General features: G+C 38.8%; 1 protein-coding gene across 1 annotated transcript; it reads left to right on the top strand.

The window, feature by feature from the left end:
• Positions 1-27,160: 27,160 nt before the first annotated feature.
• Positions 27,161-55,075, top strand: TSPAN8 (tetraspanin 8; the record flags this gene model as incomplete). Its single annotated transcript, XM_082666173.1, has 8 exons — positions 27,161-27,220; positions 34,849-34,911; positions 40,736-40,873; positions 42,551-42,625; positions 42,725-42,826; positions 46,746-46,880; positions 50,232-50,315; positions 54,947-55,075. 8 exons carry the CDS (start codon positions 27,161-27,163, stop codon positions 54,998-55,000), a joined length of 711 nt encoding a protein of 236 aa, XP_082522299.1. The 3' UTR covers positions 55,001-55,075.
• Between the last annotated feature and the right edge of the window lie 17,014 nt (positions 55,076-72,089).

Genomic DNA, 72,089 nt, shown 5'->3' with positions numbered 1-72,089 from the left:
TACATATAAGTGAAAACATACAGTATTTGTCTTTCTCTGTTATTTTACTAAACATAATACCCTCCAGGTCCATCCATGTTGTTGTAAATGGCAAAATTTTGTTGTTTTTTATGGCTGAGTAATATTTCATTATATACATTTTATATACATATGTATTTTATATATATATATATATATATGTATATCTCACATCTTCTTTATCTGTTCATCTGTTGATGGACGCTTAGGTTGCTACCATATCTTGGATGTTGCAAATAATGCTGCTATGAACATTGGGGGTGCATATATCTTTCCAAATTAGTGTTTCTGTTTTCTTCAGGTATACTAAGGAGTGGAGTTGCTGGATCATGGTTCTATTTCTAGTTTTTTGAGTGCGACAGGAGCTACACCAATTTACATTCCCACCAAGGGTACTACGGTTCCCTTTTCTCCACCTTCTTGCCACCATTTGTTATTTGTGGTCTTTTTGACAATGGCCATTCTGACAGGTGGGAGGTGATATCTCATTGTGGTTTTGGTTTCCATTTCCCTGATGACGAGCGAAGTTGTGCATCTTTTCATGTGTATGTTAACTATCTGTATGTCTTCTTTGGAAAAATGCCTATTCAGGTCTTTTGCTCAGTTTTAATTTGGGTTGTTTGTTTTTTGGATATTGAGTCATATGAGCTGTTTATATATTTTGGATATTAACCCCTTGTCAGTCATATCAGTTGCAAATATTTTCTCCCATTTAGTAGGTTATCTTTTTGTTTTATCAATGGTTTCCAAAGCGTTTTAAGTTTAAGTCCCATTTGTTTACTTTTTGTTTTTGTTTTCTTTGCCTTAGGAGAGAGATCCAAAAAAATATGGCTAAGTCTTATGTCAAAGAATGCACTGCCTTACATGTAGTTCTTTAATCCATTTTGAGTTTATTTTTATATATGGTGTGAGAAAATGTTCTAATCTCCTTCTTGTACACATAGCTGTCCAGTTTTCCCAGCACCACTTATTAAAGAGACTTTTTTCCCCATTGTATATTTTTACCTCCTTTGTCATAATTGATTGCAAGTGTGTGGGTTTATTTCTGGGCTCTCTATTCTGTTCCATTGATCCAAGTGTATATTTTGTGCCAGTAGCATACTGTTTCGAATACTATAGCTTTATCATATTGTCTGAAGTCAGGGAGTGTGATACTCCAGTTTTTTTTTTTTTTTTTCTCAAGATTGCTTTGGCAATTTGAAGTCTTTTGTGGTTCCATATAAATTTTAGGATTATTTGTTCTTGTTCTGTGAAAAAGGTCTTGGGTATTTTGATAGGAATTGCATTAAGTCTGTAGATTGTTTTGGATAGTATGGACTTTTTAACAATATTAATTCTTCCAGTCCAAGAACACAGGATATCTTTCCATTTCTTTGTATCATCTTCAGTTTCCTTCATCAATGTCTTATAGTTTCCAAAGTATAGGTCTCTCATCTCTTTGATTAAGTTTATTCCTAGGTGTTTTATTATTTTTGATGTGATTTTAAATGAAATTGTTTTCTTGCTTTCTCTTTCTGATAGTTTATTATAATTGTGTAGAAAAGCAACAGATTTCTGTATGTTAATCTGATATCCAGTAATTTTATGGAGTTCATTTATCAGTTCTAATAATTTTTGTGTGGAGATTCTAGGGTTTCCTATATATAGTATCATGTCATCTGTATATAGTGACAGTTTTACCTCTTCTCTTCCAATTTGGATGCCTTTCATTTCTTTTTCTTGTCTGGTTGCTGTGACTAGAACTTCCAATACTATGGTAAATAGAAGTGGCAAGAGTGAGCATCCTTGTCTTATTCTTTGATTTTAGAGGAAAAGCTTTTAGCTTTTCACCTCTGAGTATGATGGTAGCTGTCGGTTTGTCATAAGTTGCCTTTATTATGTTGAGATATGTTCCCTCTCTACCAACTTTGATGAGAGTTTTTAGCATGAATAAATGTTGAATTTTGTCAAATACTTTTTCTGCATCTGTTGAGGTTATCATGTAATTTTTATCTTTGTTTTGTTAATGTGGTGTATCACATTGATTGATTTGCTAATATTGAACCGTCCTTGCATCCCTTGACTAAATCCCACTTGATCATGGTGTGTGATCCTTTTTGTATATTGCTGAATTTGGTTTGCTAATATTTTGTTAGGGATTTTTGCATCTATATTCATCAGCGATATTGGCCTGTAATTTTCTTTTTTTGTAGTTTCTTTGGTTTTGATATTAGGGTAATGGTGGCTTCATAGAATGAATCTGAGAGTGTTCCCTTCTCTTCAGTTTTTGGAATAGTTTGAGAAGGATAGGTGTTAGCTCTTCTTTATATGTTTGGTAGAATTTCCCTGTGAAGATGTCTGGTCCTGGGCTTTTGTTTGTTGGGAGTTTTTTGATTACTGATTCAATTTCAATACTAGAGATCAGTCTGTTCAGATTATGTATTTCTTCCTGATTTAGTTTTGGAATATTGTACGTTTCTAGGAATCTATCCATTTCTTCCAGGTTGTCCAATTTTATTGGCTTAGTATTCTTTTATGATTTTTTTGTATCTCTGTGATATCAGTTGTAATTTCTCCTCTTTCATTTCTTGTTTTGTTTATTTGGACCAAAGGTTTATCAATTTTGTTTACCCCTTCAAAAAACCAGGTCTTAGTTTCACTGATCTTATCTATTGTTTGTTTGCTTTTTTGGCCTCTGTTTTATTTATTTCTGCTCTGATCTTTATCATTTCCTTCCTTCTGCTGACTTTGGGCTTTGTTCTTCTTTTTCTAATTCCTTTACATAGTAGGTTAGGTTGTTTATTTGATATTTTTCTTGTTTCTTGAATTAGGCCTGTATTGCTCTAAACTCCCCTCTTAGAGCCCTCTTAGAGATGTTTTTGCTATGTCCCATAGATTTTGGAAAGTTGTGTTTTTATTTTCATTTGTTTCAAGTTATTTACAGTCTTTCTCTTTGATTTATTCATTGATCCATTGGTTTTTATGGTAGCATTTAGTTTATTCTCCATGTTTTTGTGTTTTTTCCATTTTTCTTCCTGTAATTGATTTCTAGTTTCATAGTTTTGCGGTTAGAAAAAATGCTTGATCCTCTTAAATTTGTTGAGACTTACTGTGTGGGCTAGAATGTGATCTATCCTGGAGAACATTCCATGTTCACTTAAAAAGAATGTGTATTCTGTTTAATTTTGGATGGAATGTCCTATAGATATCTATTAAGTCAAACAGGTCTAATATGTCATTTAACACCACTGTTTTTTTTAAAATTGATTTTCTGTCTGGATGATCTGTCCATTGATACAAGTGGGATTTAAAAATCCCCTACTACTGTTTTATTTTTGTTAATTTCTCCCTTTATGTCTATTAATATTTGCTTTATATATTTAAGTGCTCCTATATTAGGTGCATATATGTTAGGAATGTAATATCCTCTTCTTGTATTGATGCTGTTATCGTTATATAATACCCTTCTTTGTCTATTGTTATAGACTGTTTTAAAGTCTACTTTGTCTGATATGAGTATTGCCACCCCAGCTTTGTTTTCATTTCTATTTGCATGGAATACCTTTTTCCATCCTCTTACCTTTAGTCTGTGTGTGTCTTTAATGTTATATCTTACATCTTCATGTCTATCCCTTAACTGTTTTTGTAGTTATAGTTGATATTATGATTTTTGTCTTTTGAACTTCATACTAGCTTATTTAAATGGTTGATCCATAGCCTTTACCATATATTTGCCTTTACCAGGGGGATTTTTCCCCTTCCTAAAAGTTCTTATTTCTTGTTGCAGCCTTTTCTTTTTCACTTAAAGAGGACCCTTAGACACTTCATGTAAGGTCAGTTTAGAATCAGTGAACTCTTTTAGTTTTTGCTTGTCTGAGTAGCTCTTTATCCCTCCTTCAATTCTGAATGATAACCTTGCTGGGTAGAGTATCCTATGTAGTAGGTTTTTCACTTTCAGCACATTAAATATATTGTGGCACTCCCTTCTGGCCTGCAGAGTTTCTGCAGAAAAAATCAGCTTAGAGCCTTATAGGGGTTCTCGTATGTAATTTTTTGTCTTCCTCTTGCTGCCTTTAAAATTCTCTCTTTAACTTTTGCCTTTTTAATTATGATATGTCTCGGTGTGGGTCTCTTTGGGTTCATCTTGTTTGAGACCCTCTCTGCCTCCTGTACCTGGAAATCTGTTTCCTTCTTCAGCTTTGGGAAGTTTTCTACCATGATTTCATCAAATACATTTTCTACTCTTTTCTCTCTCTCTTCTTCTTCTGGGACACCTATAATGTGAATGTTAGTACACTTGATGTTGTTGCAGAGGTCCCTTAAATTATCCTCATGTTTTAAAATTTGTTTTTCTTTTTGCTGTTCTGATTGGGTGATTTCTATTATTTTATCTTCCAGATCACTTATGTATTCTTCTGTATCACCCAGTCTACTGTTAATTCCTTATAGTATATTTTTCATTTCAGTTCTGCTCTGACTGGTTCTTTTTTATATTTTCTGGATCTGTGTTAAAGTTCTCACTGTGTTCATCTATTCTTCTCCAAGTTCAATTAACATTCTTATTACTATTGCTTTGAACTCTTTATCTGGTAAATTATTCCTTTCTTTCATTAGGGCTTTTTTCCAGTTTTTTTTTTTTTTTCCTGGCTCTTTCACTTGAAGCATAATCCTCTATCTTCTCATTTTGTTTAACTTTCTGTGTCTCTATGCTTCTCATTTTGTTTAACTTTCTCTGTCTCAATGAAATTAGGTAAAACAGTTACCTATCCTAGTTTGAAGGTGTGTCCTTGTGTGGGAGCATCCCTATGTAGTCTGTGTGTGCCCACTGGCTTTGGTTGGAGATATGGATCTGAAGTGAGAAATGTCACATCTTCCTCAGGGATGTGCTGGCAGCCAACACCTTGGTGGGAGTAAGGCTGAAAATGGAGGGACTGGAGCCAGAGCCAGGTGTGAACCGAGACTTCTATGCTCAAGTGACATTCACTGCCCTATTGGGGGTGGGATCGGAGTCCAAGGGGTTGGAGCAGAAGCCCTGAGGGAGTTGGGTGGGGTGTGTGTGTGTGTGTGTGTGTGTGTGTGTGTGTGTGTGTGTGTGATTTCAGTCTCTGACTTGGGTGGGGTAGTGTCAGTGGCCTGAGGGCCTGGGGCTGCACTTCTGTGCTGGTTTCACTTTTTTCCCATTGTGCGCACCTTGGTTAGAGTCTGAGTCAGGGCTGGAGGTGTTGATGACTCGCTCCTGCTGGCAATGTCAGTCTCTGACCTGGAGCTAGTTTTGCTCCTCCTAAATGTGGACAGAGTCATGTGAGCTGGCAAAGGCTGCCTCTGCCCTTGTCAGAGGCAGGGTTAGGTCTGAGCTGATTGCATTCGCTCCGAGTGTGTGCATTCTCCTTGGCAACGGCAGCATCTGCCCTAGTGGAGAGCAGCACCAGAGAAAGAGGGGCTGGAGCAGGCACCTGGTGTGGGGTGAGGTATGCTCTGGTTTGGTCCTGGCTAGTGGGCCAGAGCCACAGACAGTTTTCAATCTGCTGCCTCTGCACTGTGACTGGCAGCAAGTGAGTGTGCGCACGTGCTCTTCAAGAGCAGTCTCAGTTTCTTACAGACCACTGATTTTCAAACCAGCTAAGGGGACTCATTTTTCAAGTGCTGGACTCCAGGGCTGGGGTGCCTAATATGTGGCTTGAACTTCTCACTCCCCAGGGAGGATCCCTGAGCCCATTATGTTTCTTTCTTTTTCTGTGTGCCCTGGTAGGAGTGTGAGTCCTGACCAGATTGCTTCTCCATGCTTCCCACCAGACTCTGTGGATCTTTCCTTATAGCCTTGATTGTAGAAGAGTCTTTCTGCCAGTCTCCAGGTTGTTTTCAGGAGAGTTGCTCCACATGTGGTCATATTTTTGATCTGTTCGCAGGGAGATACGAGCTCAATGTCCTCCTACTCTGCCATCTTCACCTTCCCTGCTTAACTTTTCATTTTATTTTTTCTCCACGGTTACTTTTTAGGACCACCTATTTGTGCATAGTGTCCTGAAATTTCTCAGGTTGTGCCTTGATATGGATATGTTTTATCTGTTGTATTTTGGGGGAGCGCTCTGTGGATGCTTTCAATGTAGGAAGTGTTCTTGAATTTGTTACTTTATGATTTCCTTTCCTCCATTTTCTCTAATCATTCTTTCTGAAACTTCTACTATTTGAATGTTGGACTTCTTTGGTTGATTTTCCAATTTATTTTCTCTATTTTCTTGTTACACTTTGCTCTGCTTTTTAGATTTCCTCACTATCTTCTAACCCCCTTTTTAGTTTTTCATTTCTGCAAACATATTTTTATTTTTCCAAGCGTTCTTTCTTATTCTTTGATTGTTCCCTTATCAATAGCATTCTGTTCATGTTTCAAGGGTAACATGTCTTATTTCTCTGACTATATAAATATCAGTGTTTTGAGGTTTTCACCTCCCTGCACAGGTGATTATTTGCTGCTTGTTTTGTTTTCTGTCTTTGGTTTTACAGGTTTTCTTTTTTTTTCTTTTTTTTTCTTTTGTGGTACGCGGGCCTCTCACTGCTGTGGCCTCTCCCGTTGCAGAGCACAGGCTCTGGACGCGCAGGCTCAGCGGCCATGGCTCATGGGCCCAGCCACTCCGCGGCATGCGGGATCCTCCTGGACCAGGGCACAAACCCATATCCCCTGCATCGGCAGGCGGACTCTCAACCACTGCGCCACCAGGGAAGCCCTAGAGGTTTTCTTTAGTTGTTTGGGGATCCTTGACTGTATGTTCATGTTTAAGGTTGAAGAAGTAAAAAGCTGATGGAAATTTCTGATGGGGTAGTGTGCATTCTGCATTGTGGACTGTGAGCTTGATGGTGGAGGAGAAGTTGGCTGTTTCCTCAGAGAACCCCTGATGTCAGTATGTTAGGTCTTTTCCCTTATGCTGGTTAGAGTCTGTGGAGAAGACTCTTTTAGTCTCCTGCCTGGAAGGTATAATTCCGGCTGCCAGTTTTATGGGGGCAGAGTTAGGGAGGAGGGCTGAAGATTTCAATATTTGGCATTAAAGTGTCCTTTAAATTGCAACCTCCACTGTCCCGGAATTCAATATGGCACACTTCAATGACTTGGTGTCTTCTAGTGCAAGAACTTTTTCACTCTCTGCAGACTATTAATGTCTAGTCTTCCATAAGAGGTGAAGTCTACCTGCCATAGAGGGCTGCCATCTTGGAGTCTGTTCTGTACAAATTCTCAAATGATTCTTCTCTTTTTAACCCCACTTTCATTCAAACTTCCAGCAGCATCACAATCTGGTGCCACTACTTCCAGAATATTTGGATAAGGGGTTTGTGGTACGAATTGGTTGGCTTCTTAACTTTCCTTACTGTTGATTTAGGATTCTGCTTTCTTGATGTCATGAAATCATCTACCACTCATCTGTCAGTTTTCCAGATTCCAACATTTTTTTGTTGCCTCCTTGCTTGTTGGCTTTGTCTTCACAGGTTAATGGATTTCAAAAGCTCTTTACTCTTATCTTGGTCGATTCAAAAAAGAACAAGGGTACATGAATATTTTCAATCTGCTACCTTTAACCAGGTATTCCTACACACCTTTCAAGTAACTTTTCCAACCACACTTTTCACTACTGAAACCTCTCCGGCAAGGAAACTGATGACCCAGGCCTCAGCAGGACTTGTCTTATAAGTAGCATTTTATCATCTTTGAAACCATTCCTTTCTTTAGGATTTGCAGCTGTCTCACTCTTGAATCCCCTACTTCTCCTCATTACTAGTCCCTTCATGGGGTCCTCCTTCTTAGTCCATACTTTTAATGTTAGAGTGTCCCAACATTCTTATCTTCTCTTTTGACTTTTCTGCCTACCTAGGGTAATTTAATTCCCTCTCATGGTTTCACCTACCTCCTTACGATGAGAGATTCATGAATCTCTATCACTGCTTAGACTTTTCTCCTGAGCTCTAGTCCTTGGTATACAACTTTCTTCTGGATGTTTCTAACCTCAACTTCAAACTATTCATAACTAAGTTCGTCTTTCCTCCAAATCTGGCTTTTCTTACCTTCCTTCTACCTCAGTGGATGATTTAACATCTCCCCAGTAACTTAAAATAGAAACTTTGTTATAAGTTACCTTAAAATCATTGGCCTCTAATAGCCCTATATCTAAGTTATATCAACTCTATTTCCTTTACATTGTGTGTGTGTGTGTGTGTGTGTGTGTGTGTGTGTATGTGTGTGCATTCCTCCTTTACTTCTCCAGTATTACTGCCTTAGTTTAGGTCTTTATCATCTTTTGTTTGCTCTATTCCCATAGTTTCTTAATGATTATCCCAGTCTCAAATCCATTTTCCATATTGCCATCAAAAGAATAAAGAGCATAGTTCTTTCTAAAAGGCATAATGGATCATGACTTTCCCCAGCTTTAAACTCTTTGTCAGTCCTCCATTCACCATAGATAAAGTTAAACAGGTTTAGTTTGGCCTAAGAGGCTCTTCATGATCTGATCTCTTCCTAGCAATACATATCTCGGTATGTTGGTTCATGTGGCTCTCTTTCTTTCTGGAAAGACCCTGTCTATAATCTATAGATGCACCCCCGTCATCTTTCAAAATTCAGCCCAGCTGTCTCTCCAGTGTTCTACCTGTATCCCTTACCCAAGGTAGAATTAAGTGCTCTGATCTTTGTGGTTTGTGTAGAATAGAGATTGGAGTATGGGCTCTGGAACCCTGCTTAGGTCTATATTCTGATTCTACCACTTGTGATCCGTCACATTTTGGATACATGTCTTTTATTCCTCTGTGCCTCAGTTTCTTCATCTGTAAAATGGGTATAGTAATTGTATCTATCACATGACACTATGAGGCTTGAAAGGAAACACTAATGTAAAAGCACTTAGAACAATTCCAGGCACTTACTGAAGTTTACTCATTATTTCTGTCCCCATAGTGTTCTGTATAAACCTTTATTATAACCCCTGTGGCACTTTTTTGCCCTCAATTGTTTACACCTATGTCTCTCCCTGTGATATTTGAAGGTATTTGAGGACAAGGACTATGTATAATTCACCTCTGGGTCCACAGAGATTAGCACTCTGTCTGGCATATAGGAATATTTCCATATACATTTGGGGTTGAATGAGTATAGGAATGACAGACAGTGGAAAGCATATGTACCATTTACACTGTAGGGAAAGATTTGTGCTTCAGTGGAAATCTCTGCTTTGTTTAGAACATTTCTTTCTGGGTTATCCAGTTCTGATTTTATGAAAGCACTGGGCCTTTTATTGCCTTTGAGTTATTTTACAATTCTGTAAATTATAGATAATTGATAGCAATGAATAATAGTTCTTGTTTTAGGCATGCAAATAAATTCAGCACAGCAGGGACTCAGTTGATTCCTGTCCCTCACTATGAAAGCAGCTAACTTTTCCTCCATTTGCACATTCATTTCAATACTCTTGACCTACATATTGTCTTTGGAGTCTTCTTTAAGCTGATTGTAACCTCTTATCAACTCCTTCCTTAATGACTAATTAAATACGATCTTCAACACATGCTTATTTGATATCTACATGAGCACCATGACTTTATCTTTTTTTTAAAAAAATCCTTTAACAGTACCCAAAAGTTGTCTTGGATTATTGTCTTATCTAATGATTATCTTGGACATTTTAAAATATTTTATGAGATGGTTTGAATAAAACACACTCTAGAGGTGATCTGAAACCATCCTTCCTATAGGACATCAAGATTATCATTCAACACATTAGTCATTTAGGGCCAAGTTTAAAACTTTTTGTCTAATGAGAGGCCTGACATCAGGATCTTGGTGCTAAAACTTGCAAAACTTTTCTAACAATTCATCTCCTCCCATGAGGCTGAGAACAAAGACAATTTTTTAAAAAGTATGTAGAGTATCATATGGGGCCCTTATGAGGCTCTGGACATATGGAATTAGAGATGTGGGAATAGTCTTGAGGATTATAGAAAGGAATATTTGGCAGAATAATAAAGGAAGGAAAATTACATCTTGAACATCCTTTCAATCTTTATCAAATTATAATTATTATAAAAATCATTTAACCATAAAAGAGTACACCTTAATTGGATCCACTAATTTCTGGAAAATGGCAAAGTATGAATTGTAAAAATCTACTAAAGGAAAGCAGGTCAATTTAGGACTGGTCACACAGAGAACTCTAATTTGGACTAAGTGAAGAATCTGTCTCAGTTAGTGGTATACCTTATTTATGGCAAACTTTGACAAGAAATATAAGTTTATGAAGGTCAAGTGTTACAGAGTAAGATCTTAACGTGTCTTGCTTTCATGAAAAAATCCATCATTTGTAATCAACACATTAATTGTACACAAATGTATGTGGTTAAAAATGTTTGGAAACAACAGGTTTCCTTAATTAAATGAAACATTCTGCCTCCTTCCATTTTGATTACATTATTCATTTGCTTCACAGAACAAATGTAAAATCCCTAATTATCAGCATGTGAATTAGTGAGGTTTTGTCATAATACAGGAATCCAGAGAATGACTAATCAAGGAAAGAAGAGAGAAGGGATACTGAATTTCTCATGAGATTTTCTCTGTTTTTTAAAATGTTCTATATATTTCCCTCTTATCTAAATATGTAACTGCTGATGCTTATTATTTGAGTGTCCATTAGGGTTTAGAAGATTACTCAGTGTTCTGTAGGCTTTTATAGACTGGCTACCAAGAATATAAGGTCAACAGTCATAGCAATTACAAGAAGGAACACTTGCTGAGAATTTACAAAAAGCAGTCTTGTGCCAAACACTGTATACGTAACCATCTTGTGAAAGAAGTAAAACACCTTTCCTCTTCCTGAATAATTTCCCCCCTGCACTCTTAGTATGACTGGTTCCTTATTTTTCACATCCACTAAAATATTACCTCCCAAGAGGTACCTTCAAAGTATCAATAGGTTCTTACTATCATTGACATTCTCCACACCTTGTCCTTTTCCTTCATGGCACTCATCATAATTTTTAAGTTAAAATTGATTTGTTTATTTGCATTGTAACTATGCCCTGCTAGATTGTAAACTCTACCAGGGCTGAGACTATATTTGCTCTAGTGACTGTCATATACCCAGAATCTAGCACCTTATAGGCACTTAGAATATTTGTTGAATAGACAAAAGAACAATGTTCTCTGAGTTGGTAAGAAGCAGATTCTCGCTTTCCACTTCAGGACTCCCTGAAGGCAAAGCCCATGCTTTTGCCAACAGCAAGTTGTTTGCACCTCCTTCTCTTCGGATGGCTGTGGTCTCCCTTTTTTTGCCCCTTTACTTCACAGTCTCTCTGATGGAGCCTTCTTATCTTCCCTGCAAGCTGGGCTGCCTTGGACATTCCTGTTTCTGGGAAAAAAAGTTGTGAACTTTTCATTCTTGAAAACATTGTGTTATTCTGATGTCAATGGACACTGTTTTCAACCTGCTGTCTGTTAGCCTAGTTGGAACCTGCCTTCCTCTTGGGAGGGCTGGGCTGTGCAAGTTGACTTCATGATGAGTAGTGCTAGCATGAAGGCACTCAAGGTGTGTCAGGTAGCTAGGAAAGTTGGAGGGGATTTTAGTTAAGAGACTAAAAGGAATAAAAAGAGAATAAAAGTCAAAGTGCAGTTTTTGACTTTACTTTGTTACTCTCACATTAGGTTAAAGTATTGGGTTGGCCAGAAAACACGAACGAAATTTTTGGCCAACCCAAATATTACAGCAGATTGAATAAAGAGAAGTAGTGGGTTTTGTGCCAAAACCACCAGGAAGTCTAAAAAGTACCTCTAATTATGGTGATGGTGAGAAAAAGTTGGTGACTTGGGAAACAGTTGTTTCATTGACAAAAGGTGGTAGTTTTTCAAAATCATATCCTCTTACAGAAATTACTTAGGGAGAAACAGTAATCACAATATTTATTTATTCATTCATACATTCAATATTCACTAGATATCAGTCATAGTATGAGAGACACCAAGTTGAAGAATATAGACCCTGTTGCTTCCACTCTGGTAGAAAGAAAATACAAATAGATGACTAACTTTTTTTTTTTTTTTTTGTGGTACGCGGGCCTCTCACTGTTGTGGCCTCTCCCGTTGCGGAGCACAGGCTCCGGACACGCAGCCTCAGCGGCCACGGCTCACGGGCCCAGCCGCTCCGCGGCATGTGGAATCTTCCCGTACCGGGGCATGAACCCATGTCCCCTGCATCGGCAGGCGGACTCCCAACCGCTGCGCCACCAGGGAAGCCCAAATAGATGACTAACTTTAATAGAGAATGCTTAAATTGAGTTATGGGGGAAATGCTGTAAGAGATGAGAAGGAAGAGATCTATTTAAAAAACATGTCGTGAGAGGTATCTTTTGAGTTAAGAGTTGAACAGATCTGATTGTATCGGTGATTGTTGTTATGAGGAGAACGTTTGAGACAGGAAGAATGGAGGGTAGATAGAGCTGGTAAAGGCAAAAAAGTCAATATTGGTTGGCATGGATGGTACACGTTGCCACGTTTTAGGAACTAATATTAAAAGGGGAGATTGGGAGAGTGGTGTTGAAGGGCCTTGAATGCTCTGCTAAGGAATTTATGTTTTGTTTAGGAAATGGAGAACTATTAAAGGTATTTTTGTTACACATAAGGAGTTTTTAATTGAATCCTTATTCTGAGTGTCCACCATGAACTGGAGAGATGGAAGACTATCTGGCGGAAAATTCTCCATGGGTCACTCACACTTCTGCATATCTTCTGAGCAGACATTGAAAGCTTTCATTTCAGATAACTTTTCAAGAATATCCTTGGAAGCTACTGTATTTCCCTTGTGGCAGAGGGAAGATTTTAAAGGGGAAGGAGGCCCTTTAACAAATCGGAGCTTCCTAACCTCAGAGTTTCTCAGTGTGATACAAACTTACTGTGTGTTCAGCATCTACCTGGGCTGCTGGGCATCTCTCCTTTGGTACTTGGGGAACAAAAAGAACCAATACAAATGAGGTTCATAGACCTTGCTGTGCTGTGGGTTATAAAGACGCTTGTCTCTGACCCAGGAGTTTCATGTCTTCCGACAACAGCCATTAAACTGCAGCAGGCTAACTTGTTAGTTTGGAAGTAGGGTAAAATCGCAGAGCTTTCACAGCTCTTGACAGGCTGAAATCTTGAAGTCCTAGGAGACTGTTAATGTAGTAACGTAATAACATATGATAAGGTATTGGCAGTGGACGTGAGGCTGGAAATTTTCAGAGATGCAATTAACAAAATGTGTCTGTAAACTGGAAAAAGAATTAGTCAAGAATAATGGATTTTGAGTCTCAGTTTCCTATGGAATGATGCTTGTCTCATTAGAAAACAAACGGGATTAAGAGAATGAAAAGACAAGCCACAGAATGGGAGAAAATATTTGCAAAACACATTATCTGATAAAAGACTGTTTCCAAAAACTTAGCAATAAGAAAACAAACAACCCAATTAAGAATTGGGCAAAAGATCTGAAAAACACCTCACAGAAGAAGATATACAGATGGTAAATAAGAGAATGAAAAAAGACTCAAATCATATGTTATTAAAGAATTGCACATTAAAACATAGTGAGGTACCACTACACACTTATTAGAATGGCCAAAATCCAGAATACTGACAACATCAAATGCTGTCAAGGATGTGGAGAATCAGCAGTTCTCAGTCATTGCTGGTGAGAACATAAAATGGTAGAGCCACTTTGGAGGACAGTTGGCAGTTTCTTTCAAAACTGAACATACTCTTACCATATGATCCAGCAGTCGTGCTCCCTGGTATTTAACTAATTGAGTTGAAAACTTCTGTCGATATAAAAACTTGTACATGCACGTTTATAGCAGCTCTATTCATGCTGCCAAAATTTGGAAGCAATCAAAATGTCCTTCAGTAGGTGAATGGGTAAAAATAAACTGGTACATCCATAAATGGAATATTATTTAGTATTAAAAAGAAATGAGTTATTGAGCCATGAAAAGTCATGGAGGAAATTTAAATGCACATCCATAAGTGAAAGAGGCCATTCTGAAAAGGGTGCTTTGAACTGCTTTTACTCACAGCACTTCTGATCCCAAATATGTGTTTTTCCCCCCCATATCAACCAGTTCTCCAACTTTCCAGACACCAACTAGATGTCCTACAATTCAGTTCAGTCCTGACCCTAACTGCTCACAGTTAGCACACACCCCAGGGGTGAAGGGCTCAGTCCCACAATGTTTCCCCCTCCCCACTTCAAATGCTGGTCACTTCTGAGGGACTGGCTCTAAATTCGAGGGTTCCCACACTCCCCCTTCAGGTTCTGTAATTAGCTAGAGTGACTCACAGAACTTAGGAAAGCACTTAACTTAAAATTACTGCTTTGTTATAAAGGATACAACTCAAGAACAGCCAAATGGAAGCGATACATGGGAGAAGGTACGGGGGGTTGCTGTGCACAGAGCTTCCATGCCCACTCTGGCTGTGCCACCCTCCCAGCACCTCGATGTGTTCACCAACTCAGAAGCTCTCTGAATACCATCATTTAGGGGTTTTTATGGAGGTTTCATAAGATAGGCATGACCGATTAAATCCTTAGCTATTGATGATTAATTCAACGTCCAGCCTCTCTTCCCTCCCAGAGGTAGAGGGGGGCGGCTGAAAGTTGCAATCATGCCTTGGTCTTCCTGGCAACCAGCTACCATCCTGAAGTTATTTAGGGCTCCCCAGCCACCAGTCTTTTCATTAGCATACAAAAGACACTGTTATCCTCTGGAAGTTCTAACGGTTTTAGAAGTCTGCTAGGAACTGGGGACAAAGGCTAAATCTATATTTCTTATTATGCCACAGATACAAACTGTATAGTTCCAACTCTGCAGCACTTTAAAAAAGGCAAAACTGTAGATACTGTAAAAAAAAAAAGACTCAGTGGTTGTCAGCAGTTGAAGGGGGTGAAGGAAAGGGATGGGTCAGTGGAGCACAGGAGATTTTAGGGCAATGAAACTATTTTGCATGATACTTTAATGGTGGATATATGTCACTATCCATTGGCCAATACCCATCAAATGTACAACACAAAGAGTGGACCTTAATGTGAACTATGGACTTTAGTTATTAATAATGTATTAACACATCAATTGTAATAAATGTACCAAACTAAAGCAAGATGCTGTTAATAGGGGAAACTGTCACGGGGTCAGGGTTTTTCTCCATCTTGGTGGCATTACTATCCACCAAGTTGTTCACATTAAGATCTGAGTGGCATCCATGACCTTCTCTTTCTCTCACTCTCAACATTGATTTCACCTCTAGAGCATACCTTGAATCCAGTTGCTTCTCTTCCTCTATACTCTCATCCTAGACCAGCCACCATCATCTTCTGCCTGGATCACTGCATCGTGTCACTTGAACTGCTTAAAACCTGCTATATTAATTTGCTAGGGTTACCATACCAAAGTACCACAGACTGCGTGATTTAACAGAAATTAATCTTCTTACAATTCTGGAGGTTAGAAGTCTAAGCTCAAGGTGTCGGTGGGGTTGATTTCTTCTGAGCCCTCTCTTCTTGCCTTGTAGGTGGTATTCTCTTTGTCTTCACATGGTCTTTCCTATGTGTGTCTGTATCCTAATTTTCTCTTCCTATTAGGACATTAATCATATTGGATTAGGGCCCACCTTAATGACCTCATTTTACCTTAACTACTTCTTTAAAGAGGTATGACCAAATATAGCCACATTCTTCTTTTTTTCCCTTCTTTCTTTCCCTTCCTTCCTTCCTTCTTCCTCCCTCCCTCCCTCCCTCTCTCTCTCTCTTTCTTTCTTTCTTTCTGTTTTATTGTGGTAAGAACACTTAACCTGAGATCTATTCTCTTAATGAAATTTAAGTGTACAATACCTTATTATTGAATGAATGTACAATATTGTAAAGCAGATCTCTATAGCTTATTTATCTTTACTGAAACTTTATGCCTGTTAATATATAACTCCCCATCCCCTCCTCCCCGCCCCGCCCCCAGTTCCTGGTTTTGATTTTATGAATGTGACTGTTTTAGGTAACTCATGTAAGTGGAGTCATGCAGTACTTGTCTTCCTTTGTCTAGCTTACTTCACTTAGCTAAATGTCCTCAAAGTTCATCCATGTTGTCCCATATTGCACAATTTCTTTCTTTTTTTAAGACTAGTGTTTCATTTTATGTTTATACCACATTTTCTTTATTTATTCATCTGGTGATCAAAATTTAGGTTGTTTGTGCATCCTGGCTATTGTGAATTGTGCTCCAATGAGCATAGGAGTGAAGATATCTCAGTGAAATCCTGATTTCAGTACACTTGGATATGCACCTAGTGGGATTGCTGGTTATATGGTAGTTCTATCTTTAATTTTTTGAGGAACCCAATACCATTTTCCATAGTGGCTGTACCATTCTCCATACCTGTTTACAGTGTGCAAGGGTTCCAATTTCTCCACATCCTCACCAACACCTGTTGTTTTTGTTTGTTTGTTTGTTTTTGTTTTTTGCGGTACGCGGGCCTCTCACTGCTGTGGCCTCTCCCATTGCGGAGCACAGGCTCCGGATGCACAGGCTCAGTGGCCACGGCTCACAGGCCCAGCCGCTCCGCGGCATGTGGGATCCTCCCAGACCGGGACACGAGCCCGTGTCCCCTGCATCGACAGGCGGACTCTCAACCACTGCGCCACCAGGGAAGCGCCTGTTTTTTTTGATAATAGCCATCCGTACAAGTGTGAGGTGATAGCTCATTGTGGTTTTGATGTGCATTTCCCTATCTTAGTGACCATAAGCATTTTTTTTGTATGCTTGTTGGCAATTTGTATGTCTTCTATTCATACCTTAGCCCATTTTTAAATTAGGTTATTAGTTTTTTTGTTATTAAGTTGTATAACTCCAAGTCAGGCAGGGCAGAGGTCAGTCCCCGGGGGAGCCCCCTCAGAAAAGTAGGGGTGCTGTACACATGGCTGTACTCTTTCCCTCCCTGGTGGAAGCTGAGGGCGGGGCTTCTTCATCCACACACTCTGTGCTGAGCAGGAGGTAGGGCTATGATGTGTCTGTGATCCCACGCTGCTGTTTCCATTTTCCTTCAGGCTGTTAGGCTATGGTAGACCCATCTAGCCTCCAAGACTGACAGGACTGAGGTCAAACTTCTGGGGAGGAGCACAGGATAGGCAGACCAACCCCTCGCCTCCCCTGGTAGAAGGGGAGAAGTCAGGAGCCAGGAGGTCTCTTTCTGACCATGTGACACTGCACCAGGGGAAGGGACTCCGGGAAGAGGATATCCTGAACTCCTTTACTGGTTTCAATAAATCTGTTTTCATGGTCACCCAGTGTTTAGGAGCCTTTCACTTAGTTTCTAGATGCCTCATAAAAAGAATTTGTGAACTATTGCTTATTTGGTGTGTTTGTGGGCAGAAGGATGGTCCAGGGCCCCCTACTCTGACATCTTGCTGATGTCACTAACATAGTCACATTCTGAGGCAATGAGGGTAAGGGTTTTACCATATGCATTTGGGGGGGGTATAATTCAGCCCATAAAACTTGCCTACACTTCCAATAACACGCAAATACATTACATTCTTTTTCTCCTGGCTTACAACTCTCTGCAGCGTCTGACCTGAAGAACTGCCTCTGATCTCATCTCAAACCCTGCTCCCCATAACTTTTGATGCTACCTACACACCAGACTTTTTTCTCCAACACGCCAGGTTTGTGCTCACCTTAGGGCCTTTGTACGCTCTGTTACCTTTGTCTGGCATTCTCTTACCCTAGCTCCTAGCATGGCTTGTGTCCTCTTATCATGCAGGACTCAGCTTATTTGTTTGTTTACAGTATATTAATTTTTAATAGTGATAGATATTGCTTGAGAGCTTACTTTGCATGAGGCATTATGCTAATATACTCTATTTTATAGAAGCAACATGGTTGAAGACACCTAGTTGGGAGCTAGACTGCCTGGGTTCACATCCAGGCTTTATCACATATTATGGGACCTTGGGAAAGTTATTTAACTTTTCTGTGCCTCAATTTTTTCCCCCACAGAGGCCGTTTATTTTTATTCTAAATAATTTCAAACCTGCAGGAAAGTTACAAGAACAGTATCAAGAATCTCTATACATCCTTGCTCAGAGACCCCATTCACATTCACTGATTTGGTCAGTAGCATCTTTTATACAGCAAAGGATCCGATTCAGGGTCATGCATTTCACCAAGTTGCCATGTCTCTTTAGCTTCTCTCTCTTTTTTTTTTTTTTTTTTGCGGTACGCGGGCCTCTCACTGTTGTGGCCTCTCCCGTTGCAGAGCACAGGCTCCGGACGCGCAGGCTCAGCGGCCATGGCTCACGGGCCCAGCCGCTCTGCAGCATGTGGGATCTTCCCGGACCGGGGCATGAACCCGCGTCCCCTGCATCGGCAGGTGGACTCTCAACCACTGCGCCACCAGGGAAGCCCTAGCCTCTCTTGAATAGGGGTTAATTCCTTAGTCTCTCCCTAACTTTCATGATCTTAACATTTTAATTGATTTAGGCCAGTTATTTTGTAGAATGCCCTTGATTTGGGCTTGTTCAGTGTTTCTTCACGATTTGACCCAGGTGCAGGACCCAGTTTAAGTGTCACCTCCTTAAGCATTCCATCTCCTGTGAAATAAGTAGTTCCCTTGGTCACTCTGTAGCACTGGATCCTGCCATTTTTCTCTCCCTGGTGTTTTCTTGCATATTTATTTGTGTATTTGTTTGTTTGGTGGAATATAAGGTCCATACAAGCAGCCTCATTTTTCTTTTGCAGTGCTGTATCCCAGCACATGTGGAGATTATAATTGGCCAGTCACTGTGCTAGGCAGTGAGAGTGTAATGGTGAACACAACAGATGCTCTTTGTTATTATTAAAAAATAAATTAGTTATTCAGATAACTTGCTGTTTAGTCATTCATTCAATAAATATTTACCGAACACCTACTACATTCTGAGCCCCAGGGATAAGTAATGAACAATACAGAAATTGTTCCTGATCTCCTGAAGTTTACACTCCAAAAGGAAACTGACAGTAAGACTAACAGACAAATGAACATATAATACAGGGAGTGGAGAGGATGAGCCATCTCCTCTGTGGATGAAGCCATCTGCAGATGAAGAGAATTCCACAGGGGAGAGAGGAGATGGAAAGGCCCCTGAGCTGGGAGTACACTTGGCAAGTCCAAGGGCCGGCATGGAGTCCACTGTGGCTGGAGCAGCATGAGTGAGGGAGAAAGTAGTTGGAAATGAGGTCAGTGAGGCAGCCAAGGGCCCATCTTGTGTGGCTTTGGATTTCATTTTAATTGTGATGGGAATCCATTAGAGGGTTCAAAGCCTGGGAAATCTCTTAAATATCTACTAAAGAGATATCTATTAAAGAGAGACTAAAGTGATATCTATTACTATTATTTAAATTTAAAGTAAATCTCTTACTGCATGGAGAATTGCTTTATGAACTATTTCCTTCTCAGAAAGCTCTTCAGGGGATTGGCTGAGACGCACTGATTCTCGAGAAACTTGATATTTCTGGCTGGTACTTCTTATACTTCAGGCCCTGTACTGGTAGCTAGAAATCCTGGAATGTGTTCCCAGATTTGCACATTCCTTTGTGGGGGACTTGGCTAGGCCAATATTTTCGGCTTAACAATACCTCTTCACACTCATGTATTCAAGAAAGCATGAAGAGTGAAGAGGAAAGAGAGCAGAGCACTTACAGGAATTCTCTGGCTCAATGAAGCTTCAATATGAACTTGTATAAATATATTAGCATGCAGAAAAGGTTTGGGTTCTTTCCACAATTTAAAAAAATCAGTATGTTTTCCCTTGAAATATTTCCTGAAGGTTTAATGATTAGTGTAGGCAAAATTAGAGGTCAATATGACTCCATGTAAAGAAAAACAATCCCTTGGTTTTGTTCTACCCATAGGCACTTGATGACCCCAAGAGTAGCTTATTTAAAAATGTTCTGACCTCCTCACATGGTTGGTCTATGACTGAAGCATTTTCTGAATCAATCACATTGTTAATAAATAAGAGAATTACTTGGAAGTTCAGGGAAGGATACATTAATGCCTGAGTATAAATGAAGAAAGGAGCTAGAGGAGATTTCTAGGAGAAATGGTGTATTCCATGCCCGGTTTCTAGAAAAATTCCATTTGGATATTGTATCTTTAAAGATTGCATCTGGAGAGTGTACTTTTATTTCATATGGATTGAAATTAGGGTGATGCATTCATATGGGTTGACAGTGAGGGAAATGCAGCCAGACCCTCTTGTTTCAGGAATGATGGTCTAAGTGTTAGACCACAGGCTTCCTGCAATATCTGTTTCTTTTGCCTTTTCGCGTTAAGAGAGGCCTTCCAAGTGCTCAAGGAAAATCTAAATAGGACTCTCTGTGCTTAAAAAAATTCAAACCAGAGTCTGAGCTCTTTTCTACCTGAGCTTATTTGGGGTACATTTTGTCGCTTCTTATAAAGGTATAAAATGGAAGTTTGGGATTTCCTGATACATGACCTTTTATAGTGACTTCCTGTTATTTTATTTTCTCCTGGGAACCAGAATAGCCATGCAATTCATTCCCACTCTGTGAGGTTGAATAAACCTTTATAATTTGGAATTAATCACTTGTGAGATCCTAATTAGCATTATGAGTAAAATGTCTGTGTTTTTCCTGACCAGTCATGGGAGAAGCCTGTGTTAGATTCTGTGTCACATCTTCTTGGCTCCTTTAGTATGAGAATCTGTTGTCCGATACAAGCATTAAATATCCCCACCCTATTCTACTTTTTTTTTTCTTTTTAAATTCTATGTTGGTGGCCTCCACTTACTTCCCTCTTAATCACTGTTACCCCAGAGCCGAATCATGCTGGCAGCCAATGTGTACCTTGTGAGCTGACCAAACAAAGTCTGATTCAGAAAGAATTCACGGGAAAGCAGGTTGGCATTTAAACTTTACATTTAAAAGCAAACAACCGGGCCAATATTCAGCACAAAAATGGAGAATCCAGTGATTCTGGGCTGGTGATTACAAAGCTCTGTTTTGTATCCTTCATTCTCTTGTTGAATATCATTGTCTGTACAAGGGCACACATCCCAATTTGGAGAGAAGGACAATAAGATTGACCTCCAAGAAATCAACTAGTAAAATCTATAGGAATGCATCAAGAAAGCAGTCATGTTTAAGTGAAGTATTTTGGAAATATTTAAAATGCAATGAAAAGGCAATCTTGGAAGCAGGACTGAACTGTAATTACAGTTTGGTAAATGAATACCTAGTGAATTTTGATGTCCTCTTATCTAGGGTTAGACTGTGATCACAAGAGGGGGCATGGACTGAAGAGAGTACAGGGAAAGCAACCTGGGGGAGAAAGAATAAGGTGGTGTGTCACAGCCATATTGAGGGAGAAGAGCATCTTCTGGAGGGTTTAGCTTTTGGATTCCTGGGATGGTTCTATACTCACCAGCAGCCTATCAATGTATCTACTACCTCCTTTACTGAATTTACCATCCACTCCCTCCACCAAGCAACCATCTCCGTATGCTCTGCTTCAGTGCTGTTTTCTTATAGGAAGAGGATTTTGTTTCTTTTTATTATTATTTTTTAAACTTTTTAAATTGAGGTATAGTTGATGTACAATATAATATGTTTCAGGTGATTCACAATTTTTAAAAGTCATATTCCATTTATAGTTATTATAAACTATTGGCTATATTCCCTGTGCTGTACAATATATCCTTGTAGCTTATTTATTTTATGTATAGTAGTTTGTACTTCTTAATCCCTTACCCCTCTACTGCCTCTCCCCCTTCCCTCTACCCACTGATAAGCACTAGTTTGTTCTCTATATCTATGAGTCTGTTTTCTTTATGGTAGAGGATTTTCTGATCTGCTTTTATGTTATGCTGGGTGGCTTGATGTGTGCATTTCTCATGATAAACTAAGAAATTGACGTTCTGGCTCCTGTGAGATACTTGAGGAAAGGCTGGCAAAGCTGAGCTTAGAGGGCTGCCAAGTAAGGACCAGACCCTGGACCCCACCCAGAAGCTGGGCACTTTTTCATTTTGCTGTAATTGTTGCAAATATACAAGGAGTATAAACATGGCAGTGAGGCTAATAAGAATTCATGAGCATCTCTAATCCATCATGGTCAGAATACACATTTTTAATTACTGCACCATTTTGCCTCAATCTTTACTTATAAACACTTAACAAGAGATTTTGGTGATCCAGAGTCTATTCTCTTATACATACTTTCATGTTTTTCTTTATACGACCTTTATTGGTTATTAACTTGATGTCCAGGTAAAAATCGTGTATATTTTAGAATAAAAGTATCTATAAAAAGAGGAAGAATATCGGTACCCATTCTTTATAAACACCATATTGCTATTTCACAATGACAATTCCAAGCACGTCCTTTTCTGAGCTGGAATTAATACTGCAAGTAGATATGGTGGTTTCAAAATGTCCTGCAAAGCAGGAGATGGATCATTCTCATACCAGATGCTTCCCATTCCCAGTGGGAATATGCAGAAGGTTTTTATGAGCCAGGCTCCATAAGCACACAGGAGAGGAAGCATAGAGCATTGTGTTCAAATGAAAGCATAAGAGGAATGTTGGTCTCAGGAATGCTGGAATCGGACTGGAGGACAAACGCCAAGCTTCTGCTCCTGTAAAAGGGATCATAAAATCCACAAATGAGCCACCTCAATTTTCCTAAAATAAGAAAAAAGGTTTTTGAAATTGAGAAATGCTAAAGAGTACCGTAACTTTCTCTTCACTCTGCTTAGAATGCATGACGTCATGACCTCATGCGCCCACACACCCACACGTAAGCACAGTCATAGGGAAGAGAAACTTCAGCATCATTTTTCTTGCTCCTGCTACCAGCCTTTGAGGAAATGAATTGAATATTCACAATGCCATAAAAAAGCCCCTTTAGTATAGAGTGATGGTGATAATGGGAGAATATATAAGATGAAAGAGAATGTAATCTTTTCTCTAAAACACATGGTTTGGTTTTTCAGTACACACTCCACTGACAAATATATTGGGTAACTAGATTTTCGAAGCAAAAATACAAAGAGGAAGTTATCTTCCTTTCTGGAATGTAAACTTCAAGAGATCAGGAGTATTTCTGTGTTGCTGTTTACTGCCATATCCCCAGGGCTCAGAATATAGTAGGTAATCAATAAATATTTGTTGAAAGAATGACTAAATAGCAAGTGATCTGAATATGCTAATTTATTTTTTAATAATAACAAAGAACATCTGTTTTTGTTCACATTATAATGAGAAGATAACTTCCTTTTTATACTTTTGTTTCCAAAATCTAGTTACCTAATATATGTGTGTGTGTGTGTGTATGTGTGTGTATATATATATATATATATATATATATCCTCCGTGAAGGCAGGGGTTTTTATCTTATTTTGTTAACTGCAGTATTACCAGTTCCTAGTATCATGCACGGGACATAGAAGGCATTCAAAACATTTGTTGAATGAATTATTGGGCATATCTTGTAGAGGGAAACATGTTATAGTGATAAAAATATGAACCTCGTATCAATGCCTGTTTTCTGGTTCAAGCCCCAAATGTGGGCCTGATTTGCTTGATGACCTAGAGAAAATGCCATATTTTATATAGAGTATCTGATGGTTCTATTCATGCCCTTTCCTCTACCCTGAGCACAGAGAATCTCTCTCTGTCTTTTTTCTGTGCCAGGGTCCCCCATACTGCTATCAAAACCTAGTTTAATATGACTGCCTCGTGGAGAGTTTTCATGATTAATCAGATTTGAATCCTCATCCTGCTCTGCCCTGTGCATTCACTGTGTGTGATAATAATTGACATGATGGCAGCATTAGGAAAACTTTATCTAAAATTATTGAGACTTACACTCTCTAGCCCTGCCCTACCCCCTTCCCTTCACTGTTAACTATGTTATATGACAATTTCTCATGATCTAAGGTGGTAACTGACTCATCTTACAATCACACTACTTAACCCAAGAGGTAGTTGATGCGAGTGGACAGAATACCGATCTGATCATCATGAGACCTCATTTTTAGAAAGAGCTCTGCCACTAACCAGCTTTGTGAGCTTGGGCTACTCAGTCTCTCTGGGATACACTTTTCTCATATATAAAATGTGTGAGCTTGTCTAGATCAGTGTTTCTATAAGTAAGTGCTATAGCACTGATCCATGTAGATGTCTTTCAGAAATATGTTCTCGGGTCACATGCATTTGGGAATTGCTATGTACTTTGTCACCTTCTTAAACATTTGCAAGTTAAGGTGCTGACAAGTCCCAAAATAAAGGAAATATTTTTCTTTACCCAATAACTGACTTTTATTGTGAGGAGAGGAAACACGTTGGTAGTTGCTTGGGAATCCATGAGGGAATCTCAGTTGAACTTTCTAGAAATCTTGGCTGTAATCACACATCTGTTTATCTTCAATGCCAGCTGCTGTGGGTATAGAGATAAGTAAGTCAGCATCTTGGCCTTTCATGTATTAAAAAATCAGAGGGTGGACACAAAAATCAGTGTTGTAAAGGATGGCAATTTTAGACTAAAGCTTTGTTCAAATTGTAATGGGCATAAGGAAGCAAGGAGGTCTGCCCAGAGTAGGGGCAGTGGATAAAGAAGGGGACGCTTCCACAGGTGAGATGCCACTTGAGCTGAGCACCAAGGGGTGGTTGCAATAATTCACTAAGTAGAGAAGGTGGGAAAGGATAGTCCAGGAAGAAGGAACAACAGGCACAGAGGCATAAAAGCCCCAGGTATATTCTAGGCCTGTGAAATAATTTTGTGGTTATGGAATCTAAGAGTGGAAGAGTGGGAGAGAGGAACAGGAGAAAGTTCCGGGAGATGAGTAGAGGCCTGTTTGCCATGTGCTTTAAGTGCCATTCTATGGAGTCTGAATTTATCCTTTAGGTAATAGGAAACCATCCTTAGATTGGTTTTTAATCAGGGGAACTACATGATCAATAAGTATTTTATAAAGGGAATTACAGAAAGAAAAGAGAAAATTCTGGAGTGCTAAGACGGATAGGAGGGGGAAAATGTTGGCAAGAAAACTAATTATGATTCTATTGAAATGGCTCAAGTAAGAGGTGATAAAAAGCTGAAAAGCAAAAGGATGAGATGGAAGAAACAGGTTTGAAGGAAAGGTAGGAGCTCAACACACTCCGGGAAGTGATTGGACATAAGGCAACAAAGAAAGAGGAATACAAAATGACTCTGCAGCATTTAGCTTGGGTAAATGTTGTGTGATTATAAAGTTTACTGAGATAGGAACTTAGAGGAGTGAACTGTTCCATATAGAGTTGAATTGGACTGGGTGTTCTATTACACAGAGTAATTTTGCTGTGAAAGCACATCCATCGATTTTTCTGTTTTAGGGTTCAATGATGATTTAGCTAAAGACTATCTTCTTCTTAAGGAGATTCAGCATCTACAAAAAATCTGTTCCAAACTGGAATTTGCTAGGTACTCAATATATTCTTGTCAACAAATCAGCATTGTAATCTATATATTTCTTTTGATTTTATCTCTAAACTTTAAATAATCACTTCTAGGTCTATAAATCCATTTGTTTTTTCATTTAAGCAAAAACTCTCGTCTTTCAGCCATGGATAATCCTATATACATGAATGTCTCAGTAGAAGTTCGTGAAATTATTTCCGTTTTCTAGGAGGAAACAGCATAGAGCACCAATCTCTCTTTAGTGATTATTTAAATATTAAGCCATTATTTTGAACTAATCCTAAATTTGGTCTTAACACTAGATATTATTGTCACTAGTACATTAAAAATATATTATGTTTAATAGTCAGGTAATGGGATTGTTTCAAAGACACCTTTGTCAGTGAAAATTAGAAAAATATTCTTTTAACTAATCAAATTTTTAAGAAGTCCATGCTTGCTTATTGTATAGAGCTTCACAAAGATTTTAAAGAATTATTTTCCCTAACAATTTTTGAAGTATACGTTTCTTTTATTTGGGGGAAAAGAGCTCCCTTTTAGAGGCAGGACGTGGAAAGTAGCATGACCCAAACTGTTTACAGAAAAGCAGTCTACACCTCCCTGATTAGGTCAGGGAATTTTGCCTTTACCTGTGCCAGCTGCCTTCTATTAGCACGAAAAACAAATTGTACAATCTATGGTCACTGAACTATGACCACCTTCTCATTCTGAATTTTTTGTCCAAGAGGACCAGGGAATCCAGAAACTGAGTTAGTGGAGAGGAGTGTTGTTAGATACAATTTGTCAGAGGAAGGGTAGAGGGCCCACCTTAAAAACAAACTGAGCTCTCAGAATGGCTACATGTTAGAAAATGAACACAATAGGGACAGTCAGAGAGTAACTCCTGAGAATTTTTTCCCTTTTACATCATAACGATAAAAACTAAATGGTCTTGTGATGGAGAGGGCAACCTCTCCCTCCCCACTTCCCCCAGCTGCACTGCCTTGAAGGCAGCTCCATGGAACTGTTTTGAAATAAATTTAGAAGCTTTGAAAGGCAGGTCCATGGTTGTTCCCACCATTCTGGGGTTAAGGATGAAAGGTTGCTGTGTCTCAAGCCTTCAGACTTTGCAGATTTCTAAATGCATTTTGTTGTATCTAGAAGAAATTTTGCACTCTTGAGAAAAGACAGTGCCAAAATGAGTTGAGATACAATGTCCCTTTATCTCAGGGCAAAACAATCTTGTTTCCCTGTAGTTGAAATAGAGGCAGGGGAAGTCGGGTTGTGGTATCTGAAATCAACAGCCTGTATGGCTGTGCCCTTCTCTCCCTGCTCTAGCACCACTCCCTTAACTTGGTATCCGTTTACTTTACAGAAGGCAGTTTTGGAGAAAGGATCATCAATATTCTGGCCCAGTACCCTAGGGGCCACGACAAGCAAAGAACACACCTGCCTAGAGATAGACCTTGTGATATTTAACTGTGTGTGTTACTTTTTTAATCCACTTTAATAACTGGATTATCCACCCTCCACCCCCCAGCCCCAACTTCTTTGCTTTCTATTTCTGCTCTGAGGCCGTGAACACAGAAATCTCTGCAGGCAAATTACTCCAGAGCCATTGCAGAACAATCCTAGAAGGAACGGTTAAACTCACAGCATCTGGATTCCTGATCCTTTTCCGACATGGCAGGTGTGAGTGTCTGTATAAAATATTCTATGTTTATCTTCAACTTCGTGTCCTGGGTGAGTGTTTTTCTTGTAATGATCAATTTTATGCAAGAAAGGGGATCTTGATATCATAAATATCATAAATGAGAACAGACTCTGCACTAGAGAAACAGAAGAGGAGGAGAGTGTATTTTCCATTTACTTGTTTGGATGTGTTTGTTCTTTCTTTGGTTATTTCAGTAATTGAAAATGAGCCAATGACTCAAAAAAGTGCACTTCGGGTTCTGTGGGGGTAAACATTTCATAAATGTTTTGATATTGTTACAAAACAATCACAGAGGGAAAAAAATACCCCTTAACTAAAAGACAATTCTTAGTTGTATATCATTCAGGCCTCCCTAGTTTAAGGACCCTGTGGGAAAAATCTGATTTGATTCCATTTGGAGCCTAGCTCCTAAATTCTAACCTTTACATCTGGGTTTGAAACAGGTGAATGGTGGGGTGTGATGAGAAAGACGTGAGAAGAGGATCATTTTCAGAGATCCAAAGAAGAAACAATGGTCATGCTAAACTTTAAAGAGAAACAGTAAAGTTACTTAATCATGGAAAGATTAAACTAAGGCACTAGTTTTGTATCAGAAGTTTAAAGTTAGTATTTTGATGTGTCATTGCCCCATCTTTTAATCAACAGGGTTTGTGTTTTAGCCAGCTCTTATGTTTCTCTTGAAAGTCTGTAGACATAAGAAATAACAAATAAATTGATAAGCAAAATCTAACATTGGAAAGTTGAAAACTGAAACATGGAAAGGCAAAGTGGTTAAGGGATGTTGGATGTTGGGATGTTCGAAAATTGATGTTATCGTTTGTAATATAAATGATGCAATTAAAGATTGTTCAAAAGTAAGTCAGTAGAAATAGCCCAAAATACTTAAATAAAAAATTATTTTGTGTACTGGATTAAAAAATGGCTTATGCAGTATAAGCAGGAGAAAGTTCTGGTTTTGTTTTTTACCTGGTTATCTTTAGTAAACAGGCAGCTGGTATCTACATGTTGGTAAATTTCTGTCCTGTTAAAATAATGATGTACCTAGCTAAACTTAAATAGATGAATATAGTCTTATTGTCTAGAATGACTTTCCATTCAATGTCAGTAGCCCTAATGAGTACAAGTGATATATATTGGTAAAGTAAGTAAGTAAGTGAGACTATAAATGAATAAAATAAGAAAGGTTTGTTCTTCGTACTTCCTCTTTTCCTTAGAAAAATGGGCTGCTTTTGCAAATACTAAATGAAGCTCATGAATATATGCCAGAGTTTAAAAGTTTGTTCTGATAAATTTCTTCCCTTGAAATATTTAAAATTGGTTAAACATTGAGATTAGAATATAAACAAAGAAATTCCTATGTACTTTGGTTGGTTTTGCTTTTAACTTTTTATTGTGGAGAACCTCAAACATTCACAAAATAGAAAAGGATAATCAACCCCGTCATCCAGCCCCCAAAGCCATGAAACCGTGGCCAATCTTTCCCGGTCCATATTCTCATCCACTTTCCCCACTCCATGTTATTTTGAAGCAAATCCTGGATATACTATTTCATCTGTAAATACTTTAGTGTATATTTCTAAAAGACAAATAATTCTTTTTTTGAAAAAATGTATCCACGATGTCATCACACTAAAAACTTAATAAGAATTTTAAAACTGATTATCAAGTGTCTATCCAGGGTTCAAATTTCCAATTGCCTCACAAATGTTCCTCTTTGAATCCGAATACAAACAAGGTCCACGACTGTGATTGATTGGTTGATATATCTTTTATGTCAACTTTCATCTTTAGGTTCTCCATCCATCTTCATCTTTCCCCCACCCGGGAAGTTTTATGTACTTGTGTGTTTGGTTTGTCCTATTGCATTTTCTGTGATCTGGATTTTGCTATTTGCATACCCACGGTATAGTTTAACATGTTCCCTTGTCTTCTGTGTTATCTCTAACTTAGTAGTTGCACTTGGCAGTTTGATAAGATTCAGGATATTATTTCGGGGGATGGGGCACAACTAGCTTATAAGTGATATTTTGTTCTTTCATCAAGAGGTGTATACTGTCTGACCATCTCACTTTTTGTGATGTTAGTAGCTATTGATGCTTAAGAACCTCAACCCATCAGTTCACTGAGTTTCAAACTGGTGACATACTATTTCTATCATTTTCTTCCTTTACTAGCTGGAATACTTTCAATAAGGAGAGATTTAGCATTTACTAATTGGTTACCATTAGTGCCCAGTTTTTATTTTTTAAGAAAGGCAGCATAAATGTTTCTTACTCTTTTTTTTTTTTTTTTTTCTGGTACTCAGGCCTCTCACTGTTGTGGCCTCTCCCGTTGTGGAGCACAGGCTCCGGACGCGCAGGCTCAGCGGCCATGGCTCACGGGCCCAGCCGCTCCGCGGCATGTGGGATCTTCCCGTACCGGGGCACGAACCTGTGTCCCCTGCATCAGCAGGCGGACTCTCAACCACTGCACCACCAGGGAAGCCCTGTTTCTTACTCTTTACTCAACAGATTTCAAAATGATGAGTTTATTTTCTGGTATCATACAACGGTGATAAGCAAGTATTTCTTTAAATATCCTTATGAAATAATAGATTTAAATACCATCACAGTTCTTATCCTCGTTGATGTGCAATTTATTCCATTTTTGGCCAGTGGGAGAGTCTTCAAGTTGGCTCCTGAGTCCTTTTGATGTGACCCTAATAACTTTGATAACTTCTTCACTATTTGGGATGATAAGATGTTCCAGGCTCACTTCCCTATTTCCTGCCCCAGACCTGGAATCAGCATTTCTCCAAGAAGTCTTGATATCTGTTTCTAAAAAGCTGCAACCATTGTCTCTTTATGATGCAGAATATATATGGGCCATTTAAACAAACCAAAATATAAATATGCTAATAAATGCATGGCTTCTACTTTAATAACCTCTCAATGTCTTCAAACTAGTCGCAATCCTCAAATTATGAAATAGTCAAAATATATCCATGTTGTATAAAAACAGCATACAAAGTGTTGATGGCTGTTATAAATACATCAGAGGTCAGTATTTCATTAAATAGCTAATGAATAGCTATTCAGTAGCTAATAGGAATTTGAAACAGATCTGAATTTTAAACTGAAATGAAAAAGACAGTCTAGGAAAGGGGTATGTTATAGGCTCAGGATTATAAATTTGATATAAGAGTACAAGGTGAGTTGTAGACATCTGTACAATACTGTACCCAGTCATTGTTACTGCTTTCCTGGAGAGCTCTGATTATTTTATGGTTACCGTTATCTCTGTTTTTCTGATAATGAAGTCTTTCTGATGCCACGGATTTCAGTTCGATATTTCTGACTTCCCTTAAAAGGCCTTGTTCTTCCCATCAGCATAGTGATGGGAAGGGACCTATAATCTTTATATGAGACATCTTGAGTAAGAGCAACAGTTGTAAAGACCAATGATAACTTCTCAGCCAACAGGTGACATCCATATTTTCATTCAAAAGTTAGAGCAGGAGTCTGTGAGGTTCGGGAACCATTCCTATTTCTACTCTCCCCTCTACTCCCAGCCCAGAGTTCTCAGCTGGAATTTTATAATCCTTCATAGGAAATTAGCAATTTGTCACATTTCTAATGTTTACTTAAGCAAATATTTTACGGTCCCGCTGATGTGGTTTTCTTGTAGACATCCATGGCCTTATGTTTTCAAATGAATTCTTTCTGGTGTAACTTTAGAGAAACTAAGCCTTTGCAAAGTAGGGCCAGATGTTGGAATATCTCTAAAGTATGCATATGGTCATTTAAGCTAAACATACCAGTTTCTTTTGTGAGAGAACTTGAGATATGCCACATAAATACGCAGTGATTTCTATTTGTTAGAATTAGTAATTGAAGAAAAACGTGAGAAAGTAAAAATCATTCCTAATCACTCATGCTAGAGTTTGATGCAAATTAGAGTGAATTAGAGGTGCGGTAGATAATAGGTAAATCATAGGTGCAAAACCTATTTCTCTGAGTCTTGTGTCAAAACAGATAAACTGCCCACATTTTCATATGCTCCTCATAGATAAGTCAGGCATGGGAGTGTTGTGGATGCTTGGAGCGTCTTAGGGGTCTGGGTAAGCATGGAAAACAGGGCCTTTAGCCCACAGATTCAGTGGAACCATTGCCAGAGGCAGAGAGCTGTGGAAAGGCTGGCTCTTTATGAAGGAAAGCAGAGTGACGTAACATTACCAAACCCAAATGGGGGAAGGTGAGAAGGAGACAAGCTGTAAAGCCAAAGGTGTTAGCAACTGAAGGAAGCCAACCATGAAGAGTTTTGAAGAGAGCAGAAGGAAGTCAGGAATTGAGAGAGTTCAAGAACCAGCATTTCAATGTCATCGTTGTATTTTATATGGTACCTGGGACGCTAGATTGGTTGTGCCGAGCGCAATGAAGAGAGTTGAAGCAGAGCAGACATAACTATGAGATGGGATAACTGAAAAATAAGGTGCAATTATATTTCATTCTGATTGATGAAATCCCCCAAGATAGACTTGACTATGGATGAAATGTGTGAATTTTGTAAATACAGTGGTTGCCTGCCACTATGCAGTCAGCTTGGAACTTAAACAGTGACAAAGACACTGGAGCCCAGAGGCTAAGAGCTGAACCTCACCTCCTTCACCACCAGCTGTGTGGCCCTGGGGAAATTGGTTAACCTCTCTGTGCTTTATAGTTCCTTATCTGTAAAAGTGGGATAGTAGTAATATCTACTTCATGGGTTGTTGTGAAGTTTAGATGGTTTAATACATATAAAGAACTCAGAATAATGCTAAGTAAATGTTTAAGAAACAGACATTTCAGCCATCATTGTACAGGCTTTTTTATGAGTCAGGAGTATGAAACCACTCTGCAGTGATGAATAAATTCCAATTTGGATTTTGAAACAGAGGAAGACATAAAATGGCAAGAATTATGATAAGACAGAAATTTTTCTATCATAAATTAGAAGAATGTTGGAAAGTTGATTTTGAAGAAACAGGCAGACTGAGATTCAAATCCTGAATCTACATTTCTTTGTGGCCTGGAACATGTTCCTTGATTTTTCTTTGCCTCAGTCTCTGCACTTGTTAAACGAGGATGGTAATTTTACGCAGCAGGGTCAATGGTGAAGATTAACTAAGATACTTTATGAAAGCCTGTGACCAAGGACTGACACACAATAATAATTCAATTAATGCTGTTTTCCCAATTCCAACAATCGTATTGATTTTTAATTTAAAAATATTGGAATCTGGTGTGATAGTATTTTAGTCCTACTCTTATCCTCCTCTGGCCTCGTGGGGCAAGGAATCTGTGGGGCTGGAGGGAGATGCTCACCCTGAGTCTGGCCTCCACTTTGGGTACTTATCTCTAAATACAGCCACATTGGGGATTAGGGTTTCAACATATGAATTTAGGGGCACATAATTCAGTCCATAGCATATTCATAAGCAAACATCAATTACGTAATTTCTTAGAATGCTGGCTCAGACCAACTGCATCCTAATTTCATAAAAAGAAGGATGTTCCATGAGAGCTGAATGGCAACAACAGTGACTTTCTTCAAAGAGAAACCAGAAAGGGGTAGTGGGGAGTAGGCCTAGTAAGTTCTGCAGTGTCCACTGATGGCTGGGGACCTAACCTAACCCCCTAACCTGGGGGCCTAACACATCAGCTAATTTCCTTGTACAACTTTATCAACAGAAAGAAGGACATACCTAGATGCTTATTTCTTAATTCATACTCCAAATTATTTAAAACATTATAAAAAGATCAGGGGCAAACCCTTAAAGCCAAACTGGAGAAAGGACTCAAAGAACAATTATGATGATCAATCTTATAACAATTGGGATAAAACAGGTTAGTATCAATCATGGCTCTACACTGATTGTTCTTGATAGAAAACCAATTACTTTTAATTAATTTAATTAGCAAATTATGATACATTTCTTAAAATATTCTCATCGATAGTTTTATAAAAACATCAGATTAAGATGCTAATCATAATAGCTATTCAGATAATGTTATTTTCATTTAAACCTGAAAGCCAGAGTGACTATTAAGACAAACAATGTAAATCTACCTATGAAAGGAGAAAAAAAGAGAAAGAAAAATATCAGTGAACAAATTGGAAAAACAAAAAATCCAACTGTTATAAAATGACTGAAAATCACAGAGGGTCTCATTATCATTTGATATAAATTCTTGCAGGTTTATTTATTAACAAAGAACCACTAAAATGAGCATTTATCTCCATCTGCAAATGAAATTAGGATTTAGTGGAAAAGAGGAAAAGAAATAAGGAGAGTTTTCAGGCTCTAAAGCTGTTTATTCAAAGATTTGCAGTTTATAGTGTGTGCGTGTGCACACCTATAAGATAATTAAGTTGTATAGGTGATTCGGTGATTTGGCAAAGAGCTCTTTGGTAAAAAGCTTTGGTTTTCCATTGCATTTGTTGTTTTGCAGGAGTTGAAGCATGTAGTAAGGGTGGGGCTAGATTAGGAGTGCTGCTGGATTTTCACCATGTGACCGTTGTTATCATTTGGGATTCCAGTTTCTTTAATCTGAAATAAAGGGCTTGAACCTAGATGAATTTTGAGATCTTTTAGGGAGCATAGGTTCAGCTGCTGTTTGCACTCCCTATTCCTTTCACAAAAGCCCCGACTCTACTCCCAAAGCAAACGTAATGAGAAGCCGTTAAGTGAAACTGCTGTTTGGGGGTTTTGGGCATATGGCCCAACCATACATGAAAGCAATGATACTACAAAGTCATGGGGTTTGGAGGACTCAGGTATTTCTCTGTCAGAGAACCCTAAGGCCAGAATAGTCTAGAAACTCCTCCAGAGTCTACTGCTGTGTCTGGTATGTTACCAAGCTTGTTCTCAACATCTCTATCTAATAATAGATCTTTGATTTTTTTATTTTTTGAGGCCACAACATCTATACCTTAAAAAACAAAACAAAACAAAAACAAAGCTGAAAGACAAGGTTTTTTCTTACATTAAAGTAAAATGTGTTTCACATTTTATGTGTTGGTCTTGGTCCAAATTAAATAATCTGGTAAAGTCATTAAAGGAATTTAAGACTTTAAATACTGTTCCTCATTGTTCCTCTTCTCTTTACTACCTAAAAGAGCTTATTTTTAAAAGAGCTTATTTGGGTACAAAAAGTGTCGTAAACCCTTGTTGCTTAACAGCAAATGTTGTCAAATGTTCTGCTGTTCCCTCTACACCCCGACTTCTTGAATCTTGAAGGAACGTTTGGTGATTAATCAGTTATTCCCTTCCTTTATGGTCTAAGACAGCTTCTCAAAGACAAACCCAGAGGCCCAATAAGGATATTTTGTCTTTAAACTGTTATTACTTATCTTTTGTATGTTAAAATCTAGCAGAAACGCAGTTAAGAGTTGAAACATGGAAAACCATCTTTCCCCTCCCCTGTAGTGGATGGAAAACAGATTATTCTTATCAAACTTTCCAATTACAACAGAACATTTTAGCAATTATCTACACATAAATATGCCTCATTTATGTCTTTTAGGTTGTAATGGTAGAATTAATGATAAACCATTGTTACCAGATGGCTAGAGGTGCGTGGAATTAGAGTTGTAGTTTATCTTGGGCGTACTCTAACATATTTTCTTTTTTCCGCAGCTATGCGGTGCCTCAATCCTGGCAGTAGCAATTTGGCTACGAGCAGGCAAAGATGGTCCAGAGGTAAGTAAATACAAGTTTCTCCGCTGCCAAAGTAGTTTATTTCTCTTATAATGATGAAAGTAATGACAGTAATAATAATAATAAAAAAATATTTCTATAGCATTTCCTTAACTGCCTCATGTAATCATTTGTGCTGATCTGTGATTTTATAATTTAATTAAATTTAATTAATCAAAATTACCCACTATGTGCCTGGCACTGTGCTAGGCATTGATCAATCCTTCTAGAGAATGGAGAAGATGTTATTCCCCTAATAGGAAGATGGGAATGAAAGAGGAGGCGGGAAGGGGCCAAAGCAGAAATTAGCCTCCTTCGTTATTTGCTGAAGTGCAGCCTGAAGTTATCTAGAGGATATAGACCACCTTGCCTCCCCACCAAGAGCAATTTTTGTACAAGGTATTGACAATAATTTGGCTGATTCCCAAGGTGGGGTAGTGATCCAAAAGAAAAGAAGGTGACAGGTTCTCTTGGAGAAGAAGAATTTGAATCTGTGTTTTAAAGGCAGCAAAGTACAAAGATAGTTGGTAATTACTTGGGGCACTTGGTATTGAGGGTAACCCCTTGTAACAGCAAGAGGCTGGTCACCGGTGTAACTCAGGAGTTGACCGGCAATGTCCAGCCTCCTGACATCAAGATAAGATTAGCATGATCCCCTGTGCCCCACCACACACCGTTCCATGGGTGGCAAAGGTCTTACCAAGATTTCTGTGGGTCTGGAGGAAGTTTAGTTCCTACAATTAATTCTAGCTCTGGTCTTTGGATTCCACACACACTGTCTCTGTTCTGTACCACAGTGTCACAAGTGTGGAAAGATTGTGTGTGTGGTGGGTGGGAGCAGGGTGAGCATGTGGGAGGGTTGGTCTGTCAGTTTCACTTAACACAGTGCCTGGCACCATTTCCTGGCTCCCCTGCTTCCATTCTCCCAGCTCGCTTCTTCCCAGGGGTGTTCCGCCCCGCAAGTTACGATTCTTATCTCACGCAGGGCAGTTACCTTGTTCTTTGTTATCTGGGCTCTTGCCACTATTCAGGCTCACATGTACTCCTAGGGCCCTTTCGAAGTATTTGCCTAAATAAAGTTTCCCTCTCTAAGAGGAATGTTGATTCCTATTTAATAATTATTAAGATATTATTAAAACAGAAATTAAGGTAATGCATTTTCTATTAAAACTTATACCACGGTGCAGTTACATGCCATTGGGCATAGCCTAGTTGAAAGAAATATTAAAAGCAAAAGCAAATTGACATCTGTTCTGATTCCCTTTTTAAAAGGATTGGTTTTTTTGGACTTTTTTTTCTTGCTCTCTCACCGTTTCTCTCCTTCTTTTCCTTCTTTCTTTCCTTCCTTCCTGCCTTTTTTCCCTTCCTTCTCTCCCGTCTCTTTCTTTCTTTTCCCTTTCCTTTCCTTTTTCCCTTTCCCTTTCTTTTATTTTCTCTTCTCTCTTTCCTTTCCTTTTCTTTTTCCTTAAAATTTGCTTTCTACCATTAGAGAACCCAGAGAGTCACAGTGGCAATTCGCTGCCTCTTCATTCTGTGCCTTACCATGGTGAAGAAGTTGAATGGGGCATAGGTGTGGCAATAGTTGGTAACATTCTAGTCCATCAGGATTTCATTTGTTGTTTTATAGTGATATAAATATATCTGTGACTTCTTGATGCCCTTGGACTCTGGGATTTGAGTCCTAGAAGAGTATTTGAAGATTCTTAGAATCATTTAGAAGGTGATGTTTGACGTTGGGACTCATAATTAAGCACAGAGATTAAAAGCTATTGATTTAGATGGTGCTTTGGCCTTTTTGAGATGTGTGTGCAGCCTGTATTTTATTTTTAAATTTTATTTTATTTCTGTTTGATATGGGAACATTTTATTTCCCCCCAGTGCTTCTGGTAAACAAACTTGGTGTTTAGTCTAAGAAATCACACACATTGAATGTATTAAAGAACTGTTGTCCTTGAGAGGGTGTTACTATGAATCTGGGGATAAGAATGATTTAATAGAGCTAGGCAGCATCTTTAGTTACATTTTGACTCTTGTGCTCTGTCAGCCTCTAACCCTAAACAAAAGTCAGTATCTTCCAGGACGATTTTAACCAGCTTGACTTACGTGAAATTGGCTTGATTTATTTTTATTCAAAGTCAGTGACAAAGAATCAAGACTGTGCAGAAAACTGAATTTTACTAGTGGAAAAACAGAGGAAGAAGTTTTAGAAGGAGAAACCTGAGTGCAAACACAGAAAACAAGGATGTCAGGATGTCTTTATGAACATCTTTTAGCAAAGCTTTTGGTGCTAAAGTGTCTCTTAGGGATGCCTTGTTCTCCATCAGGATGAACTCAGCCCTGCAGGAGGCAAAACGTATGCACAACCATCCTTGTCCCAGGAGATCCTTTATAATCCAAAGAAGACCCTCAGCCCTCTCTTCAAAGTTCAGCCGTGTCCCTTCCTGTAGAAATTCTCCCCTTGTTGTAAGACACACAGAGACAGTGTTCATCCAAGACAGCTTTTAAAACTCTGCTGTCTCTCCCCTGGAACAAATACCTGAACTCAGATTTCTATTTCTTTTCTGAATAAGAATAGCCACTTGTTGGGCTGGACTTGAAGCAGTGATCCTCAGGTAGCCAACACATGGCTTTCTGGCCACTCTGGCAGTGGGTCACTCTGCCCAGATCAGTCTCAGAGAAGTGCCTCATTACCTGCCAAATAAGTGCTGGCCGCACTATCCAGGTCTCACTGGTAGGTATTTGACCTACTGTTTCTATATCTGGACTGACTAACCAAGTCTTCATAACTCAGCCATTGAGGCTTAAACTGTCTTAGATAACTTAGGGTTTTCCTGCATTGGCCATAATGTGCGAGTGAAGCAGTCTTTGATGGTGAGTAGAAGAATGGGGTTTCTAATGCTGCTTTTTGGGGTTTTTTTTTGTCATTACCTATTTTGACTCAGTTACCATGCCTGTTTATTAACGAAACTGATTTCTTAGCTCCAGTCTTAACAAGCAAACCAACAACAACAACAACAACAAAACAACCAGAAAACCTGAAAAAGAGACAAAAAGAAAATCTTTAGGACATAACCCAGCTTTCTAAATATGTAAATCGAAACATCATCTGTAAGCATAGACTCTTAGAGACAAAGGAAGCCTTAGGTATCACAGAGGCTGATACCTTTATAAGTGAGAAACTGGAGCCCAGTAGAGTTAGTTGACTGTTCTATGGTTAGAAACTTAGTTATTTATAAAGACTCTGACTGGAATATAGATTTTAGTTTTTAGTGCTCTTACAACTTTAGCATATTCCTTCCTCCTGATTATCAAATAAAGGTTTTGTCTAGGCTATGAGTTGATTTAAAAAGTCTTTAAAAATGTAAAGATCATGAATAGTAGTATGTGTGTGTTTGCTTGTTTTGTTTTTTATTTTGGTATTTCCTGTTAAAGGAGCTAGTCTACATGCTGTGCAGCAGATTCCAAGAGGCAGTCTCTGAGCTAGTGTAAGACCTAGTGTTCTACCTAGAAATAGCCCAGTAGATAGAGGTCATAAGAGGTAGATGGGCTACACATAGCACTCGAATATAACAGAGGAACAAGGTTTCACTTTTTAATTGTGATTTACTTCTGGACATATCTGTAGAGAAAGAGATAGATTGAGGCTAGGTGTTATGAAAGTGATGAAGAGAATACATGTGGGGCAGAAAAGAACCAAATTATGCAGAATGGGTAGCCCAACCCATCGTAATGGGCCCTAGGATATTTTCCACAATATCCCATTACTAAATAGTCAGTCAAAATAAAGAGTCTCTGGAAGACTCTATAGACTATACTTCCTGGGAACAAGGAGATAGACTTGATATGGAATATTAGAAACTAGACTTATCTTATTTTCTTAGTTTAAATTTTTGTTTGTTTTGGCAAATGTATAGACCTATGTAATCACTATTACAATCAAAATGCAAAGCATCTGTATTAACTCATAATATAAGTTCCTTCATGTCCCGTTGCAGTCAGTTCCTTCTTTCCTTTATACTCTGCTCAAAGGCCGCACTGCTCTGATTTCTATCATCATAGCTTAGATTTACCTATTCTTTTTTATTTATTCCCCAAATGGATACTTTTTAAAATTGAAATATAGTTGATTTACAATGTTGTGTTAATTTCTGCTGTACAGCAAAGTGACTCAGTCATGCATATATATTCTTTTTCATATTCTTTTCCATTCTGGTTTATCACAGAATATTGAATATAGTTCCCTGTGCTATACAGTAGGACCTAGTGGTTTATCCATTCTATAGATAATAGTTTACATCTGCTAATACCACATTCCCAGTCCTTCCCTTCTCCACCCCGCTCCCACTTAGCAACCACAAGTCTGTTCTCTATGAGTCTGTTTCTGTTTCATAAAAGTTCATTTGTGTCATATTTTAGATTCCACATATGTTATGTCATATGGTATTTGTCTTTCTCTTTCTGACTTACTTCACTTAATATGATAATCTCTAGGTCCATGCATGTTGCTGCACATAGCATTATTTCATTCTTTTTGATGGCTGAGTAATATTCAATTTTATATATATATATATATATATATATATACACACACACACACACTCACACACACACACACACACACACACACACTACATCGTCTTTATCCATTCATCTGTCTATGGACATTTAGGTTGTTTCCATGTTTTGGCTATTGTAAATAGTGCTGCTATGACCGTAGGGGTGCATATATCTTTTTGAATTGTAGTTTTGTCTGGATATATGCCCAGGAGTGGGATTGCTGGATCATATGACAACTCTATTTTTAGTTTTTTGAGGAACCTCCATACTGTTTACCATAGTAACTGCACCAACTTACATTCCCACCAACGGTGTAGGAGGGTTCCCTTTTCTCCATACCCTCTCTGGCATTTGTTTTTTTGTAAACTTTCTCATGATGACCATTCTGACCTGTGTGAGATGGTACCTCATTGTAGTTTTGATTCACATTTCTCTAATAATTAGCAATGTTGAACATCCTTTCGTGTGCCTGTTAGGCATCTGTATGTCTTCTTTGAAGAAATGTCTATTTAGCTCTTCTGCCCATTTTTTGATTGGGTTGTTTGTTTTTTTTGTTGTTGAGTTGCATGAGCTGTTTGTATATTTTGGAAATTTATCCCTTGTGAGCCGCATTGCCTGCAATATTTTCTTCCATTCCATAGGTTGTCTTTTCATTTTGTTTATGGTTTCCTTTGTTATGCAAAAGCTTGTAAGTTTGATTAGGACCAATTTGTTTATTTTTGCATAGATTTACCTATTCTTGAATGCCATATGAATGGAATCATACAGCAATCACTCTTTTGAATATGGTTTATTTAGCTCAATGAAATGTTTTTGAGATTCACTCATATTGTTGAGTCTATCTGTTTGAGGAACTTAGGCTTTATAATTTAAATAATTAAACTGCCATAAAAACATGCTTTATGATGCTACTGTCAGGTATAAAACACAAAATATGCAAATCAAAGATCACATCATGGGTGAAACTACCGGTCCTTCTAAGCTTTTTAGAATAATTGATGTTTTAAAAGCCTATTTCATTTCTTCCATCCAACGTCCAATATATCATCTTCAAAAAATATAAAATTGGAAACATTATCTGGACAAGTAATACCGCAATAGAATAGAATGTAAGTGCCTTGAAGGCAGGAATTTTTGCTTGTTTACGTCCTTGAGGTATCTCAAGGTCCTAGAACAGGGCCTGGCACAACAGTAGTTACCCAGTGGATATTTGTTGAATAAAAAACATCAAGAAAAGGGATTTTCTGTCATTGATCTTTTTCATTTTCAGATTCTCAGTCCTGGGGCTGCTACCATTAACCCCTATATTGCTGTGAATATCTTGATTGTTGTGGGTGTTACCATCATGATTCTGGGTTTCCTGGGATGCTTTGGTGCCATGAAAGAAAACCAGTTCGTGCTTGTTTTGGTGAGTTTTCCTGACAAATCCCAATACCCAACCTTCAAACTTTAAGGATTATCTCCCATCCCCGTTGTCTGTCAAAAGGACTTGCCAAGATTGATGAAACTCTCTCACTTTTGTTTAGAGGGTTTGGTTGTGGAAGCTAATATATTTATCTTAGATTAGAGGATACTGTGAGAGAAGACAAATTTTAGTTATTCATTCAGTCATTCATTCAATTACTAAGTACCTGCTATGTGCCAGATACTGTGCTAAAAGATACATAGCTATGAAAACAATTAGAACCCATTAGGGAAGACTGACAAGTAAACAATTAGCAACAGTGAAGGTGGCCCAAGAAGAGAAGGGCAAGGATAGAGAAGGGAACTTTCAAGCCAGAAGCAAAAGTGAATAAGGTGTTTGTACGGGTGAGTGTGTGAAGAGCTTTCCAGGGAGAGGACCTGGCAGTACAATGCTAGCATGTTTGGGGAACTGCAAAGCCTTGGGTATGGCTAGAGAGTGCAAGGGCTACTTTCAGTAAATAATGGAAGACGGGTCTGGGTGTGGGCTACAGTCAAATCGTAGTCCATGCTAAGAAAATTGTAAGGGTGTGAGATAATCAAATTTGTCCCTTAGAAAGCTTCAAGGATAGATTGGGTTGGGATAACCCACAGATATTCACTTTTAACACATATACAGTAGAAAATCATAAATGGGTATAGAAAAAAATATTAGAAAAATTCATCAAGTATTTACTAGATAGAAATCTGACATGAGTTTATCAGAGCTCATCTAAACTTGTTTCTCTGATAAAAGTAGTATTGTGTTAGTCCCTGAAAAAATAATTTTTAACTGATGGTTGATTATGAGGGAAGGTAAAGATAGAGTTTTAATGGGACTCTAATAGCATCCCTGGTGGGTTGCTTTTTGATTAATAAGGCTTCATTTGCAATTTGGGGAATTTTTTTTTTTTTTTTTTTTTTTTGCGGTAAGTGGGCCTCTCACTGTTGTGGCCTCTCCCGTTGCGGAGCACAGGCTCCGGACGCGCAGGCTCAGCGGCCACGGTTCACGGGCCCAGCTGCTCCGGGGCATGTGGGATCTCCCCGGACCGGGGCACGAACCCGTGTCCCCTGCATCGGCAGATAGACTCTCAACCACTGCACCACCAGGGAAGCCCCAATTTGGGGAATTTAATTACTTGAAGAATTTGTTTTAACAAAAAAACTAATTTGTGGGATCCTCCAAAAGTAGGATTCAGTAGATCTGAGGCAGATTTCAGGACTCTCTATTTATAACAAGACCCCAGGTGATTCTAATAGTGGTAGAGATGTTGTTTTGTATTCAGTTCTGAAGTTTGTCTTGAAGTTTGAGTTTGTGTTTGATGAAGGACGAGAAAGATCATATTCAAATAACTTCATCTAAGTTTTCAAACTTCCCTCCATTCAACATCATACTGATGCATACAGTCCTATCAGTCGATTTTAGTTTTAACCATTTTCCTTAGTCAGTCTTTGGAGAGAATGTTTCTGAGTAGTAATGACCCCAATTTTGATTCTTGAGGCAAAGGATGGAGTAAATGAAGAGCATGGTTAATACTCCAACTGTAATATGATCCCAACTGCAGAAAGAAGCATGGTGCCAAAATGTCCCTAGATGTTACTGAATGTACTGGGTGTAATATATATTCCTTTTCTTTTCTTTCAGTTTTTCATAGGGTTGATTCTGGTCCTACTTCTGCAAGTGGTGGCAGGTATCGTAGGAGCTACTAACAAATCTAAGGTGTGTACACGTATGATACTTAATAATCTTGGAAAAGTCTGAAAAATTGACATGCTACCTTCTGGCATGAATAATTTAACAATACTTTTCAATTTTCAGACTGAACGTGCTCTTAAAGAGACTCTCCAGACTAATGTACATCTTTTGAGTGCACCCAATGGAAAACCATTCCAGAAAGCCTTTTCTGAAATTCAAGAAAAGGTAATTAGAGTTTGTAAGTTATCTGGAGAGTTGGACGTAGTTCTCTGTTTACTTAATTTTTAACAGGTGTATTCTCTAAAGATTGAAAAACGTCTCTCCCTTCTGCAGATTTTGACTGATTATTCTGTCACTATGCCATAAGAAAAATCCAGGAATATTTCTAATTTTTCCCCACCTTCTTACAAAGTTCTGAGGCAGCATAGGACAGAGATTAAGAAGATATGTTTATGAAAGATTAAGCCTCGATTGAGCCAGATCAATAAGGATTTTAATATTTACCATTTAGAAGGATAGTGTGTTTGGGATGCTTGGAGTTTCTCTCTCTCTCCTTCTCTGCCTCCATGCCCACCCTTCTCTCATAAAATTAATTATAGCTATCATTTATTGCTACTTAGTGTGTACCAGATTTACATTCAGTAGCTCATTTAATTCTCACAACTCTATGAGATGGATAATATCGTTATCCTCATTATCTTTATTAGACAGATGAGGGGATTACGACTTCGAGAGGTCTGACAGCTAACAAGTGATGGGGTTGGAATTTGAATACAGATCTGTCTGACTCACTAATTCTTTTTAAGCAGTACAGTAGCCCTTCCAGTATATATGTATGTATGTATTTACTTTGGCTACTTCACTGTCTTCAGGGTAAAGTAAAAGTTTGGGCAGGTATTGAAGGTATTCTACTACCTGGATCCTACCTAATATTTTAACTTTACTAAATACTACTCCATGAAGAAAGCACTCTAGTCCAACCAGGTTTGTCTTCTCAGGATCTCTTAAACAAATCTGCCTTCCTGTCTCTGCATCATTCCTCATCCTCGGAATGTACTTACTACTTTTCTTTCTTTACAAATACTACATGTGCTTTGAGGTTTGACTAAAGTATTGCTCTATGAAACTCCTCCCAACCACACCTTCTTTACTCAGAATTTCCATCATATTAACTACGTGTAGCATTTATTTCACATATGTCATAGAAATCCTCCTAATCTTAGAGGGGAGCTAGATTTTACAGGACATTTAACCTGACTTCTCATTAATTGAAGTCTTTTATGTTTATGTTCATACACCCTCTAATTAAATATTGAAGAGCTGAAAGTTTGCCCATTTTTGCCCATTCCATCCCATTCCCTTTACATCTAAGTCTGATGATTAATGTGTTCTTTCTTAATTTGAAACAAAATCTTCCTCCCTAGAATTTATATCATTTAGTCTTAGTTCTTCCTTCTGGAATTTCAGAGGAAAAAAAAATCTACTTCTACATATTGCAATTTTTTCTTTGAAAATGGCTTCTCATATGACTTCTAAAAGCTTTGATTTTGAACTTGTTTCTTGAACTATTTATCAGATGACATTTTTTCCCAGAGCATTCCCCAGTTCCTATTTGGATAGACCCCAGCTTGTAAAAATTCTGCTTAAAGCATCATTTCCAGGAGCTGAAACCTGATATGAGTTAGTCTCTGTTTAACTTCCTCTGTGTTGTGTTTTTCCTAGCTCCCCCAGAGCTGTACTCCTTGATCCTCTCTCCTCCAGGATTATTCCCACTTTAGAGTCCAGATTAATCCAAGTTTAAAAGCAGGAAGAATTTAGGCAACTCAGTTTCTCCACTGGGTGGGACCAAGCATCCTTGATCTTCCCTGCTTGCTGATCTAGGGCAAAATGTACTACAGGTAACCACTGGGTCTCTGGGTTGGGTCCTGCATCACACTTGTTGCACGTTGTCCCTGGTATCCAAGGGCTTAGTGCCAACCATAGGGTTTTAAATGTTCTGTTTGATATAGCACAGTTTTGAATTACTTCTGCTCTTGTACACAAATTCTGTGCCTGAAGCTCCTTGCGTTCCCAGGACTATGGTTCTCTTTTATTGTCTATTCTTTTTTTGTTTGTTTGTTTGTTTTAAATGTATATCCACAAGGATTTTCTTTTCTTTTTTTTCGTAATGCCTCTTTGGAAAAAGAATCCTACCCCAGACTCTGGCTAGGTGACCTGGGGCCCCATCACACTGACAATTTGTAGATATTAAGTGGCTTTCTTTTTGGTTTTCAGGGAATTCCCACAGAAATTCTCTGCTAACGTACTAGCGGAATGTGCCTCTCTTGAATTCTTAGTGATGACTACTTGTCTAGAGGTTGTTGTATCATTCACTGAACAGTGCCTTGTTCATCCAACTGCTATCACACTTTCAATGCATCCTGACCAACCTCTTCCCCAGCTGCTCCCACATCTGATCTGGTGACTAGATATTATACCAAGTTTAGCCTTTCTACCTCCTGCTCTGTCTTTTGTAAGTGTGTCTCTATACCTCCCTAAGGAATACTGTATTCCAAAAATGGATTGATCTGTGAGTGTATATAGTGGGACATATTCTTTTTGATCTGGAGTGTCTGTATCAATATCATTCAAGATTATTTAATCAGAAAGAGTGAGCAATTAATTATGTCTACCATGGAAACAAGAAAGGAAGTTGTTTCGAGATTACTCTCTTTGCTAATACTGATTGACCTTGAGACCATCAGAAATCTCCAGCTCTTTGTCACGTGAATGTCTAATGAGTCATACATTTGTGCAAGTAAATCTTTGACCTAAAGCACAAGACTTTATATCTGCCACAGTTGAACCTGTTAGTTTAAGTCCATTGTTTGAACTATTTTTGGAACTCCATTTTGTTCTCCAATGTATTAATCATCACTCCCAGCTCTATATCAACTACAGAGTTGAAAAGACACTTTTTATGTTATCTAAAGTACTGATATCAATGTTGAACAGATCATGTTCATGTTAGAGCACAAAGGAAACAACAACAATAAACACAAAACAAAAACAACAATGATGACAGTTAACACGTGTTGAGTACTTTCTACAAGCCAGGCATTGAGCTAAACAGTTCATATCTTCACATGGGTATTCTATTTTTATCTTTCCAACAACTCTATGAATTAGATACTATCCTTAGCGACTATTATTATCTGTATTTTACAGATGAAGAAACTGTGGCACAGAGAGGTTTAAGTAACATGGGTAACGTGGTCACCAGCCAGTAAGTGTAAGTCCTTTCAATAGCCTACCGTTGCAATGCACTTGAGCCTTAGAAAAACACCCAGTCTTGGTTCTATTTTCTTCAATTTTTTTCTACCTTTCTGCATGAGAAGTTTTCTCTCTAATTAAAGCAAATAGGGCAAGATGAGATAATGACCTCTCTCTTTCATCTAATAATATTATGTGCCATTACTCTGAGTCATTGGGCTTATCCCTTTCTTGTTTTACTTCCCCAAACATGATCACAACTTTCCTTAGTGTTTCGCCATGTTTTGGTTTATTTTGAGCCTTAACCTTCCCGACATTATTCTAAGAGTTTCATTCATCATTTTCACCCCTTAGCTGTTTTACAGATGTCCGTGTAAAATTCAGTCTCATGGAAGGTCCACTAAGCATCTTCTTTGGCCTTTGAGTTGCCTCTCATTCTTTTCCCCCTCTCCTCCAAAAGTGATCAAAGGTCATGAGATAGAAATTTCACTTTTCAAACCTCTCATCTTTTTTGAGTAAAAGTTCTTTAAAGAGACCTTGACTCTCTCATGAACTCTCTGGAAGCTTCTTTTCTAAGACCTAAGAAGCATAAATCTGATTCTGCCCCTCTCTTTTTTCATTAAAAACTAGAAGGTGAGTTTTTTATATTCTCTCCAAGTTCTTCAGACTTTTTCATCTGAAACTCTATTTTTTCCTTCATTAACATGAAGGCCAAAATGGAAGATTCCTTCATTTTTGTTTCTTCATTCAGGGAGTTAAGTGAGGTGACTTATACGATATGCTAGTATAAGAAACATCTTAATAGTGGTTTCGGAAGAATGCGATTCAATGTATTGACAATGTTTTTGTCTTCTCTCGTGACTGTTTTTCATATCTACTTTTCATCAAACAGTTAAAATGTTGTGGTTTGATCAATGGAGCTTCTGATTGGGGAAATAATTTTCAATACTATTACAAGTCATGTGAATGTCCAAGTGCATCAGATTCTTCTTGTACAAAGTATGATGGAAAAACTATTTACAAACAGGTGAGAACAAATCAAATTTGGCACAGTAAGTGCTTCTGTTGTTTTTTTTTTCCCACAATGAAAGTCTCCACAAAATATTAAATTGCAGCAATTACAATGGGAATCATGATATAAAAGTCCCAGGAATTTCCCAAATGAAAAAAAAATCCTTATTTAAAGATAAAAGTAGATATAAAAATGAAAGTATTCTATTTCTTCTATGAGTCTGGCATCATTTAAATTCAACTTTAGTAGATCAAAGAAACATTCTACTGCAAGGGGAGGCAAAGTACAAGCTAACAGATAAAAGTTTATTTTGTCCTATCTTTGGTGACTTTAATCATTATCCTCCTCTATTTTTCTATTTTAACATAGGTCTTAGAAATCTATATTTTCACTTTAATTTTCAAAGTAAAGCTTTCTTTTTCCAATCAAAGTTTCTCTTTCTCAAGTAATTGTATTGGGTGTAAAGAAATAACTTGGGCTTTAGAGGTTTCCGCTCTGGTTGTTAAGTGTACCTACCAATTTGCCTAATTACTGCTCCAATTGAGAAGTTGCCTCATGCCTTTAAAGTCAATTGAAAAACTTGGGGGACTTCCCTGGTGGTCCAGTGGTTACGACTCTGTGCTTCCACTGCAGCGGGCACATCCCTGGTCTGGAAACTAAGATCCCACTTGCCACTTGGTGCAGCCAAAAAAAAAAAGAAAAGAAAAGAAAAGAAAAACTTAGGTTTGTCTTTCATGTGTTGTAGAGATGACATATTTATGTCACTTGCAAATGTTAATATGTGGATGTTATATTTCTTATTATTCCTTAATTCATCAAATATTTATTGACCACTTCCTATGTACTGGCCTTTCACCAACTGCTGGAGACCCATTCCTAAATAGGGCGCAATGTCTGCACTCACAGAGTGAATGCTTTAATAGGGAAGAGAGAAAGATAAGTAGGCAACTTCAATCCAACGAACTATTGGTATTTCTTGGATAGGACCAGGCACAGGATATGATGGGACCCCATTTAACTCAGTCTTTGGGGTTCAAGATACAGCTTCCTGCAGGACATGATATGTCTCTTACCATAGGGCTTTACATAATTTGTTCCTTCTGCCTGGAAGGGAAGTGTACAGAAATGACAGTTGATATGAATGTTTCATTTATTTGCTGTTATTCTTCACTGCTTACTAGGTGTCAGACAGACCCTTGCTGGAATCAGACATGCTTGTGGACCCTCTAGGAGATTATAGGCTAGATGAGAGAGAGATACATGGAAGCTTTTATAGTTCAGTGAGTTAATTTCTGTAATCCCTAAAGAATATTTTCAGTCTAGCATTGGTTTAGTAATGGCTACTGAGGTTAATTATATATTAGGAAATAGGAAGTATCTCAGGGGAAACGTCTCACCTGTTGACTATCACATCCCTTTTACTAATTTTATCAAAATAAAGGAGACTGTTCTGAAGAGAAATTGCTGTTACTAGTATTTAAAGTAACACATGGGGGAGAAGTTATCTACCAGATTACAGAGCTACCATGTCTTTTCATCATCAAAGTAATATCACTAAAAGTTTTCATTATTAATTTTTATATTCCTCCCTACTCTCCTCCTCTCTATGTAATTTTAGTGATGCAATATCCACAAGGAGGAGGGGAAATAACTATGGTGTAAACAAATGGAGTTTCCACTTAGGATAATGAGGAAATTAGTAAATTAAATTGTAGATTGCTATCTGTGTCCTGTTAAAGATTCAACTCAAAGATGTGTTTCCTCAGGATAGATTTTGAAATGCCCTAGCATTATCCTGAAAAATAATAGATATTCCCTCCAAATTCACACATAATTCAGCTGAAGATAGACTTATAGCTGCACCAGTTTCCCAAAAGGAAGATCATAAATTCATGAAAGACTTCCATCTGCCTTGTGTCACTTGCAAGAAGTCTGGAAAAATAAGAAATCTGGAATGTCCATAATTCACGTTTCTCTTTTCCCCTCCCTTTTGCCAAGATAACCTGGTTATGTAGAGGGGGAGGGGGAGAAAACCCCTAAAATATAATGAATGTGACTCAGTAGATACCATTAATCTCATAGTTAATCTTAGATGATGTAATAATTTCCTCTAATGTTTACCACTTTGGATCAGATGAGAATGGAGAAACCCATTACATTCAGGAATGAAGGGGAAGAGACTGTCTTAACCTCATGGAGAACTTTTATTTTATTTAACAAATAGCAATATTTTGTTAGCCCTTTGCACATATAAGACCATCATAGGGATGATATATTTTCTGGCAATACAGACAATAACACTATTACATTGTATATTATTTTTCCATTTTTTAAATTATTCATATAATTTACAATTGTTGAAATTTTTAGGTCTGGTCTAAAATATGTTAAGCTTGAAATTTCATGCTGGTTTGAATAAATGTTTAAAAATGTGGCAGAGAGACAAATTTCTAAATTCTCTTTTTGTCTAAAGTAAGAGCATAACAGTGGACATAATGATTTTTTTTCCTTTTTAAGGTAAAAATAACCCTGACACATATTAAGGGATTTTTGAAAAAAACCTTGTTTTAAAAATGAAAATGTAGGGACTTCCCTGGTGGCTCAGTGGTTAAGAATCCACCTGCCAATGCAGGGAACATGGGTTCGATCCCTGGTCCAGGAAGATGCCACATGCCACGGAGCAACTAAGCCTGTGCACCACAACTACTGAGCCTGCACTCTAGAGTCCGTGAGCCACAACTACTGAGCCCATGTGCCACAACTACTGAGCCCGTGTGCCACAACTACTGAAGCCCGCGTGCCTAGAGTCTGTGCTCTGCAACAAGAGAAGCCATTGCAATGAGAAGCCTGCGCACCGCAACGAACAGTAGCCCCTGCTCGCTGCAACTAGAGAAAGCCCACGAACAGCAACGAAGACCCAACATGACAAAAAATAAATAAAATTTTTTTAAATCATTAAAAAAATGAAAATCTACACTATAATTAGCTGAAACCTCAATGAGGGTACTCTCTGCTGCAGGTTACAAGCCTAAAAAATACACAGTCAAGGTGATAACAGCTCTAAAATGAACAATCAGAAGTTAGGATAAAATGAGTATTTATAACTAAATAGCCCTAGATTCAGTAATTAGGTAGTTGAAGCAAAACTTTGTTCCTCAAATGCTTCCTAATGTATGAACAAACCACAACAGTTATAACCTTTCGGAGCAGGGAAGGAGTTTGGAGTGGCGGGAATAATCCAATTCCTTTCTGTTGAGTATGTTCCTTGATAGCAATGTAAAAAGTTAGCTCAATAAATAAAAATTTGTACTGTACTAAAATAAGGTCAAAATTTGACTAAAGGTAATTTTTTAATGTTTTTAACAGTCATGCTTTTCTTTGATAAGATGCTTATTTTCAAGAAGTCTTTCCATAGTTATTGGACTAGCGTTTGGACTGGCAGCTGTTGAGGTATAGTATTATCTTGCATTATTAATTCTCTGTTTATTCCCTTGTTTGCTCATTAATTTTTCTAACAAATTTTTCTAACAAATCTAAGAGCCAAATAAAAACCAGGTGCTTCAGAAAAGCACTGGGTACCAAGTGCCCAAGGCCCAGCATCTGCCTCTACTGGCCTTGGGTCTGGGGAGGGGATTATCGTCTTAGGAAATTGGCAGGGCAGAAGCTATTATTTCTGAGTGATCTCTCTCCTGGGGGAAGAAGTTGAATTAATTTCCACACAGTTCTTAGTCCCAGATATCCTTTTCCCATTGAAAACTAGCACAAGGGTTAATGTTTCCTGAAGTTAGAAGAAGCACCAAACAAAATAAAAACACAAGCTTTACAAGTTTTTATCCCTCTTTCTGATTTTGAAATAGAAAATAAAAACTGAGCTCAAGAGTGTGGAGAACTGTTCTCCTGCTATTCTAGTCTAGAGAAATCTAACAAGTTCTAAAAACTAGACAGTTGACTTTGATGTTCTCACTGTAAGGACTATGGACTCACTTGGAGAAGTGTTTAAGGACGCTCTGCTTGAGGTTTCTGCATTTACTCTCATCAATTTGATTATTGACTTTGAAAAAAAAATGCTGTATAGGATTTTTATCTTGCTAGACTCTTCTGGCATGGTGTTTTCAGAACCTGAAGGATTTTTTTTTTTTAACGTGGCCTGAAATTCTTTGCAAAAAGATGAAATAAAACTATTTCAGGGAAGTGTTTTTGTAATCATCCCAGATCTTGCTAATTTAGATATCAAGTGAGTCAAATTCACTCACCAGTCCACGTCAGGGCATTGGCAAGAATCCTAACGATGTTAGGTGTCTCCCTAGTTAACGCCTCTGCGGGCTGGTTTGCTCAGCTAAGTGAGTTTTACTTCACTCTCATGAAATATTGTACAACGTTCTCCTTGGGTTTTCTGGTAGCTTTTACCTCTTACTTGTGCCACATCACTGTCAGAGAGTAACTTTAGCTGAGATTGAAGCAATTTAGTGTCCTAAGTGGTCATTTAGGTTACCGGTGGAATTTCTCAGCCAACCATAAGAGAAAGGGCTGGAACTATGAGAAGCAAATTGGGCTATTAAACATGACCTCCTTGTAGCCCAAACGAATAGGTCCAAATATGAAGAATTTTTTGTTGGTAGATGCGGCTGTCTTCCTTTATGTCTGATATATGACCAAAGTCAAATGGTGCTGTGCATTAGGTCTGTTTCTGTCAATTCTACCCACTGTAAAATGTCCTTTGTTTCTCTGCTTTGTAGAGTTTATGCTCTACAAAGAGCATAAACTCTTTTGGGTTTATGCTAATTGGGTTTATGCTAATTTTGGGTTTATGCTAATTTAGAAATATGAGTTAATGGCTGTGGATGTAAGTGAGCAATCACACATATGTACTCACACATCCATAAACTAAAACACACACGTGTTGGTAAAGTAGACTTTAAATGAGCCAGCTTTAAATGAGGTATTCAGGGCTTCCCTGGTGGCGCAGTGGTTAAGAATCTGCCTGCCAACGCAGGGGACACGGGTTTGAGCCCTGGTCTGGGAAGATCCCACATGCCGCGGAGCAACTAAGCCCGTGCGCCACAACTACTGAGCCTGCACTCTAGAGCCTGTGAGCCACAATTACCGAGCCCATGTGCCACAACTAATGAAACCCTTGCGTCTAGAGTCCATGCTCTGCAACAAGAGAAGCCACTGCAATGAGAAGCCCGCGCACCGCAACCAAGAGTAGCCCCTGCTCGCCGCAACTAGATAAAGCCCACATGCAGCAACGATGACCCCAACACAGCCAAAAATAAAATAAGTTTATTAAAAAAAATAATTGAGGTATTCAATGTAAGTGTCAATATAAGTGTCACATTCCATCTTAGACTCAAATTCAGACAATTGACTTTGGCCACAACCCACAGATGCTTTTAAGAAGCTTCTCAAAAGCAAAGCCGGGGAAAAAAGGACATAATCAGCTGGGAAGATTGATGTCTCTCATATCATAGCCAAAGACATTGCCAAGAATCTAAAGACATCTGATGGAAAATAAGATTACAAGAGGAATAGCATTTCAGTATTTTATGAAATTGGTATACTCCATATATATATTTGTTATATATTTAGATATTCTATTGGTTGTTCTAAAGATATATATATATATATATATGAAAATACCTTACTGAAAACCTTTCATAGAGGAATTTTTAGATATAGAATTTACATGGTAATATCACAAACTATAACCATTTCAAGTTATGCCAGTTAAGTGTGATTTGTAGACTTCATGTAGATACGATGGTTGGTTCAAAGAACTGTTTGAAATTTTTTTTTCATTCACTCTCTCAATAGAAAATCTGCCCTCACTCTGGAATTTGAAGAGAAAGAAAAATCATTTTGTATCCCCTCTCATTTTTACTTTAAAAAATAGCTTTGAAAATAGTCTATAGCTAAGGTAGCTATTCTATAAAAACGTATCCAAAAAATGTCCATCAGTCTGTCTTACAGTCTTAATACTGGTTGCCTAACACTTAGGCCCATCTACATTCTCTTTTCCCCAACTTGAAATTCAAGAAAACATAAAGATATATAGACAGAAAAACACTTCTAATAAATATTTTTAAGAAGCAAACAAAGCAAATATCTCCCTGCAGAAAATACACTTAAAACTATCTCCATAGAAAAATATCATATGAAAAAACCCACCCTCTGACGTTTACATCATTGGCGTTAGTCTGTTTAGGCATAGGCTCTGATGGAATGGCCGATGGTTTTTGTCAAGGCTCTGTTAAGAACATATACCTGAGGGATTCTTCTCAGGTAGGATGCTAGAAATCTATGCAAAATGCTTTATTTTGTAAGAAAATGTTATCTATAGACACTGGAATTCTCATTATTCTGCATTAACCAGACTATCATATCTCTCCTTATTTGACTACAGCAACTTACAAGCACAAAAAATGATCAGCACTTTCTCTCCTCACTTTAATTAAGGGAAAAAAAAAAAAGCCATTGACACTGATAGTCACCACTTTGTAGGATAAAAGTTATCCTGACAGGAGGTCCCAGGAATGGACCCAGGAATGGTCCCAGGAATGGAGCAGTTAAAAGAGAGAAAAAATAATTTTACATTTTTTAGATGGCTTCAGAATATGGGGAGCACGTGTACATTACTTAGCAAGTTTATCCTGAGTCTTAGCATACATTACTATAGGATGAATCTCTTTTAATTATTACCTATTTTTACGAACAATGATACATTTTCTTTTCAGAGGCAGTGAAATGCAAGAAAGTATGGTATTAACTGTCTAGTCTGCTGATGCAAGCTGGGCTTCTATTTCACGGATGTGACAGTGAAAGATGATAGCTGCCTTATCCCACTGTTTTGCCCATTTTCGTGATTCTTCCCTGATACTCATCTCCCAGACTTAAGGCTTGGGACCAAAGCAAAAGACTAAATTGTAACATTTTCTCCGGTCATTCAAAAAGAATGACTTTTAGAACATTCTGAATGAAAGTCATTATTTTTGCAAAGAATTGGTGTCAATATTTTTTTTAAGAGTTTTTGACTTGCACTATTTTTAAAGTCTTTATTGAATTTGTTACAATATTGCTTCTGTTTTCTTTTTGGTTTTTTGGCCACGAGGCATGTGGGATCTTAGCTCCCGACCAGGGATCGAGCCCTCATCCCCTGCATTGGAAGACAAAGTCTTAACCACTGGATGGCCAGGGAAGTCCCTCAGTATTTTTTTTTTTTTTTGAAGGAAAAAATATTGGGCAGCAGTTCTCATTTGAAAAGCATTTCCGGGAAAGAATTAGTAAGCAGGACATCTCCGTATAGTAGGAGCGCTGGAGATGACTCAGCATAAACGGCATCTCATCCTCTCCCTGACTCCCCTCAGAGGAGGCTGGTGGAGAGGAAACTTTCTATCTGCAATACACACAGGTTCTGTCATTTCTACATCAAAGCCGCAGCATGCCACTCACCAACTTCAGAGCCAATTAGGGCAAGTGCTGGGGTCCCTCATTCTTGGGAGAGCCACTTAATGAGATGGAAATTATGCCCCAGATTTTCAGCTGTACATTTTCACTTCAAAGGAAATTCCTGAATGATGCCATTCCCCTTCAATTTAGAAGCTTTTTAAGAAAAGGGTTACTTTTTCTTTCATTCCTCTTGGCGATGCCTAAAAATATGGCAAGAGAAATTCTAGACTCCTTGATTTTTATGTGGATGATCTAAACCAGATGATTATAAGCTTTTCATAGAAGCAGTAGGCATCTTTAGACCCAGAGGCCTGAGTCCCCAGAGTTCCATGGCCATGCCCTACAGAAGGGTGTGTGTATTCCAGAAGGGTGGGTTGCTTCAGTGACAGCTGCTACTGCACAATCAAATAGGGCCAGTTAGAGGCAGACTGCTAGCTGAAAACCCTGATTGAAACACAAAAATACTGAGCATTTTCTCAATGTTAGAGTCTCTAATTTCCCAGGAAGAGAGATGACTTAGATAAATAACATTCGAATTGTCAGTAGCCAGAATCTTTTCATATACAATGTTCTTTTTATTTATAATATCTCTAGTGTTTTACTTTAAATTCCATGTTAATCCTCTTATTTTCTAGGTACTTGGTCTGATACTTTCTATTGTCCTGTACTGCCAGATCAGGAAGAAATAAGTCTGTAGATGTGTCAAGTCATCATCGGTCAAACCCCTTTAAAATTTTGTTTTGGATTTGTAACTTTAAATATATGAGTGCTGTGTTAAGAGCAGCTGTCCTATTAAAATGTGTCATTTAGCTAGATCACAGAGATCTTCCAGTCATATTGAACATATTTAAGATTTCAGGGACACAAGGAAATTAGATGAATGTGCATTTTTCCTCAAAATAAAAGTAACATTGTTTACATTGATGCTTTTTCCTGTCTGATCATTGTGTTCAGGTGGTACTGTGCTTAAAGCATTCATCTGGAGCCACCCAGTGGAATAATAATCTCTAAGTAACAGGACCATAGTTAGTTAAGGCAGTGCGTCTAGGCTTTTCAGAAGCAACACTCTGTCTTGCGTGATGTATCAACCATTGGTGGTAAGATCGAATTAAGCCTCATGTTGGAAGGTTGAGAGTGGCCCAGCTAAAAGAGTCACCGTCTCCTGTCTGTTTATGCCAGTGTCTACTAATAGTGTTTCTTTTTCTCTCTGTTGTGAGGACAAGAAGATCTGAATGCTGCCTTTCCAGCCATTGAATCTCTGGTACGTCTCTGAATCTTCCTCTGGGAAATAGTTCTAAGTGCTTTTCCCTTTGTAGCTCTCACAGGCATTTTTACATTTTACTTTATATCAAGGTATAGTATACACACAATAAAGTGAGCAAATCTTAAGTATTCACTACCTGGATAGCAAGCACTGTCCAGATCAAGATATAGAGCATTTCCAGCACACCAGAGCACCCCTTCATGTTACCCCCCGGGGCGGCTGGAGTTGGAGCTCACCGACGTGCCAGAGCAGACTATATACATATCCATCTCTTCCCAACTTCGTGCTCAGTGACATCAAGTTGGTAACTTGAAATCCACCACACTGGGGGTATTTAAGTATTTACATCATAGAAATAGGCAAATTCTATAAAATCAGGGCTTTTTTTGGAGTGCTGGTTGTGAAACATTTACCAGTACACCACTGCCCTTCTCAGCAAATACCTCCCCAAAGGTAACCATTCTTCTGATTTCTATGACCATAGATTTATTTTACTCCTTCTTGAACTTTCTTTAAATAGAAAGTAAAGTCTGAACTCCAGCTTCTTTTGCTCAACATGTTGTCTGTGAGAGTCATCTGTATTGTTTGGCGTCACTTTAGTTTATTCTCATTGCTATGTAGTATCCCATGCTATATGACTATATCACAGTGTATTTATCCATCCTCTTGTTGATGGGCATTGGGTTTGCTTGCATCTTTTGGTACACGTATGTACTCATTTCTAGGTAGACATGCAGGAGTAGAACTGCTTTGTATACATATACTGTAATTAGATTTCATAGAGTCTGTAGAGAAATTTTATAAGTGGCTATATTAATCTATACTCATAGTAGAAAAGTATGATAGACTCAGCCGCCTCTTCTGAGGAGGAAGAGGAAGTAGATGAAATAGATCAGAGGAACCAGTGGGGAGCAAGAACTTGGGGGAGCCCTGGGCTAGGTTAGGCAACCCGATTCTCTGCTCCCTATTCATGACAAATATAACTATCCTTTGCTGAGCATGCCATCTTCCAGGAACTATACCAGAAACTACTTGTATTATCTGTTTCTTCTCACCACATCCATATGCCGTAGATACTACTACTAGCCTCATTTTGTAGGTGAGAAAATAGAGGCTTAGAGGAGTTAGGTAATTTGCCCAGAGCCAAACCATAAGTAATTGGCAGAACTGGGATTCAGACATTGACAGTTGCCTCTCAAACCCTGTCTGTGGATTGTGCTCTATTTGGCTTTCCCAGAATATGTCTGTTAATAAAGGAGCCATATTTTATTATGATTACCTGTTTATGTGTTTGCCTCTGTGATTATACTGCAACTCCTTGAAGACATCGATTGTTTCTTATTTGTCTTTATGTCCCTAGTACCTATCCCAGGGCTTGGCACATAATAGGCACTCAATAAATTGTAGCTAAAAATAATATTTAGATTTATTGAGAGCTTACTATATGCCTAAAAATATTGTAAGTACATTGCATAGAGTAACTCATTTAATCCAGAACAACCCTCTTAGGTTAGTACTATTATTAGACCCATTTAATAGAGGAGGCTACCAGGGTCTAATGAGATTAAACACCTTTTCTTGGGTCATGCAGCTGGTAAGTAGAGGAGTTGTGACTGAGTCAAGTGACTCAGAACTTGTGCTCCTTATGTTGTATCATTTTGCCCTACCTTACAGAGTTTTTGGAAGAAATAGATTAGGAAATGAATATGAACATGCCTTTTGCATAGTCAGGCACATACTAAGATAGTTCATGGTAAATATTTTATGGTATCAATGATGTAAAGAACTGTGTCAGTCAGGGTAGGCAGAGAAACAAAACCTCTCTAGCCATTACAAATAATGGAAATATAACACAGGGAACTGCTGTTTCAGTTAGCTCAGGCTGCTGTAACAAAATATGACAGACTGGTGGCTTAAACAACAGAAATGAATCTTCTCACAGTTCTGGAGGCTGGGAGTCCAAGATCAGGGTTCTGGTAGATTCAGTTCCTGGTGAGAGCTCTCTTCCTAGCTCGCAGACAGCCAACTGCTTGCTTCGTTCTCACATGACAGGGAGAGAGAGTGAGCTCTCTAGTGTCTCATCTTAAAAGTACAGCCATCCTGTCAGATCTAGGCTTCATCCTTTGACCTCATTTAACCTTAATTACTTCCCTATTCCAAATACAGCCACACTGAGGGTTAGGGCCCAAACATATGAATTTGGGGTGCAGGGGGGACACAGTTTAGTTTGTAGCAACTGCTTGCACAGGTAGGTGACGGAAGAAGTAAGAAGTCAAATGCGATGGCAAGGTAAACCAGAGATTAGCAACAGTAGGAAGTTGCTACCACTTGTAGGCCTGGAGGGACAGAGAAAATGTTACCAGATCCCAGGATCTAAGGCCACCTGGTGGAAGATGGAACCATGGCAGGGACACAGAAGAAGGACTGTCTAGCCGGAATAGAAGCCATGAAGGTGACTCAGTGTCTACTGTCAGAACAGAGAAAGGGAGACGTGCCGTGGTTTCTTCCTTCTTCTGCTCTCCAGTCTTCTGACAGTGCCTTCCATTGGCTGACTTCACCTGGACACCAGAAAGCAAGGGAGCCTGGGAAAGGCAGTTTTCTGATGCAAAGCAAAGCTGAGATAGGCAAGGATTGGACTAAGCAGACCGGGAAGACTGCCATAGCAATTGGAGATTTAGAGAGCAAGCACACAGGTGTTGAACTTTTTGATTAAAGGGTATGAAAATTGTGGAAAGTATAACTAAGATTTAAAATTTTCATGTGAAATTCTATGAAGTTTCCTGGATTCTTTCTGCTTTGATGAATATTCAAAGCAATTTAGAGATAGAGAGGACTTTAGAGCAGTTATTCTTACCTGGGGCCATTTGCCCCTCAGGGGATATTTGACAATGTCTGAAGGGTGGTCACAGCTGGGGTAGAGGGGAAGTGGTACTGGTATCTAGTGGGCAGAAGCCAGGGATGCTGCTAAACATCCTACAGTACATCTCTTTAGCTACCATGTCTAGCTTGTCACTCTGCCTTGTTGATACTTCTATTGTATCTTCTTTCTTCCTCTTCCCTTAGCCATGGCCCTGGTTCAGGTCATCATCACTTCTAAGATCATTGCAACAATCTCTTGATGAGTTTTTCTACTTTATACTGTCTTCAAATCCATTGCCCATTGTGCCAGAGGAATGATATTTCTAAAATGCAGATGTTATCATGTTATATTACTCGCTCACAAGTTTGGAATTGACTACAAGGCTCTTAGTAAGAACTAATCCCCCTCTTCCCGGCTCATCTCCAGACACTGCTCCAGTAGCACCTCATGAGCCTTCAACTTTCTTTTCTTCTGTTATCTCTTCATATCTTTTCCATGCTGTTCCCTATGCCAGGAATGACTTTGGTAATCATTTAGTTGGATTCCTTCAAGGTCTGGCTCAAATGTCAGTGAAGCTTTTCTGGATCCATCAGGACTGAATTAATTTTTTCCATTCATCTGCATTTCCCCATAGCACTTTATATTTAAATATCACTTATTCTAATGTATTTTGCCTAGTTTTTTTGTTGCCTCCATTTTATTATAAGCTTCTGGAGTATTCCTGAGCCCCTAAATTGAATTTGTTCCCCACACCCTGGCAAGGTTCCTAGAATATATTAGAGGCTCATTAATAATACCTGGTCCATTTGAAGAAAGTTATCCATTCTTAGTTTATAAAGATTTTTCATAGATTATCAATATTTTTATTTATAGTAAAAATATTTAATACATATAGTATTATATGTATTATATGTCAGGTAATGCTCTAAGGAATTCACATGTATTAACTCATTCAATTCTCACAACAATTCCATTATTAAAATTGTTATCCTCATTTTATAGATAAGGAAACTGAGCCACAGGGAGGTTTAGTAAGTTGCCCAAAGTTCATGGAGCCAGGATTCAAATTCAACTACCCTGACTCCACAGCTTACATTCTTAAAACACAACACTGTAGTATATCTCTTGGAAAAAAGCTGATTTGTTACAGAAACAGTTTTAGATTCTTTCCAGAGGAGCTAAATTGCTGAGGGTAATACCTGAATATCAGAGTATGTTGACATAATGCCATAAACCCAAATTGAGTGGTCTCCTTTCCTTTAGCCTTATGCTTTGTGCACGCCCCCATCATAACATGTATCACTCTGTATTTCAAGCCTCTGTTTTCATGCCTGCTGCTTTAGTCTTTTGGGGAACAATTGAGGCAAGAAATGTGTCTTTTTTAACTTTATGTACTACCCACACATAGTATGGTACCTTCTGATAGATGCTTATCCAACCAATGTTTATTAAATGAAAGAATAAGAAATAGTGCTTGCGTTTTTAAAGACATTAAAATTGCCATATCCATAAATGAAAGTTGACAGGTCCTATGACTTACAACCAATTAACTTGACTCCAAAAGATACCTGAAGATGAAAATATCCTGTCCTTTTTCCTGAGAAGAGTTTGTTTAGTACCACTTTGATCTCCTCTTTCTATTACACTAGGTGGTGGTTAAGAGCTATAGAATCTGGAATCAGATTTGTTCAAGTTCCAATCATGGCTTCACTGTCTAGTCATTGAGTGATCTTGGACATATTACTTACTTTCTCTGTACCTCATCTGAAAACCAAGGATGAAAAGAAATCTCTATAGGGCTGTTGTGAGATTAAATGAGGCAATCAATGCATGCAAAATATTTAGAACATATACTACAGTTAGTACATAATAAACGTTAGTAGCTGTAATATCACCATCATTATAAGAATAAGTAGACCTAGCATTAGCATTTCAATACTCACTTATCGAGTTTTGGTTTTGATTATGAAGCTTCTTTACACTTCAAAGAAAGTTTGGGGCCATCAAGGAATTCATCTTCAAAGATCTGAATTTTTGAAATGGATTTTGACACCAGCTCCTCCACAGAATGATAAATCTGCTCAGACTCTCTTTCCAAGACTGCTATCCAGCGATCATGTTAAGTTATGGAACAAAAAGACAGAGAAGGAATAATGAGCCAGGAAGTGAGCCGCATGGAATGACAGACAGTAAATGAAAAGGGATGTAATCCAGGAATCATCGTGATGTTAAACAGCACACATCAAGTGGAGAGAAAGCTCAGTCAGCTTTGCCGGTAAGGTGAGACCCGAATAAGTCATGTCTATTTAGTACAATCTGAGCATCAGTTGCGGCAAAGCCAAGAGCAATAACTAAACGAGGCGAACATGACATTGCACCTGGCTCACGATATCTCCAAGAGTAATTTGTGACATTATTTCAAGTGATTCCAACAAAACTTGTTGTTCTCTGCAGAAATTGTGATTTTGCAAAACAGGTTAAGGGTCATGGCAAAATTTGAAATGGAAATGGTCAGGAATGTTATAAACATGCAAGAAATCGTTAATAAGTTCATAACTAGAAGCCGTCATAACTGGCAATCGGACCTTTTTTTTCTAATAACCAAAAAAAAAAAAAAAATCTTAACCTAGAGACAGTCAAGTCAAGAAAACTAAGCCCAATAAGTACTCAGAAACAAAATGAATATCAAATGTGTATAATGAGCATTAGGATGCGGTGAATCCTTGTTGACCTGGGAAAAGCAAAGTCTCATGGGTCTGGCAGCTGGAGCTGTCAGGCTGTGGGCCTGGCTTTGTGCGATGCTGGCTAAACCCCCAATACCTTTTTTATCCTCATTAATTATCCCTCAGTGGTTTAAAATTCTGGACTTTGGAAAGTACTTTCCAAAGATCTGAAAATCCTTAGATAGAAAGAGCAAATTTCTGATGGAAGAACCAACTTTCCTGGGAAGAATCCAGCCATAAAATGTCTAAAAATATCTTGGAAACAGCATATATTTGAAACATACAAAGCAGAAATTCTATTTCCCTACTGCTCAGATTACTCTTATATGTAATTATCCTATATCTTTATGGTTGGTAGTGATGTGTGTCCTGGTTAAAGAACTGAGAAACTTGTATTTTTTAGTTCAGGGAAGGGGAAAAAGAAGGAACAATGTTGGGATTATGAGACTACTAAGTCTTCAAAGAAAAATAACTGTTCAAATAAGCTTTTCTGAGATGGCTGGATTTAAACTGCAGTGTTGGATTACCTGTTGTGAAAAAGTGTTGGTAAGACCATTTAAATTCTTTGGGTAATTTACCCAGTCATCCTAGGAAAAGGAAAGACCACATTGTGTAGGGGAGGAAATTGGGACAGGCACCAATATCTATCTGGAAGATGCCAGCTATTTGCCAGGTTCAAGGCTAGGCACTTTACATACTTTATTCCAAGTTGATATCTCAATACCAATGCTTGGCTCCTATCCCTAGAGATTTTGAATTAATTGATGATTATATGTGCTGTGCAGTTGCGAACCATGTGCTTAGAGGAGTCCAGTGAGAACCAGTTTCTGCTCCACAGTACCTATTTTTGTTGTGTTGAACTTCATAAATTTTCTCAAACATGTTCCCTCAGAGCACCTGCATGCCACCTACAATAATGGGATCATCTTGAAACACACCCAATAATTCTTAAATATTTTCTATTCTTGAGCCTGTGGACAAACTTCATAAATTCAATATTAGGCCTTCCATAGATTCCATCTCATCCTTATTTCAGAGTGAATTTGAGGCAGCTGATCAAGTTCTGCCTTCGTAAAGACTGGCTCTGATAATTCATAGCTCTTATGTCCCCAGTGTTCTGGAGCATGGAAAGGACTCGAGAGTCTTGCATTGAATGCAGCAAACATTATTCTTTCTTCTGCTGTCTAATGTGGAATTACTGTCTTTTAGACTTGAGTCTCTGCCTCAGGTGTGCCTGTGGAATAAAATGCAACAGCCTGTGTTATAAAGCCTCCAGCATTTGGCTTAGGGTGGGCTAATGGCACACATTTTCCCTGAGATGAGAACTGCACCTCTTCAACCCACCCCAGGTCTCCCACCCCCATGCCTTTGCTGAGGCCTACATGGTCCAAAGACTTGCATGAATCCACCCACGTGCACAGTTCTGCCTGTATGAAACAGCCACTAGCCTGTGGACAAAATTGCCAAAAGTAGGAATCACCTGCCAAGGTCAAGTTGCAGCAGTTAAATTCCAATCACACCATGGTAAACCCCCTCCTGGCACAGTGTAAGTCAGGCTTTATGATCTGCCAAAGGGTCATTCCGTCCCCACACATTCAAGTCCATTGTCCATGAATCCAAGCCCTGCAAGAATATTCTTAATGTGTTATTTGGGTCTATAAATTCTACTTTCAATTTTATTTCTGTGTCAAAGCACATACACCAAAAGTTGGGCTTCAGATAACACTTCACAAACTATAAAATTCGGCCATGAAGTGAGCTATCTGAGACACTTGCTGGCTTCCAAAGGGGAAAAGGAGGAATTAAGCCCAGTTTATTCATCTCCAATTTACCATCAGATGAATCCCTCTACCTCCCTCGGGAGGGGAGGCCCCTAGGATAGTTTGGTGTTGAAGAGGGGCTGAGAAGGGCATGAAGAGAGCCTTCCAGAGCTCCCTGAATATGGAAGAAATATCAGATACGGGGAAGAATAGCTCCCTAACAATGCCCATTTGAAAGAATATTTTTAATTTTTATTAGGCTTAGATTCTTTATTTTCAATTTTATTAAAGATATAATTGACATACAGCACTGTATAAGTTGAAAGAATATTTGTTTTAAAATTGCATTATTTGATAAGGGGACCTTCAAGATGGCGGAAGAGTAAGACGTGGAGATCACCTTCCTCGGCACAAATACATCAGAAATACGTCTACACGTGGAACAACTCCTACAGAACACCTACTGAACGCTGGCAGAAGACCTCAGACTTCCCAAAAGGTAAGACACTCCCCACGTACCTGGCTAAGGCAAAAGAAAAAACAGAGACAAAGAATAGGGACGGGACCCACACCAGTGGGAGGGAGCTGTGAAGGAGGAAAGGTTTCCACCCACTAGAAGCCCCTTTGTGGGCGGAGACTGCGGGGGGTGGAGGGGGGAAGCTTCGGAGCCACGGAGGAGAGCGCAGCCACAGGGGTGCGGAGGGCAAAGCGGAGGGATTCCTGCACAGAGTATTGGTGCCGACCAGCACTCACCAGCTCGAGAGGCTTGTCTGCTCCCCCGCCGGGGCGGGCGGGGCTGGGAGCTGAGGCTCGGGCTTTGGAGGTTGGATCCCAGGGAGAGGACTGGGGTTGGCTGCGTGAACACAGCCTGAAGGGGTTAGTGTGCCACAGCTAGCTGGGAGGGAGTCCGGGAAAAACTCTGGAGCTGCCAAAGATACAAGAGACTTTTTCTTGCCTCTTTGTTTCCTGGTGTGCGAGGAGAGGGGATTAAAAGCACCGCTTAAAGGAGCTCCAGAGACGGGCGCGAGCCGTGGCTATCAGCGTGGACCCCAGGGACGGGCATGAGGTGCTAAGGCTGCTGCTGCCGCCACCAAGAAGCCTGTGTGCGAGCACAGGTCACTATCCATACCTCCTCTCCTGGGCGCCTGTGCAGCCCGCCACTGCCAGGGTCCCGGGATCCGGGGACAACTTCCCCGGGAGAACGCACAGCGCCTCAGGCTGGTGCAATGTCTGCCTCCGCAGGCTCGCCCCGCGTTCCGGTTATGACTATCATACCCTCCCCCCATGCCCCCACGCCTGAACAAGCAAGAGCACCCTAATCAGCCACGGCTTTAACCCCATCCTGTCTGGGCAGGAACAGATGCCTGAGGGCGACCTACACGCAGAGGTGAGGCCAAAACCAAAGCTGAACCCCAGGTGCTGTGCGAACAAAGAAGAGAAAGGGAAATTTCTCTGTGCAGCCACAGGAGCAGCGGATTAAATCCCCACAATCAACTTGATGTACCTGCATCTGTGGAATACATGAATAGACAATGAATCATCCCAAATTGAGGAGGTGGACTTTGGGAGAAACTGTAGACTTGGGGTTTGCTGTCTGTGTCTGTGTCTCCATCTCAGCACTAAGACCCAGCTCCACCCAATGGCCACCAAGCTCCAGTGCTGGACGCCCCATGCCAAACAACTACCAAGACAGAAACACAACCCCACCCATAGCAGCGAGGCTGCCTAAAATCATACTAAGTTCACAGACACCCCAAAACACACCACCGGACATGGCCCTGCCCACCAGAAAGACAAGATCCAGCCCCACCCACCAGAACACAAGCACCAGTCCCCTCCACCAGGAAGCCTACACAAGCCACTGAACCAACCTCACCCACTGGGGCCAGACACCAAAAACAACGGGAACTACAAATGTGCAGCCTGTGAAAAGGAGAGCCAAACACAGTAAGATAAGCAAAATGAGAAGACAGAGAAACACACAGCAGACGAAGGAGCAAGGTAAAGACCCACCAGACCTAACAAATGAGGAGGAAATAGGCAGTCTACCTGAAAAAGAATTCAGAATAATGATAGTAAAGGATCCAAAATCTTGGAAATAGAATGGAGAAAATACAAGAAACATTTAACAAAGACCTAGAAGAACTAAAGAGCAAACATACAATGATGAACAACACAATCAATGAAATTAAAGATTCTCTAGAAGGAATCAATAGCAGAATAACTGAGGCAGAAGAGCAGATAAGTGACCTGGAAGATAAAATAGTGGAAATAACTACTGCAGAGCAGAATAAAAGAATGAAAAGAATTGAGGACAGTCTCAGAGACCTCTGGGGTAACATTAAACACACCAACATTCGAATTATAGGAGTCCCAGAAGAAGAAGAGAAAAAGAAAGGGTCTGAGGAAATATTTGAAGAGATTATAGTTGAAAACTTCCCTAATATGGGAAAGGAAAAAGTCAGTCAAGTCCAGGAAGCACAGAGAGTCCCAAACAGGGTAAATCCAAGGAGAAACACGCCAAGACACATATTAATCAAACTATCAAAAATTAAATACAAAGAAAAAATATTAAAAGCAGCAAAGGAAAAACAACAAATAGCATACAAGGGAATCCCCATAAGGTTAACATCTGATCTTTCAGCAGAAACTCTGCAAGCCAGAAGAGAGGAGCAGGACATATTTAAAGTGAGGAAAGGGGAAAACCTATGACCAAGATTACTCTACCCAGCAAGGATCTCATTCAGATTTGACAGAGAAATTAAAACCTTTACAGACAAGCAAAAGCTAAGAGAATTCAGCACCACCAAACCAGCTTTACAACAAATGTTAAAGGAACCTCTCTAGGCAGGACACACAAGAGAAAGAAAAGACCTACAATAATAAGCCCAAAACCATTAAGAAAATGGGAATAGGAACATACATATTGATAATTACCTTAAATGTAAATGGATTAAATGCTCCCACCAAAAGACATAGACTGGATGAATGGATACAAAAACAAGACCCGTACATATGCTGTCTACAAGAGACCCACTTCAGACCTAGGGACACATACAGACTGAAAGTGAGGGGATGGAAAAAGATATTCTGTGCAAATGGAATTCAAAAGAAAGCTGGAGTAGAAATTCTCATATGAGACAAAATAGACTTTAAAATAAAGACTATTACAAGAGACAAAGAAGGACACTACATAATGATCAAGGGATCAATCCAAGAAGAAGATATAACAATTGTAAATATTTATGCACCCAACATAGGAGCACCTTAATACATAAGGCAAATGCTAACAGCCATAAAAGGGGAAATTGAGGGACTTCCTTGGTGGTGCAGTGGTTAAGAATCCGCCTGCCAATGCAGGGGACATGGGTTCGATCCCTGGTCTGGGAAGATCCCACATGCCACGGAGCAGCTAAGCCAGTGTGCCACAACTACTGAGCCTGTGCTCTAGAGCCCACGTGCCACAGCTACTGAAGCTTGCATACCTAGAGCCCATGCTCTGCAACAAGAGAAGCCACTGCAATGAGAATCCCGTGCACTGCAACGAAGAGTAGCCCCCGCTCGCTGCAACTAAAGAAAGCCTGCATGCTGCAGTGAAGACCCAATGCAGCCAAAAATTAAAAAAATAATTAATTATTTTAAAAAAGGGGAAATCGACAGTAACACAATAATAGTAGGGGACTTTAACACCTCACTTTCACAAATGAACAGATCATGCAAAATGAAAATAAATAAGGAAACACAAGCTTTAAATGTCACATTAAACAAGATGGACTTAATTGATATTTACAGGACATTCCATCCAAAAACAACAGAATAAACTTTCTTCTCAAGTGCTCATGGAACATTCTCCAGGATAGACCATATCTTGGGTCACAAATCAAGCCTTGGTAAATTTAAGAAAATTGAAATATTGTCAAGTATCATTTCCGACCACAACACTATGAGACTACATATCAATTACAGAAAAAAATCTGTAAAAATACAAACACATGGAGGCTAAACAATACACTACTAAATAACCAAGAGATCACTGAAGAAATCAAAGAGGAAATCAAAAACTACCTAGAAACAAACGACAGTGAAAACACGATGATCCAAAGTCTATGGGATGGGGCTTCCCTGGTGGCGCATTGTTTGAGAGTCCGCCTGCCAATGCAGGGGACATGGGTTTGTGCCCCGGTCCAGGAGGATCCCACGTGCCATGGAGTGGCTGGGCCCGTAAGCCATGGCCGCTGAGCCTGCGCGTCTGGAGCCTGTGGTCTGCAACGGGAGAGGCCACAATGGTGAGAGGCCTGCGTACCGCAAGAAAAAAAAAAAAATCCTGGAACGGTATTTTTTCCTCTTCCTTTAAAATATATAAAATGTATACTTTCTAAAAATAAAGTTATATAATTAGCAAAGTATACAAAAATAATAGCTAGAAAACATAATTTTAAATGAGAGCCTTTTTTTGGATATTCTTTTTTAAAAAATTAATTTTTGTCTGCGTTGGGTCTTTGTTGCTGCACACAGACTTCCTCTAGTTGTGGCAAGCAGGGGCTACTGTTCACTGAGGTGAGTGAGCTTCTCACTGCAGTGACTTCTCTTGTTGCAGAGCACGGGCTCTAGGCACGCGGGCTTCAGTAGTTGTGGCGCACGGGCTCAGTAGTTGTGGCTTGTGGGCTCTAGAGCACAGGCTTAGTAGTTGTGGCGCACGGGCTTAGTTGCTCCGCAGCATGTGGGATCTTTCTGCACCAGGGCTTGAACCCGTGTCCCCTGCCTTGGCAGGCGGATTCTTAGCCACCGCACCACCAGGGAAGTCCTGGATATTATATTCTTGCTGAATTGCATGGAGAGAGTTTTTCTGTTACCTCAACGAGCAATTATCTTTCAAGCATAGTCATTTTATGGCTGTTTAGAATTATTTATAAAGCTAAGTTACAGGTCAAGTAAAAATTTCCACAAACTGCTCTATCATGGTTCATTTATTACCATCCTCTAGGAACTTGACCCTTTGAGAGAGGATAAAGAGCTCAGGAAATAAGAATAATTCCATTTATTCCCTTAGTAATCTTATCAACGGGTGGCGCAGATGAAAAGAAAAGCTAATATTTTTAAGAATTGAAACATTATGCTCTGACTCACAATGGAAGTCTAGGACCATAGGGATCATCTTGGACATAACTGTGAAGTCAGAAATATCATTCTTTTGTACTGTTCTACATTCTCTTTCAGAAAGCTTTCTCCAATGCCCTCTTTTCCATTGCTCCTCCTACCCTGTAACCGTACACTTAGAGCCTATGACTGATGTTTCAGCCTCATGTGCATTTTTTGCTTTTAATTGACTGCTATTCTTTATCTCTTAAGGTGTTAGAAAATAAAGCTGAGGGCTCTACAAAATGAAATGAATACTTGACTGAGACCCAAGCAAATGAATGTCTCGTATTTTTGGCACCATGCTTAAAAGGAGGTATTTGGGGGCTGGAGGACATGCCCACATTGTTTAAGTAACATACTGGCTTTCTACTTACTTATTCATAAGTTAATGACTAATAAATGGAGTAGATAAATGTAAGTAAATGTATCCTCACTGGGCAGCCAACTAAAATTAGTTTGCCTAGATATCTTGTTTAATTATCATTCTAAAGTGTAATTAGGATAAAAATAGAATCAAGTTAGGCTGGAGGCTTACTCTTCTTATAATCACAATAATACATATCTTAAACATTTTTTTTAAATAGTTAAAGTTTAAAGTGCTTTTAAGGATATAATGGAGTAAATATTTAATTCCATTTTGCAAAGATTAGAAAGATGATGCTGTCCGTGACATCATTTAATGAACGTATAATTCGAACAATATTTGGCAAAGAGAAGATGTTAGGCTATGAGCATATAAAGCCTCAGCTGGGAAGAGTCATCACTTAGATTCTTTTTATCCTCCTATTACTGAGAGAATGCCTCGGCTGGGAAGCAGTCAGTCATGCACAATCAAGATGAGAAATGTGTGCTGTGCTCGGAAGGTGAATTCTATCTAGTAGCTGAGGAAGTCATATGCAGTCTCCTCTGAACACTGGAAGCTCACTAAGTGCACTGGTGCTGCAGTAATTTATCCAAACGTGGCCCAGAGGAATGATGACTATAAAACAGCAGGCATACCACTCAGTTGGTCTAAGACAAAACCAGTAATAAAAGCAAGTGTCCAATAGTTTCTATTGTTTTGTTCCCCAAACTGATGGTTTGTTCTGTCCTTGGACTTGATTTCATTTTAATGATATTCTCCAAGGAGACAGTCAAAATAATCTTTTAAAAATATAAGTCAGATCATGTCACTCCTTTGCTTAACCCTCTCCCTTCCCACTCCATGGCTTTTCATTGCACCTAGAATAAAATGCAAAGTCCTTCAAGGTTCTGCAAGACCCAGCTCCTGCACTCTGTCCAACATCAGTTGTGACCTTTGATGACCATCCTCCAGCCATTCTGGACATGTTTTTCTGAATCTCCAGTGTTTAGAGTAGTCCCAGGGCATAATTGGTAGTCAATACATACTTGTTGAATAATTGAGTGAATGAATGAATATCAGAGTAACTGTTACCAAAATCAGCTACGCATTGGAATTACCAAGAAAACCGTAAAATCTAAAGACTCTGAAACGCACCTCTAGAGTTTGTGGTTTAATTTCTGCTATGGAGTGAAACATTAGTATTTTTTAAAGAGTTTCTCGGGTGATACTGATATACAGGTAGAGACAAGAAACAGTGATCTGGAGGAAAGGATAATTGTTAGTAAATTACTAACATGGCTTGTTCAGAACCTAAAACTCTTGCCACCTGTCACTGTCATATAACCTTATGTATTCTCAAAAAATAAATACTTCCCTATTTATTGTTACAAGAGTCTGCTAGATTTCAAGTTACCAGTAGACACTGGCTGTTATGATACAATAAACCTTGGTTTAATTTTGTTTGCTCTGTGCTAGAATCACTAGGTTATGTTCCCGGAGATTTCTGACATGGAAAAGGAAGGGCCATTTGAATCTGTTTCATATGCTACAGCTTTGCTGATTAAAAATATCTGGGTCTCAGCCAGAGGTGTCGTCATGTTGGCTACATGAATATTGCAAACAAACCCCAGCACCCAGGCAGATCTGAAGTTCAAAGCTTATTTAGACTGGGAACACTTATTAAAGAAAATGTCATTTGCATTCAGAATAATGGCTTGTAAGTCTTGCAGCATTATTTTTCACCTAATCGGATTTGTCTTCTACAGAGCAAACTCAAAGGAGGAAATCTGGACATTTCGGCCTGGTGTATGCACAGAGACCAGATGGCCGACAGGTACCGAGCTGGTTTTTGTAGTGGGGTCCACTGAATGAAAAAGACAAGTCTCTTTAAGACGACAATAAATTTCCCAAATGGCCTGTGTGAAATCTTTAAAAGTTGAAGGTAAAGGTTTGGGGTTACGTTGTCCTTAATATGAAAGGGGGATAAATGGAGCCAGGTGGGCTGCTATTTCAGGCCTGAGCAGAACTGTCTTCTGAAACTGTGAACATCATAAAAGAAACTGGGTGGAGTTTGGAAGCAGTAAATTACTGTAGAGTATATGTTGGAAGCACATACACATGCTATCTACTTGCAAGGATCCTTTTGAAGGTGAGATGCTGAGGTCTCAATTAGAGAGGATCGACCCTCAAAAGACTCTTAACTGTTGCAAGTGGCGAAATAGTTTCTTTTCTAGACATGAAAACACTAAAATAATATGAATTTTTTTCCCTTGTTCCCTTCTCACACTCAAATCCTAGTTCCACTACAGGTCCACAATTCATGAGCCTCAATTTCCAAATCCAAAAAATTCTTGAAAGTGAGTTTTTGTTTTCATAATTCATTTGAGGACAAAACTTGTCCTGAATTGACTTGAGGCTATTAATAATCTTTACTTATTCTACTGAGTGTGAATATTCATGTTTCACTGGAGTCATGATCCTATGACTGATTGGGTGTTTCCTCAGACTTCCCTGGGGATGCTGCAGGTACTTGGTATATGATCCTTATTACCTTTCCAAAATCTGAAAAATACGAATACCAAAGTATATCTGGCTGATGTTAGGAATATGCCCAAACTTGTGAATTTACAAGAATGAAAATGCTCTCTAGGGTTGGTGGATTGGAGATGCCACACCTGGTACTTTTATTTTTCCCAGGCCAAAATGTGGCAGTAGCTATGGGTGTTTACAGGGAAACACACCTCTGAGGTAGCCTGAACAGAGTAGGAAGACCTTTTCACATGTTAAATGGTTCTTAATTCAGAAAATAGAAGGCAACATCTAGTCATGTATCCTGAAGGTTCTTTTTAGCACTCCAGAGCTGGTAAAAGTGGAGGCTAATATGAAGTTTTTACCGTTAAAAAAAATTATTATTCTTTGGGCAGCCTTCAAGCCAAACCCTGAGTGATGATTGTGATAAGATTTATGTAAACATCACAGAGATAAAAGGATTGGTCAATTGAACTGGGATTGAGCTGGGCTTGGTAATTATTCTGGACTGATATGTAACAGATTTATTTGGACTAGATTTATAAGTTCCTTTCCTATGACGTGGTCAAAGTTGAAAATAAAATGAGTTGATTGCTTTGATTTTGCCTATTTGGAGTCAGTTGGGCAATTTTATATGCCTGAAAACAATTAATAAGAATTTCACTTAATTCAGAGGCCTTAATATGAAGAAAACATACACTCACACACACACTTGATTACATAAATGGAATTTTTGAACGTACTGAGTTCAGTTGTAACATCTGAGACAAGAACAAACACAGTGACATTTTTTACTCTGGCTCATTTGTTGGTTAGATTATTGACAGTTGGTGGTTGAACATTGTGGATGATAGATCCCCAAAAAATCTCGGCAGGAAACTGCAATTTATAATAATAAGATTATTTTGCTCAGGATCTCCTCAGGGTGTGTTCGTTGTTAAGACGTTCACCACAAAGACTGTTTTTTTTTTTTAATGTAATGTGTTGAAAACTACAGTGCACTTACAGAGGTTATAGATTTCTTTTCCTATGTCTCAACTGTAATCAGGCAAAGCCTTGTCTTGAATTATCACTCCTTTGGAAGAATATAGACATCCTAAAAACTTTTGAACTGGGAAGATTTTTGGAGATCACCTACCAATCTCTACGTTTTACAGGTG

Source organism: Grampus griseus, assembly GCF_964374135.1.
Source record: "Grampus griseus genome assembly, chromosome: 11".
Taxonomy (NCBI): domain Eukaryota; kingdom Metazoa; phylum Chordata; class Mammalia; order Artiodactyla; family Delphinidae; genus Grampus; species Grampus griseus.
This window is presented reverse-complemented; position numbering and strand designations above follow the sequence as displayed.